The sequence below is a fragment of the Salmo salar genome, chromosome ssa10, assembly GCF_905237065.1.
Source record: "Salmo salar chromosome ssa10, Ssal_v3.1, whole genome shotgun sequence".
Taxonomy (NCBI): domain Eukaryota; kingdom Metazoa; phylum Chordata; class Actinopteri; order Salmoniformes; family Salmonidae; genus Salmo; species Salmo salar.
In genome coordinates, this window is record NC_059451.1 from 89,754,925 (window position 1) to 89,827,013 (window position 72,089).

The 72,089-nt window shown below is 41.7% G+C and overlaps 1 protein-coding gene and 1 long non-coding RNA gene across 3 annotated transcripts; one reads left to right on the forward strand and one right to left on the reverse strand.

The window, feature by feature from the left end:
• Positions 1–19,885: 19,885 nt before the first annotated feature.
• On the reverse strand, positions 19,886–24,720 carry LOC123724462 (uncharacterized). The gene is made up of 3 exons (XR_006757023.1): positions 24,681–24,720; positions 21,771–23,098; positions 19,886–21,479 (listed from the first exon to the last, which is right to left on the reverse strand). It is a non-coding gene; the product is annotated as an uncharacterized lncRNA (long non-coding RNA).
• A 2,010-nt stretch (positions 24,721–26,730) lies between these two features.
• Positions 26,731–33,239, forward strand: LOC106560799 (lysM and putative peptidoglycan-binding domain-containing protein 4). 2 transcript variants are annotated; one of them, XM_014124102.2, is made up of 3 exons: positions 26,731–27,151; positions 30,129–30,404; positions 31,125–33,239. In XM_014124102.2, exons 2-3 carry the CDS (start codon positions 30,138–30,140, stop codon positions 31,704–31,706), a joined length of 849 nt encoding a protein of 282 aa, XP_013979577.1. In that variant the 5' UTR covers positions 26,731–27,151; positions 30,129–30,137; the 3' UTR covers positions 31,707–33,239. The 2 variants fall into 2 exon arrangements, with proteins under 2 accessions (XP_013979577.1, XP_013979576.1); XM_014124101.2 differs by having other exon boundaries at positions 26,736–27,151; positions 30,126–30,404.
• Positions 33,240–72,089: the final 38,850 nt, after the last annotated feature.

Consider the following 72,089-nt stretch of genomic DNA (forward strand, 5'->3'; position numbering starts at 1 on the left):
CAAAAGATAGACATGCCTTTGGTAGACATTCCAGACTCCTTACTCCGGCCAAATGCTACGCCACACACATTAGTTAATTTTCCGCAATGAGTCAGGATCTGAGTACCTCCCTGACCCTTCACCGAACGCAATCACATTTGGGGGCATCTGACTGGTCCAGAAACCGATGGGTTGGGCCAGAGCCAGAATACATGTGTGTAAAGCAGCAGCTTGAAAATTCGTCATTGGCTTTGATACTCTGATTGGTTAGAGATGATCCAATCGCAAATTCCATTGTTTTGTACAACGCCACTCCCACCCCTCATCATCACAAACGACTTAAATTATGGCCGTCTCAGACTAAAGTATGTAGCTAACGACAGAGCATCGGAAGAATTTAGTGTGAGTAGTCAAGCTAAGACATTCCAGCAGTACCTGGTAAAAGAATAAGCACAGAACACAGTATGTTTAAGAAATATATATACAGTACCAGTCACACTTTTGGATACCCCTACTCATTCAAGGGTTTTACTTTATTTTTATTATTTTCTACATTGTAGAAAAATAGTGAAGACATCAAAACTATGAAATAACACATCTGGAATCAGGTAATAACCAAAAAGAGTGGCCACCCTTTGCCTTGATGACATCTTTGCACACTCTTGGCATTCTTTCAACCAGCTTCACTTGGAATATTTTTCCAACAGTCTTGAAGGACTTCCCACATATTCTGAGCACATGTTGGCTGCTTTTCCTTCACTTTGCGGTCCAACTCATCCCAAACCATCTCAATTTGGTTGAGGTCGGGTGATTGTGGAGGCCAGGTCATCTGATGCAGCACTCCATCACTCTCCTTCTTGGTGAAATAGCCCTTACACAGCCTGGAGATGTGTTGGGTCATTGTCCTGTTGAAAAACAAATGATAGTGGGACTAAGTGCAAACCAGATGGGAAGGCATATCGCTGCAGAATGCTGTGGTAGCCACGTTGGTTAAGTGTGCCTTGAATTCTAATTAAAATCACAGTCAGTGTAACCAGCAAAGCACCCCCACACCATCACACCTGCTCTTCCATGCTTCACTGTGGGAACTACATATGCGGAGATCATCCGTTCACCTACTTTGCGTCTCACAAAGCCATGGCAGTTGGATCCAAAAATCACAAATTTGGACAAATTAGACCAAAGAATAGATTTCCACCTGTCTAATGTCCATTGCTCATATTTCTTGGCCCAAGCAAGTCTCTTATTAATATTGGTGTCCTTTAGTAGTGGTTTATTTGCAGACATTTGACCATGAATGCCTGATTAACGCAGCCTCCTCTGAACAGTTGAGATGTGTCTGTTACTTGAACTCTGTGAAGCATTTATTTGGTCTGCAATCTGAGGTGCAGTTAACTCTAATGAACTTATCCTCTGCAGCAGAGTTAACTCTGGGTCTTCCTTTCGAGTGGCGATCCTCATGAGAGCCAGGCACCTAAAGGACTCTCAGACCATGATAAACAAGATACTCTGGTCTGATGAAACCAAGATTGAACACTTTGGCCTGATTGACAAGCATCACGTCTGGAACGAAACCAGGCACCATTCCTACGGTGAAGCATGGTGGTGGCAGCATCATGCCGTGGAGATGTTTTTCAGCTGCAGCAACTGGGAGACTAGTCAGGATCGAGGGAAAATGAACAGAGCAAAGTACATAGAGATCCTTGATGAAAACCTGCTTCAAAGTGCTCTGGACCTCAGATTGGGGCGAATGTTCACCTTCCAACAGGACAACGACACAGCCAAGACAATGCAGGAGTGGCTTCGGGACAAGTCTCTTATTAATGTCCTTGAGTGGCCCAGCCAGAGCCTGTACTTGAACCCGATCGAACATCTCTGGCGAGACCTGAAAATAGCTGTGCAGCGACGTTCTCCATCCAACCTGACAAAGCTTGAGAGGATCTTCAGAGGAGAATGTGTTTAACTCCCCAAATACAGGTGTGCCAAGCTTGTAGTGTCATATCCAAGAAGACTCAAGGCTGTAATCGCTGCCAAAGGTGCTTCAACAAAGTACTGATCAGTAAAGGGTCTGAATACTGTAAATGTGATATATAATACATTATCAAAAAGGTTTTAAAAAAAATGTTTTTGCTTTGTCATTATGTGGTATTGTGTGTAGATTGATGAGGGGAAAAAACAATTTAATCATTTTTAGAATAAGGCTGTAACTTAACAAAATGTGGAAAAGTCAAGGGGTCTGAATACTTTTGGAATGCACTGTATATGTGTGAATAACTAGCTGACTTACATTTACAAATGTGGGCGTAATGATTAATAAATGGTGAGCAAACTGTAAATGCCTTATAAATTGTTTATTATGGACCTTTAAAATAAAGTGTTCCCGAGATTGTAATCATGTATTCTGTTCTAACTACCCTTTCCCCCACTCCCCTTTCTTTCCCCCTGGTTCATTCAGCGGGCATCAACAGTAAGTGTCGTCATGCAGGATTTCACCCCAATTTCAACAGAATCTGACAATTTACAGCTCTGGGCATTTTCTGCTCCTCCACCCCTCCCATCCCATATTTCTAGACTGCCATGTATTTTTAACAGACTTAATTTCATCCATAACAGCAGACAAAGGTGTTGAAAAGTCCCTACAGTTTGCACCGTGCTCATGTTTGTGTGGTTCACAGAGGCCTGCATGTGATTACTTATTTACAATGACAGTTGGAGGAGGGGGGAGGGGGGGTCGGGAATTAACTGAAATATTTTTCCCTGCCCTCTGCAGTGACAAATCATGTCCTTACAACATCTGGGTCAGAGTCAGACAAATAATCATTTTCAGAGAATGGACAACAACTAAGTCAACTTCTTAAGGGCAGGACTCTTGTCTTGCACAGGTTTGCCATACAGTACTGTATTTCGAGGTCTTTCCAGTACTGTTAGAAGGTGGTGTGCTCTAATGGGCACTGCAACCTCTTCATGACAGATGACCAAGTACACTTTGGATGACATAGGCTAATCAGTATCTAACTAACTAATAATTTTGACTTATAATAGAATAGAATTTGATTTAAGAGGAAAATAACAATGTGCAATTGAAAAGCCACTTATTCTTACATTGGTTCAAAATACCGCTCTCAACAACTAGCCTCTGCCTAAAAACAAAAGAGTTCATGTAGCATGTATCATTTATATCTTACGTTTTCAGGGGGAAAATAAATGGAATAAGGCATGTGGCTGTTTATTGTTGCTATACAGCATCTTTCATTGTTGTCATACGCCAGTAACAAAATGAAGACCCCTGTCTAAACCATGATTAATATTTCAATTCATGTGTTTTTCCCCAGCTTCAGCGATAATTTAGAGCCAACACTGCTGAGGTCATGTAATGGTAAAACAGGTAGAAACCCACAGAGCAGAGATTGAATGCAGTTGGGACACGTTATTAAAAAGGTCCAACGCAGCCATTTTTATGACAATTCCAAACCATTTCTGGGTAACAATTAAGAACCTTAATGTGACTTTTTTAAATTAAAATGGTCAAAAACAAACAAAAATTGCTTCTTAGCAAAAAAACAATTTCTCAAGCAAGAATTTTGCTAGGACTGTCTGGGAGTGGCCTGAGTGAGGAGGGGAAAACTGAAAAACTATCTGTTATTGGCTGAGAGGTGAAACTCAATTTCTTATTGGTCTATTAACTAATTTACCACCTGGGGATGTCACCAGGCAGGTCAAAACTACATCCCACCAAAACAGGCTGAAATGTAAGGCGGTCTTTTCAAACAGCTCGTACACTAAAAGGGCATTATCATCATTTTCACAATTTCACGGTATTATTCCAACCTCAAAGTGTGGAAATATATAGAAAACACAGGAAATCACGTTTTTGACTGCACCGAGCCTTTAAAATTCCTAGGTCATGAAGAAACTCACATCCTATCAAAAAAGAGAGAGAGATAGTGATGCCTCTGACTTTAGTTTGAACTCGCGGTGAGGATACTAACCATTAAAGGTTCAATAGTTCTTGCCTTGTGTTTCACACTGCAGATGAGTTTCTTTTTCAAATGGTGCATTACATAAAGCCTTTCAACTCCTTCAGAGCTCAATGGGAATTAGCCCATTGTTAATGCAATACGGAGAAGTCACCTTAGTATGCATAATTCTTGGTGTTTCATAATTAATTCCTCTAACAAAAAGAGATTGAAATTGAGCACATTACCCTTGCACTGAACTGTTGACATTTCTTATTCATAAATCTAATACAAATGTCAGATTTTACTGTCCCCATCTGTGACACAAGATGGCATCGCATTTCCTAGAATGATAAGAAAAGGCAGTCAAACTCACAGGTTGAATTTCAGCAAGGTTAAGTTACTGAATAAAAACAAATGCTGCATATAACAATGGGCTGGACATGAAAAATCCGAAGATAGCATCATGTACTTCATCATTCTAAGAGCCACCCAGCACTGGGCAAAAAAATGTCCACACAGAAATCCCAACAGAACAGTCTGAGTGGATGGGGGCATGTAGCATATCAAAAGCATGCTCTTAGTGCAGGGGTAGCCCATCAAGGCACAGCACACAACATTAACTCTGAAACGTAATGTTCATGATATCAGCTTTGTGAGCAGTGCGGGTCATTGCATATTTTATTAGCAGGAAATCATAGAAACGGCAGCTCTCCTCTCTACTGTCATCCATGTTTAATGCAGCTCTGTCCCTGGCTACATAGGCAGCAGGCACAGCGGGCCCAGTTAGACTATTCTAAAGCTTTTTACAATACAAATCCTGAAAGATGGTGGCAACTTCAATTATCTAACAATCATATTAGAGTCGCATTTAGTTTTGTTTCATGCCATTGTTAGAGCTATAACTAGGATATTTTACAAAGGGAATGGTAACAACTGAGTTATATGCAGCGTATTCATGATGATTTTGCGAGGCAATGTCAAGATTAATCTGAATTCACCCAAAAAACAACAAAGATTGAACACATAAACAAAAATAGCTAGGGGAAAAAGCGCTGTGCTCATGTACAACCATAGCCTACATGCCCCAATCTCTAAAACCAGGAACTTGCTATTCTATTTCACATGAAGCAGCAAAAGCATTTTCCCTCATCTTCCATAGGACACAGGGCACAGCTGAAGATGGCTTCATAATAAACAGTACCACGCCCCATGTCTAACCTTTATAACTGACTGTTTGCCAGGGTGAGGTTATACAGACCCTCAAAACTCATAGGACTGGAGTGCTGGGTCAACGTCAGTCACAGTAATATCAGCTGACACATTGGTGAGGGTGGCGACAGGGCAAGGTTATCTGTCACTGAACGCTCATGGCCAGCTTGGAGACCATGTACTGCCAGTGCTCTCCTTAGAATGTCTCTCCCTAAAATTTGTCCCATATGGACTTGGGGGGGGGTGCCCTTAGGCTTGTTGCGACACCCCTGTCGCAGTGTCTCTGCCCTCTTCTGTAGAATTATTTTCCAAGGCCCTGAGGTCAGTCTGGTGGCTCAAGCCTTTACCCGCCTGCAACTCTGCCACACACACCAATCCCAGATACTACATCTCCCTCCAGATTTAGAAGACAAAAAAGGGTTGAGGGCAATGATCCTACTTCAGCCAGCACAGATCATTACCCTTGGCCTAACTCTTTACCCTGAACTGCCCAGTGCATAAACACAATTAACATTGCATCTTGACATGCAATGCCCAATCTGGAGGCAGCTTCCTGTCCATCTAAACATGTGGACACAGTGTGACTTTAAACAGCAATTCCAACTTTCAACTTTGAGAGGTAATCTGCTGGTTTATTATAGGACTTCTATAGTGTACATCATTTTTGGAACATGGTAAGCAGCATCATATGATCATAATATGAAACTGATGGTTGTGTTGCTAATTCAATAACTGTAACTTTGGGAGAGAGAGACTGACCTAGCGAACCTAGGCAGGGTCTAGTCATAACATATACTCACCTTGCCAGTTACTTTTTTGAGCTCCCGTATTGCCGTTGACATTTCTATCACCTGGCACATGCGCAAAACTTTGTAAACACCTGCAAGACTTTAACACTGTAGCCTACATTTCTAATCAGCATTGAGTGAGATGAAACACTATGAAAAACCACACCGCCCATTGTAAATAAATAAGCACTGTATATCCTTATGGGCTTTGAATTGGTTGCTGCACGTAAGACAAGCCTAATTGAATTACAAACCAATGTAAAATGGTGTAAATGGCTTGTCTCCTGGACTCACAGAATTGAAGGCTACATCTGAATACATTGAGCTGATTTCAACATGCATTGATGTTCTGTTTGTTTGAATCTTCCTGTGAATATTATATGATGGATTGTCTACTGAGGCCTCCTCTGAGTAAATGAATCATCTTCACCTGGGAAGCTGACGTTTAATCAATACACTTCTGACCTGTTGACGTGACCCATAGCCATGAAGATTAATTTTGTTTTCCCACACCGACTCCCGTGGACTCCCATGGATCTCAACGACCCACCCCAAGCAGATCGTCAAATCAAGTGTGGCATGAGTCAATAACCACCCAGCAGATGAAACAACAATCTTCTGCTCCATTTTTTTGCAAAACAAATCAACTAATCCAGTTGGGTTTTGCCACAGCATGAAGAAATAGCTTACAAAAGCAGGCTTGTTGTGAAGATGTGCCAGTGAACTCCCTCCTCTTCTCTCCACACAAACAGACTTAATGGTTGCTACTTGCTATAAACCCTTTTTTTTGTAATCTAACTAATATATTACCATTTCCTTCAAACGTTTGCTTCGTAGGCTAATGGGGGTTATCATACAACTTATTTAAAAATGTGTGTATTTGTTTTGTTTGTTTGAAATGCTAAACTGCGATCTAATTATTACGCCGATTCTGTGGCACAGAAACCATTTACTCCAAAATGGAAAACGCAAATGAGAATTTAAATTGGATAAATTCAAGTAGGTGCCTCCCCGTTTCGTTATGTTTGCTCTGTTTGAGTCGTAGCCCTTTCCTGCAGTCAAATGATTAGTGGCCTCGGGTGGAATGTTATTAATATTTTTTATAATTTAAAAACATAAAAACAGCGGAAAATCTGGTGTTTCTATGTCAAACGGTTTTGTTATATTTCAGTCTTCTGTGATGTATATAAAGTGTAATATTGGGAGGCAAACTCGAAATTGAATGCATTTCAACTCTATATCTGACATGGTACAGGTGTCTTCTTTTTTAAGCCCATATCCTTGTGTGTGAGGTCTATACTTTGGTTTCAAAGTATATTTGTTTAAGACTACCAAGAAACACTGTGTGATCCTGATTTAGCCCACTGCAGTATTAAACCGTTTCCATAATGAATACACCCCTGTTCCACACAGCTGACACAGGTTGCGCCTCCAATTGTTATTTGGTTTTCCTATTTACAGTAGGGGGTGTTTATGCCAGGTGAGGGCAGTTCCTTTTAGATAGTCCACACTGCGCTCTTCAATGAGAGTGAAGGTTAAGTTATTGGCCAAGTAATTTGACAGATTCTGATGTTCATCAACATTCCTCCAAACATCAAATTTGAAGTGGTTTTGACACCCTGGGTTGCTCCTCCTGCTCAGCATCATTCCATTTCTCCAAACATCAAGGTTTAGGGATAGTGTTAAAACATGAAGTTTAGGCATTCATTTTGAATGGTTAAGTTCAGAGTTAAGATTGGGAATAGGGTTAAAGCCCCAACATTTCTAACGAGTGTCTACCATTAGAATGAACACCAGACCAGATCAGGATTCATTTAAACGTGTTAACCCTCGCAAGGCTGTCAGCCCAGACGGCATCCCTAGCCGCGTCCACAGAGTATGTGTAGACCAGCTGGCTGGTGTTTACGGACATATTCAATCAACTCCTATCCCAGTCTGCTGTCCCCACATGCTTCAAGATGGCCACCATTGTTCCTGTACCCAAGAAAGCTAAGGTAAGTGAACTAAGTGACTGTAGTACTCACTTCTGTCATCATGAAGTGCTTTGAGAGACTAGGCAAGGATCATATCACCTCCACCCTACATTTTACCCTAGACCCACTTCAATTTTTATAGGCCAATCTCAAAGCTGTCACCCCTGGTGAAAATACTTGAAACCCTTGTGAGTGACCAGCTAAAAGAGTTTTTATATACTAACTCTATTTTATCAATGTACCAATCGGGTTTCAGGAAGAAGCATAGCACAATTACAGCAGCCATGAAGGTTTTAAATGATATCACTGAAGCTCTTGACAAAAAACAGCATTGTGTCTCACTTTTTATTGATCTCTCTAAGGCTTTTGATACAGTTGATCATGCTATACTAAGGCAGAGATTGTCGAGTGTAGGTCTTTCAGAGCATGCAGTTGCATGGTTTGTTAACTATCTGTCTGATAGAACTCAGTGCACTCAATTTGATGGGCTTAGGTCTGTTAAATTGTCTGTCTTAAATGGTGTGCCCCAAGGCTCTGTACTTGGTCCTCTCTTATTCACTATTTATATAAATAATTTAGACAAAAATGTCCAAAATGCACAACTTCATTTTTATGCTGATGATACTGTTATTTACTGTTGTGCTTCATCTCTTACAAAAGCTTTCCAGAACTTGCAAACTGCTTTTAATACTGTTCAACATACCTTGTCTCAATTGAAGCTTATCCTCAATACTGACAAAACTAAACTTCTGGTGTTTTCTAAAGCAAGAAATAGACCCCTGAACCTTTCACCTATTACTACCTTTCAGGGCAAGGAGATTGAGGTTGTAACCTCATATAAATATCTTGGAATTTTGATTGATGATGGCCTCTCTTTTAAAATGCATATTCAACAACTTACAAAAAAATTGAAGCTGAAATTAGGATTTTATTTTAGGAATAAGGCTTGTTTTTCTTTTGAAGCCAGAAGGAGGCTAGTATCAGCTACATTTATGCCTTTACTAGACTATGGGGATATTTTATATATAAATGCTTCCGCTCAGTGTTTGAGATCAATTGACACCCTTTACCATGGCACTTTGAGATTTATTTTAAATTGCAAAACCCTTACGCACCACTGCACTTTGTATACCAGGGTTGGCTGGCCTTCTCTAGTCACTCGTAGGCTCAGTCACTGGTATACTTTTATTTACAAAGCCATTTTGGGTTTACTACCTTTTATTTGGGCATTTTTATTGTTCAGAAATGTGGTGGGTACTCTCTTCGTTCGAGGGACTTTATCTTGCTAACTGTTCCAAATGTCCGAACTGAATTTGGTAAAAGGGCTTTTATGTACTCTGCGCCATCGTCTTGGAATGCCTTACAAAATACTTTTAAACTGGAAGAACTTGTCCCGATTGGTATTTTTAAATCACTGATGAATGATCTTGAGACTGATTCCCTGACCTGTCAATGTTTTTAATTTGCTGTTTTTGATTTTGTTATATTCTTTGTTAATTTTATGGTTTTTACTAGATTACTTGTAGTTTTTCATGTTGTTTGTCTAATTTTTGTAATGACTTGGCGCTGCCTATCTTGGCCAGGACGCTCTTGAAAAAGAGATTTTAAATCTCAATGAGCCTTTCCTGGTTAAATAAAGGTTTAAAAAAAATAAAAAAAAATTGCTTACCGCCCCAATAGGTCCACAGACGATGCAATCGCCATCACTCTGCACACTGCCCTATCCCATCTGGACAAGAGGAATACCTATGTAAGAATGCTGTTCATTCACTACAGCTCAGCATTCAACACCATAGTACCCTCCGAACTCATCATTAAGCTTGAGACCCTGGATCTCGACCCCGCTCTGTGCAACTGGGTCCTGGACTTCCTGATGGGCCGCCCCCAGGTGGTGAAGGTAGGAAACAACATCTCCACTCCGCTGATCCTCAACACTGGGGCCCCACAAGGGTGCATTCTCAGCCCTCTCCTGTACTCCCTGTTCACCCATGACTGCGTGGCCATGCACGCCTCCAACACAATCATCAAGTTTGCAGACGACACTACAGTGGTAGGCTTGTTAACCAACAACGACGAGACAGACTACAGGGAGGAGGTGAGGGCCCTCAGAGTGTGTTGTCAGAAAAATAACCTCTCACTCAATGTCAACAAAACAAAAGAGATGATCGTGGACTTCAGGAAACAGCAAAGGGGGCACCCCCCCTATCCACATCGATGGGACAGCAGTGGAGAAGGTGGAAAGTTTTAAGTTACTCGGTGTACATATCACCGACAAACTGAATTGGTCCACGCACACAGACAGTGAGGTGAAGTAGACGCAACATCGCCTCTTCAACCTCAGGAGGCTGAAAACATTTAGCATGTCACCGAAAACCCTCATTATCTTTTACAGGTGCACAATTGAGCATTCTGTCGGGCTGTATCACCGCCTGGTACGGCAACTGCATCGCCCACAACCGCAGGGCTCTCCAGAGGGTGGTGCGGTCTACACAACGCATCACCGGGGGCAAACTACCTGCTCTCCAGGACACCTGCAACACCCGATGTCACAGGAAGGCAAAAAAGATCATCAAGCACAATAACCACCCGAGCCACTACCTGTTCACCCCACTTCCAGAAGGCGCGGTCAGTAATGGTGCATCAAAGCTGGGACAGAGAGATTGAAAAACAGCTTCTATCTCAAGGCCATCAGATTGTTGAACAGCCACCACTAGCACAGAGAGGCGGCTGCCTACCTATAGACTCGATATCATTGGCCACTTTAATAAATGGAACACTAGTCACTTTAATAATGCCACTTTAAGAATGTTAACATACCTCGCATTACTCATCTCATATGTATATACTGTATCCTTCACTATCTATTGCATCTTAGCTGCTCTGTCATTGCTCATCCATATGTTTCATACTTATATATTCTCATCCCATTCCTTTACTAGATTGTGTGTATTAGGTTGTGGAATTTGTTAGATATTAGGTTTTGTTGTGGAATTGTTAAATATTACCTGTTAGATACTGCTGAACTGTAGGATCTAGAAGCATAAGCATTTCGCTACACTTGCAATAACATCTGCTAACCATGTGACCAATAAAATTTGATTTGATTCATAGGATTAAAAACCCAAGCCTACCCACTGTTGCCCCTAGTGGCCGGTTTTGAAGGAATTTTCCGACATCCTCAGGACATGGACAGACGTCCAACTTCGAAGTCAATCTTGGGCGGTCTGGCTGCCCTGAGAGCTCTGAGCTCTCCTTCCATCCAGGGCTCTGGTCTGTTAACAAGGCCCACCACTGCCATCTACTGATCTGTACATCTATACTCCAAACCAAGCTCTAGATTTATAACATAAACATAGCTTTAACATTTCTCTTCAAAAATATTAACCAATTGTATCTAATCAGTGAGTATGCCATTATGGTGAGTCGAAGAAGGGCCTCGGTGCTGTAATAGTTATATTTTGAATCGAAACCTTAGCTATACCCCAAAAGGTGAACTGATATCTTCAGATTAACACCTTTCAAATGATGCCTACTATGTAGCTACAGTGTAAAAGCTAAAAACAACACAATATTAACAGAGCACATCACCACACATTAACATGGACCGCTGCTGAGTTCATATGTGCCCTACATCAATCTTATGTCAATAAATATTTGATATTTGTTCTGAATCATTCAAAGTGAGACCCTTTTTGTTGTTCTTTAAGAAAATGTACACCCCTTCCTCTCTCCATCTACAGTGCATTCGGAAAGTATTCAGACCCCTTTTCTTTTCCCACATTTTGCTAGGTTACAGCCTTATTCTAAAATAGATTTTTTTTAAAATGTTCCCCCCTCATCAATCTACACACAAAACCCCATAATGACAAAGCAAAAACAGGTTTTAGAAATGTTTGCAAAAAAAGGAAGGAAAAAAGGGGGAAAAAAGGAAATATTACATTTACATCAGTATTCAGACCCTTTACTCAGTGTTACGTTCGTTGATTGAAGGATCGGACCAAGGTGCAGCGTGGTAGGCGTACATTTTACTTTTATTAAAAATGACACTGGAAAAAACAACAAAATACAAAAACGAACGTAAAGCTATATGCAGTGCAGAAAACAACTACACACAAACAAGATCCCACAATCTAAGGTGGGAAAAAGGGCTGCCTAAGTATGATCCCCAATCAGAGACAACGACAAACAGCTGTCTCTGATTGGGAACCATACTAGGCCAACAAAGAAATAGAAACACAGATTTCCCACCCTAGTCACACCCTGACCTAACCAAATAGAGAACAAAAGGGATCTCTAAGGTCAGGGCGTGACACTCAGTACGTTGTTGAAGCATCTTTGGCAGCGATTACAGCCTCGAGTCTTCTTGGATATGGCACACCTATATTTGGGGAGTTTCTCCCATTGTTCTTTGCAGATCCTCTCAAGCTCTATCAGGTTGGAAGGGGAGCGTTGCTGCACTGCTATTTTCAGGTCTCTCCAGAGATGTTTGATTCAAGTCCGGACTCTGTCTGGGCCACTCAAGGACATTCAGAGACTTGTCCTTAAGCCACTCCTGCGTTGTCTTGGCTTTGTGCTTAAGGTCGTTGTCCTGTTGGAAGGTAAACCTTTGCCCCAGTCTGAGGTCCCGAGCATTCTGGAGGAGGTTTTCATCAAGGATCTCTCTGAGGGCCTCTGTCGCAGCCGGCCGCGACCGGGAGGTCCATGGGGCGACGCACAATTGGCCCAGCGTCGTCCGGGTTAGGGAGGGTTTGGCCGGCAGGGTTGTCTCATCGCGCACTAGCGACACCTGTGGCGGGCCGGGCGCAGTGCACACTGACCAGGTCACCAGGTGTACGGTGTTTCCTCCGACACATTGGTGCGGCTGGCCTCCGGGTTGGATGTGCATTGTGTCAAGAAGCAGTGTGGCTAGGTTGGGTTGTGTTTCGGAGGACGCATGGCCTTCGACCTTCGCCTCTACCGAGTCCGAACGGGAGTTGCAGCGATGAGACAAGACTGTAACTACTACCAGTTGGATACCACGAAATTGGTGAGAAAAAAGGGGTACAAAAAAGGATCTCTGTACTTGCTCCATTCATCTTTGCCTGCCATCCTAACTAGTCTCCCAGTCCCTGCTGCTGAAAAACATCCCCACATCATGATGCTGTCACCACCATGCTTCGCGGTGGGGATGGTGCCTGGTTTCCTCCAGATGTGACACTTGGCATTCAGGCGAAATAGTTCAATCTTGGTTTCATCAGACCAGAGAATCTTGTTTCTCATGGTCTGAGAGTCCTTTAGGTGCCTTTTGGCAAACTCCAAGCGGGCTGTCATGTACCTTTTACTGAGGAGTGGCTTCCGTCTGGCCACTCTACCATGAAGGCCTGATTGGTGGAGTGCTGCAGAGATGGTTGTCCTTCTGGAAGGTTCTCCCATCTCCACAGAGGAACTCTAGAGCTCTATCAGAGTGACTATCGAGTTCTTGGTCACCTCCCTGACCAAGGCCCTTCTCCCCTGATTGGTCAGTTTGGCTGGCCGGCCGCCCCTAGGAAGAGTCTTGGTGGTTCCAAACTTCTTCCATTTAAGAATGTTGGAGGCCACTTTTTTCTTTGGGACCTTCAATGCTGCAGAAATGTTTTGTTATCTGTGCCTCGACACAATCCTGTCTCGGAGCTCTATGGACAATTCCTTCGACCTCATGGCTTGGTTTTTGCTCTGACATGCACTGTCAACTGTGGGACCTTACACAGACAGGCGTTCCAAATATTTTACCACATGTAGAGTCCAATCAGGTTGTAGAAACATCTCAATGATGATCAATGGAAACAGGATGCACCCGAGCTCAATTTCGAGTCTCATAGCAAAGGGTCTGAATACTTATGTAAATAAGGTATTTGTTTTTTTATTTGTATAAATTTGCAAACATTTCTAAAAAAACGGTTTTCACTTTGTCATTATGGGGTATTGTATGTAGATTGCTGAGGATTTTTTTTTTTTATTAATCCATTTTAGAATAAGGTTGTAATGTAACAAAATGTGGAAAAAATCAAGGGGTCTGAAGATTTTCTGAAGGCTCTGTATATATTTATTTCTCTCTGTCTATCCCTTCATCTCCCTGTTATTTCCTCTCCTCCTGTCAGTTGGACAAGCTGCTCAATGACCCCGAAACACAGCACGTTATGCCACTCCGTTGATCACCGTTCAGTGTTGTGCCCTGCATCTGAATGTGATGTAAATGATAGGATACATTCCTCATAGGCAACATTTAGATTACTTTTCCTTTAGCTTTTTCAGAGTGCAAAGGTTAGCTGAGACTATGAACTAAAGAGCAAAGTTCACTTCCAAGAAACCGTGTTGGATGCTCTGGCAGACGAGGGCATTTTGAAGACCATTAAGCTAAACAGTACATACTGTAGGTGACATGAGGACAATAATCCTGACATGAAGAGCAAGCCAGTTTTAAACAAACATGCAGCATGCCAAACCAAATACTGGTTGAAATTAATAAGCTTTGTGACCCACAAAAGGTTTAACTGAAGTTTTCTGTTGAGCCCACCTTGCCTTGCTGTCATGTTAAAGGGGTCAACTGGAATTGACTTGTGGGCTCCAGCTGGTTGGATGGATGTGAGTTTTATATGGGGGAAAAACACAAAAATATGCATGATTACTACTAGCTAAGTGTTTAGTCCCCAGCATGCTCGTAACGCAGTGTTGTATTATGATATCAAAGGAGGCTTATCTCAGAATTGTATCTATGTTTTCATATTTGTAAGGAACCGTGGCTGTGGCTTGGAATTGGGATAATGCAAACATGCAAGATATTTTCAGGCGTTAAATATGAGACAAGCATTGACCCAGTTGACAGCTTGTTCACACATTAGATCATGCAGTCAAAGTAATCTGCTGTTGAAAATTCACATATGCCCGATTGCAGGGTTGGGGTGGGAGGTGTTTATAAAGATAGCTGAGATAATAAAGCAAGCGGGTGGGGGCATCGTTCTGGTTAATTCATATGTTCCTTTATAATGGTGTCATTTAGAGTGGAGAAATTCCGGTCTAATAGATTCATCAATGCTCTAAGTGTAGAAACGGCTCATTGAATATCTAAGAATGTTATTCTTCCTTATTTCAGACTGTTTCACTGTCATTTTCCAAAAGCTTTGAATTCTATTGTTCTGTACTGAGGCTAATAAACACGTTGTCATGGTTTAGAAAACTTTGTGCCTAAATGGCTGGACAAGGATCTGTAATCCAGTTCCTTGGATTTCCTTAAATTCGTATTTTCCCCTGCAGTTTGCTTAGTTCTGCATCCATACAAAGTGTAGGCTACTTGTTTACACCAATGAACTCTGCCTATACTCCCTTTGTTCGTGTCTTCTGTAAACAATATGATTTTTCTTCTGCTGCAGCATGTGATTCTTTAACAGGCTTATTCCTCCTTTTGTTAAACGTGTGTTCATAAAATCACTCTCTTCCAGCAATTTCTCCACTGCAGATTAGGTCCTTCATATATCAACACATTTGATGCAGTTCTACAGCATGTCTCTAAAACATACACATTACAATGTATTTGTGTTATTTAAATTCAGCCCAAAAAGTTCCCTTTTTTTTAATTAAAACTTTCTTTACACCATGAAGAGTTCTGATGGACCCTAGCCTGGAAACCAATACTAATGTTCAACTCTGAAAAAATAACCTATCCCTATGATCATCCAGAGAACCTTCATCAGTTGCAGAAGGAAAGATTACCGCATAGCTAGCGCATAGCCAGGCAAAGAGAAGAGTGACAACTGTCCTGTTGCTCTAGACATCAGTGCCTGTCTCTGGATGAGAGGAGCCACGCAGGTTCACATCCTGCCCCTGAGTCCTACAGTGCTGCTCACTTGCCTTTCATAAGCATACTCTCATCATATCCACCTCCTGACTAAGATATGCACTGTAATTCAACCCTGTGCTTCAGCATCCATTGGTCCTAGGCAGTAGTTTTTGGAGACAGACTTTGATGGTGAAAGAAGATTGATTGAGACATATTTGTAAAAAATTATGAAGAAATCTGACCTCTAGTTAAACCATAATGCTGGCAAGTGGATAAAACTGCCGTTCTAAAAACACACAGATGTTCTTTCTAAAGTCAAATACCACCATCTAGAGGCCCAATTAATGTTTGCTAGTAGGGGGGCCAATTAGTCCCCCAGTGAAAACAGGCCAATACTAGATTATATTTTATTTTGATTAGCAAATACTGTTTTCTATAAGATTATCTCCAATTCAAGGATACCAATAGCCCTAACTGCCCTAGGCTGTTTCCTTAGTTATAACCAAGGGGTGACCTGCCTTCCACGAGCAAAATTACCACATAATAGGCAGGCTAAGCAGAAAATGTTCATTTTAATAAACACGACTATCAGGTTTCCACTAAATAAAGTCAGATTCCACAGCCACAAGGTCAAAAGTGGCAAATAAAATGTGCTTTTTGGTCTTAATTTAAGATTAGGGTTAGGCATACGGTTAACAGTGTATTAAGGTTAGGGTTAAAATCTAATTTTAAGATATATTTTAGAAATGGTTGGAGTTTAGCCATAATTATGACTTTGTGGCTGTGTTAACGAGTGACGACCAGACTATCAAAGTTTAGCAAAGGTCATCAAAATTGTTCAAATGTTTTAAAAACAATTCTAATAAATGCAATAGTTGGACAATGGATGAAGATATTCCAAACTTTTGGCATTTTTATAATCCATCAGATATTGACTGAATTATACCACATAAAACATTTATTCTATTTCACAGCCAAAATGATCAAAGCACTGCTGGTGGTGGAGGAAAGTGCTGGGTTTTGATGAATAAACCAGTTGTGGGTGGTTTGAGGCTTGGCCCCTCACTGGCCAATCAGAACGTGCTCCATGGCTAAATATGTGGTTGCTTCAAGTTGTATATTTACGGTCTTTTATGTATTGCCTTGGAGTCAAGTCCAATGTTAGTTTGTTAAACAGCTTACAGAAACTAAATAACTACATTTTGACCCATTCCATCATTGCTAAAAATGTTAACTTGAACCTGTTTTCAGTCAACATTGTTCTCAGCAAAAAAAGAAACATCCCTTTCTCAGGACCCTGTCTTTCAAAAATATTTGCATTCTAACAAATTAACTTCACAGATCTTCATTGTAAAGGGTTTAAACACAGTTTCCCATGCGTGGTCAATGAACCATAAACAATTAATGAACATGCACCTATGGAATGGTCGTTAAGACACTAACAGCTTACAGACGGTAGGCAATTCAGGTCACAGTTATGAAAACGTAGGACACTAAAGAGGCCTTTCTACTGACTCTGAAAGACACCAAAAGAAAGATGCCCTGCTCATCTGCGTGAACGTGCCTTAGGCATGTTGCAAGGTGGCATGAGGACTGCAGATGTGGCCAGGGCAATAAATTGCAATCTCCGTACTGTGAGACGCTTAAGTCAGTGCTACAGGGAGACAGGATGGACAGCTCATCGTCCTCACAGTGGCAGACCACGTGTAACAACATCTGCACAGGATCGGTACATCCGAACATCACACCTGCAGGACAGGTACAGGATGGCAACAACAACTGCCCAAGCTACACCAGGAGTGCACAATTCCTCCATCAGTGCTCAGACTGTCCACAATAGGCTGAGAGAGGCTAAACGGAGGGCTTGTAGGCCTGTTGTAAGGCAAGTCCTCACCAGACATCACCTGCAACAACGTTGCCTATGGGCACAAACCCACCGTCGCTGGACCAGACAGGACTGGCAAAAAGTGCTCTTCACTGACGAGTCACGGTTTTGTCTCACCAGGTGTGATGGTTGGAGTCGGGTTTATCGTCGAAGGAATGAGTGTTACACCGAGGCCTGTACTCTGGAGCGGGATCGATTTGGAGGTGGAGGGTCCGTCATGGTCTGGGGCGGTGTGTCACAGCATCATCGGACTGAGCTTGTTGTCATTGCAGGCAATCTCAACACTGTGCGTTACAGGGAAGACATCCTCCTCCCTCATGTGGTACCCTTCTTGCAGGCTCATCCTGACATGACCCTCCAGCATGACAATGCCACCAGCCATACTGCTTGTTCTGTGCGTGATTTCCTGCAAGACAGGAATGTCAGTGTTCTGCCATGGCCAGCGAAGAGCCCAGATCTCAATCCCATTGAGCACGTCTGGGACCTGTTGGATCGGAGGGTGAGGGCTAGGGCCATTCCCCGCAGAAATGTCTGGGAACTTGCAGGTGCCTTGGTGGAAGAGTGGGGTAACATCTCACAGCAAGAACTGGAAAATCTGGTGCAGTCCATGAGGAGATGCACTGTAGTACTTAATGCAGCTGGTGGCCACACCAGATACTGGCTGTTACTTTTGATTTTGACCCCCCCTTTGTTCAGGGACACATTATTCCATTTATTTTAGTCACATGTCTGTGGAACTTGTTCAGTTTATGTCTCAGTTGTTGAATCTTGTTATGTTCAGACAAATATTTACACATGTTAAGTTAGCTGAAAATAAACAGTTGACAGTGAGGACATTTCTTTTTTTGCTGAGTTTAGCATTTGTATTATTGATAAGGCCTAAAAAGAGAGTGAATAATTCCAATCAAATTCTAAACAAAATTAAATAACTTGTTTTAAATAGGCTGTCTAAATACACTTACAGGCACCATAATTGCTCCCTGTGGGCACATAATATTAAAACAATGCAGACTATGGAGGGTTTTGCACACGTCCAAACTTTTCACATTAGCTGGACAAAGATTCAATATAAAGAGAAAGGGAGAATGTCCACTCACCGTTATACTGCTTCCAAATATGTTTTATAAACATATTGGAACCATCTTACAGATCGCATTCACAATTCTCCAGAAGTTGCATTGCATGCGCGCCTTGGATGTTCTCACCATAAAACCAGGACAGTGTGAATCATTCTGTTTGGTTTTATTAAAATTCAACAAAATGTTAATGATTTTTTTCAACAACAATAAATTAATATAAAATGTAATATCATCAAATCTTCAGGATAAAAAAGACATGACACATTGCTATTGAACCAGCTTTCATTATAGTAGGCCTTGGGTAAGGGTAGCCTATGTCCATGCCCATCATGAAATGACAGATGATGAATACTGGCAAACCTAGTATTTCGAAGTTATTTTCCTGTAACAATTGCTTGTTTCCCATTTCTTATACCGCTTTACCATTTAAACCAGCTTTTGGTTGTTCTTAAATTTCTATACCAGTGCTGCCTTAAATTAGCACTTTAGATCATGTTAAGGACATGTCAAATATGTCCAACCCTTCCATCTGAGCACAAGTGAGCTGATATAAGACCGGTAAGTGACCTATCCTTGCACAACAGTTTGAAAATAGCAGAGCGCTGGTTTTAACAGATTAAAATTGTAAACAGGCGTTTGACACAAGCGCCCCCTTAACGACAGCCAAAAATAGAGCCTTAGAGGGAGAGCGCAAAGATGTGGAGGACGAGAGGTAAGCTTGCTACTGCCATAATTGATTTTAATAAAAATATGTTTTGTTGCCCATAATGAAGCTATACAGTATATGCGAGTTATTGACCTCACAATAAGCCATACTTGAGTAATTTAGATTACTATGAAGCGGCAGTCATGCAGATGGTCAGCACATGGGGTGCTGAAAGAAGGCTAATTCGAGAAGCCCTAATTAATTTAAACACTCTTCATTTTAATTAGACTTTAGGCTACTATCAAGAGGACAGTGGTAGAAAAAGTACTCAATTGTCATACTTGAGTAAAAGTTAAAGATACCTTAACAGAAAATGACTCAAAAGTGAAAGTTACCCAGTAAAATACTCAAGTAAGTCTAAAGGATCTAGTTTAAATGTACTTCAGTACAGTGGTAGAAAAAGTACATCATACTTAAGTAAAAATACAAAGTAAAAGCTTTACATCAAATTCCTTACATTAAGCCAACCAGATGGTACGATTTTTGTATTATTTTTAATGACGGACAGACAGGGGCACACTCCAACAATTTACAAACACAGTATTTGTGTTTTGTGAGTCCACTAGGTAAGAGGCAGTAGGGATGACAAAGCGTTATATTGATAAGTGTCAATTCTGTCCTGCTTGAGCATTCGAAATGTAACAAGTACATTTAGGTGTCAGGGAAAATGTGTGGAGTAAAAAGCTAATTCTCTTTACAAATGTAGTAGAGTAAAGTTGGCAAAAATATAAATAGTAAAGTACAGATACCCCCCAAAACAACTTACACCACTGCAAGAGGGCTTTGTGTTGGAGCCTACTCAAGAAGAGGTAGGCCTACCTGTTTGATAGACTGAATTATAGTCTACTATCCATAGATTTTTGTCAGCCAATTCCTTCAGTCACTATGCACTCCTTAAATATATCAGTGTCAGTGAGTGAAGGGCTTGGTGTGTTAAGTTAAAACCATGGCTCGAATTTAGGGTGTGTGTAGCCTGGCGAAAGTAAACCCAGCACAGGACACAAACTAATGTTGGGTTGTTTATTCTGTCAAAGCTTAAATTTAAAATCTGATAATGTAGAATGGAAAACGGAAATCACCGGAAGGTGAAGTCAGCATAAAGTAAGGCTGAATCTAAATCACAATCAAGTGAAATAAATCTGTTACTAAAGTGCATAAAAACAGAGTACAATAAGTACAAAGTGAAATACATAAACGGTAGTGGGTCTGCTTTCTATAGAAAAACAAGAAAATACAGCGACCACAACGTTCCCAGTTAGAATGGACTTTCTAACATTTCAAATATCTGGGTACAAGATGTCCATAAACAAAATGACATTGTGCATCAAAAACAGGTTGCCATGAAACATTAGGAATACTTACAAAACACACTGTCAACATGATACCCTAACCCCACATGGAATAGTAGATCCTCATCTCACCCATACAGCACTGGGTGAAATGTCATAACAGATAAGCTGCAATTCAAAAATGAAACAATATAGAACACACTGAGGCTTTACAAAACAAAATGTAATTCTGAAAATTACTAGCGCTTCAAATAATGTTATCGTCAACTCCACAATGTGGTTCTGAGAGCACTGGTATTCAGCTAGCAAGAAGCTAACATCCTCATGTCAATCTGAAAGTATCCAAAGGATAACATGACCATCTGGCATAAATTACATAAACTCTTATACATTGCAGGTTATGCAAAATTATATCTTCCAGTACAAGATAAAAAGTATTACTTACCCATCTAAAGTAACGTTGGACCCACAATGAATTAACTGCATGCTCTCACACTACGCATGCGCAATCCCATAACCACTTGCACACCTAATTTATGAATCTCTTAAAGGGACAGTGCCACCTAGTGGTTATACATGAATACAGCTATGTGCTTTTACCACCTGGCTACGTGTGTGAGGGTATTGTGGCTTTTGTTAAAGAAAATGGCTAAAAGCATAGACCTACCCCTTATTAACTTAAAACATGTTACCTGAATAAAGCGATCTATAAAGATGCTTTAGTCCACAATGCTTTGTGCCAGAAAGATGCAGTAAAATGCCGGGGACAGACGTGACTCCGATAAATATGGGATATCTTCAGAGTCTGCGCCACAACCTTCTATAACCGACGAGACAAAAAAAAAGACAAAAAAAAGACTTTGCTTGGGAAGTAATGTGTGAGTCTGTCACTATCAATTGATGTTCAACATTTCAACAGGCTTTTAAACATACTAACCCTAAATCAGTCAGGAGCATGCCAGGTAGCATTGGAAGGAACAAATTCATTTAGGCTATATTATTTCAAAGCTATAGCCTGCCATTTAAGAAATACATTGTGAAGCATTTCAACACGTCAACAGCATTTTATATAACTTATACGCAGGGAGTCAGGAAACAGCTGATCTCTCACCCCAATGGGGACGTAGATGCGCTCTGGAGGGCAGGTGGCAGGAGGGTGTTCCCGAGCCTGGCGGATATCCACTTCACCGCCCCAAAACACGGGGCCAACGATACGGGAGGACCGATTGATGGGCTGGAGGACACTCACTGCCGTGGAACCACAGGGTGTGACCAGGAGATGGTGGGGTTATGAAGTTGGAGCCATGGGAGGCCGACTGTGTACGGGTGCAGTGATGAGGAAGGGAAGGATTTCCTGGTGCTTGGGTCCCACAGTGAGGGGTGCTGTGACGGATTCCAATGGTTGCATATCCAGGACAGGAAAAGGAGAGGAGAGCGGGCATGAAGTTAAGTTCAGGGAGGAGGTAAGGCGGCAAGGGCCTGGTCGATGAAGTTCCCCACGGCACCGGAGTCCACTAAAGCTGTAGAACCGACACATGAGGGACAGCTAGCCAGAGAAAGGTTTTGGTGGAGAATGATAACAGAATTCTCATGACTACCCTGGGAGACAGAAGGTCACAGGGCTGTTCCTCTGCTCTAGTGGACCCCTGGTTGGGATGCACCGACCACCACTGAAGCTGCTGCCCCACCTGGCTGCAATAGGGACAAAGCCTCAGCTGTCTCTGGTGAAGCCGCTCTGCCACGGAGAGGTGTGTGGTCCCTACTTCCATGGGTTCAGGCTCTGCTTCAGGGCAGCCAAAGGAGGGAGGTGAGTGGCAAGTTGGACACCGGCGCTCCTGAAGAAGGTTATCCAGACGGCTGGCCATTGCGATGAGAGCGTCCAAGGATTTGTCATCATCCTGACATGCCAGTTCTGTCTGGACCGCATTGCGCAGTCCACTGCGGAATAGAGTGTGGTGCACCGGCTCATTTAATTCGCTCACCTCCCTCGAAGACCGCCCTGAACCTCTCACAGGAATCCAGCTCATCCTCTCTCTCAGACGCCCATCCGGTCAGCAGGGAAATGACAATGGCAACCTTGGACCTCTTGGTGGGGGCTCCCGTCTGATAGGCGAAATAGAGGGAGCACTGGAGTAGGAAGCGACGGCATTTTGATGGAGTGCCGTAATACTTCTCCAGAAGGGACAGTTGGGCATCGCTGACCTGGGTGGACGGCTGGGTAGGCTGGGGGACTGGCTCCTTGTGACGACCCATAGAAGGAGGCCCTCAGTCAGAGGGATGGAGAACCTTGCTAGTGGTGTCGAGGCGTTGGAGAACCTCCTTCATGGTCATACCCAGTAGAGACAGCTGGTCATGGTGTTGGTGGAGTAGATGACCATGTTCCTCGACAGTCTGGAAGATGGTGTAATCTTCTGCTGCCATAATTTCTGAGGCAGTAATCTATAACATATACACAGGAAGTCAAGAAGCAGAGTTTAATAATGAAACTATACAAAATAACAGACAAGAAAAGCGTACTGAACATGAGAGAAAACAATACTGAATTAGGCTTACTGAGGGCTATAGGAAGGGAGAGTAATCAGGGTGGTAATGAAGTCCAGGTGTGCTTAACGATGGGGAGCAGGTGTGCGCAATGATGGTTGCCACGTGTGCTCAATGTGGGTTGCCAGGACCAGTGGTTAGTAGACGGCGAAGTCGAGCGCCAATATTGCATTTAGGCTGTATTACATGAAATTTCAAAAATATTTATTTAGAATAAATTAGAGGTCGACCGATTAAATGGAATGGCCGATTAATTAGGGCCAATTTCAAGTTTTCATAACAATTGGTAATCGGTATTTTTGGAGACCGATTTGCCGATAAAAAAAAAAATGTATTATACATTTTTTTTTACACCTTTATTTAACTAGGCAAGTCAGTTAAGAACACATTCTTATTTTCAATGACGGCCTAGGAACGGTGGGTTAACTGCCTTGTTCAGGGGCAGAACAACAGATTTTTACCTTGTCAGCTCGGGGATTCGTTTTTGCAACCTTCCGGTTACTAGTCCAATGCTCTAACCACCTGCCTTACATTGCACTCCACGAGGAGCCTGCAGCAAGAAGCCAAGGTAAGTTGCTAGCTAGCATTAAACTTATCTTATAAAAAACAATCAATCTTAACATAATCACTAGTTAACTACACATGGTTGATGATATTACTAGTTTATCTAGCGTGTCCTGCGTTGCATATAATCGATGCGGTGCCTGTTAATTTCTCATTGAATCACAGCCTACTTTGACAAACGGGTGATGATTTAACAAGTGCATTTGCGAAAAAAGCACTGTCGTTGCACCAATGTACCTAACCATAAACATCAATGCCTTTCTTTAAAATCAATACACAAGTATATATTTTTAAACCTGCATATTTAGTTAATATTGCCTGCTAACATGAATTTCTTATAACTAGGGAAATTGTCACTTCTCTTGCGTTCCGTGCAAGCAGTCAGGGTATATGCAGCAGTTTGGGCCGCCTGGCTCATTGCGAACTGTGTGAAGTCCATTTATTCCTAACAAAGGCCGTAATTAATTTGCCAGAATTGTACATAATTATGACATAACATTGAAGGTTGTACAATGTAACAGCAATATTGAGACTTAGGGATGCCATCCGTTAGATAAAATACGGAACGGTTCCGTATTTCACTGAAAGAATAAACTTTTTGTTTTCGAAATGATAGATTCCGGATTCGACCATATTAATGACCAAAGGCTCGTATTTCTGTGTGTTATTATGTTATAATTAAGTCTATGATTTGATAGAGCAGTCTGACTGAGCGATGGTAGGCACCAGCAGGCTCGTAAGCATTCATTCAAACAGCACTTTTGTGCGTTTGCCAGCAGCTCTTCGCAATGCTTCAAGCATTGCGCTGTTTATGACTTCAAGCCTATCAACGCCCGAGATTAGGCTGGTGTAACCGATGTGAAATGGCTAGCTAGTTAGCGGGGTGCGCGCTAATAGCGTTTCAAACGTCACTCACTCTGAGACTTGGAGTAGTTGTTCCCCTTGCTCTGCATGGGTAACGCTGCTTCGAGGGTGGCTGTTGTCGATGTGTTCCTGGTTCGAGCCCAGGTAGGAGCGAGGAGAGGGATGGAAGCTATACTGTTACACCGGTAATACTAAAGTCCCTATAAGAACATCCAATAGTCAAAGGTATATGAAATACAAATCGTATAGTCAGAAATAGTCCTATAATTCCTATAATAACTACAACCTAAAACTTCTTACCTGGGAATATTGAAGACTCATGTTAAAAGGAACCACCAACTTTCATATGTTCTCATGTTCTGAGCAAGGAACTTAAACGTTAGCTTTCTTACATGGCACATATTGCACTTTTACTTTCTTCTCCAACACTTTGTTTTTGCATTATTTAAACCAAATTGAACATGTTTCATTATTTATTTGAGGCTAAATTGATTTTATTGATGTATTATATTTAGTTAAAATAAGTGTTCATTCAGTATTGTTGTAATTGTCATTATTACAAATAAATAAATAAAATAAAAAAATTGGCCGATTAATCGGTATCGGCTTTTTTTTGGTCCTCCAATAATTGGTATCGGCGTTGAAAAATCATAATCGGTCGACCTCTAGAATAAATCATATTGAAATGAAAAATGCCTTATTAGGCTATACAGTCATTCTACTGTAGAGTGCCTTTCAATTCACTTGTAGAAACACGAGTTTGGCCAGTTTTTGATTTGAGGATCATGCAGTGAGCTATGCATGTCTAGTTTGATAATTTAGCCTAGCAGATCCTCTTATATTCTCATTCCCTAATCACAGTCAACACACATTATTTTGTTACAACAATATCATGGAAAAAATTTAATAACTAAGAAAATTATAGTTTCTGGAATAAAAAAAAACAAGTGCATATACTGTAGGCCTACCTGATGATATGCAGCTGCTCTGTTAAAAAACAAATGGCTTTTTTCTTGAATTCATTGATGATCAGATACTTCAGTTGTAACTGGTTCTGTTGCGCTTTTTCTTTTTTTTACAGTTTATAGACAATTTTAGCACTGTTCCAAATTTAGACTATCCTCTTTTTCAACAACAGCCTGTATAGAAATGAAAACCTCTCCGGTGCTGCTGCATGCGCTCATTAGCTACCTGTGAGCTGCTCCTCCACTACCTTTATCAACATGTTGCATGCAGCCCTGCTGGATGTGACACAGATAAACCACTGATGTTTTCCTACTGAACCCACATTCACAGAGAAGTAGGACAATGTAATAGAGTTTAGTTGGTAATCCATAATCTCATCTCACCCTGTCAAAGTCATTTCAGTCTTTTTATTTATTTTTATTTAACCAGGTACTGAGGTTGACTGAGAACACATTCTCATTTACAGCAACAACCTGGGGAATAGTTACATGGGAGAGGAGGGGGGGGGATGAATGAGCAATTGTAAACTGGGGATGATTAGGTGAACGTGATGGTATGAGGGCCAGATTGGGAATTTAGCCAGGACACTGGGGTTAACACCCCTACTCTTATGATAAGTGCCATGGGATCTTTAGTGACCACAGACAGTCAGGACACCCGTTTAACATCCCATCCAAAAGACGGCACCCTACAATGGGCAATGTCCCAAATCACTGCCCTGGGGCATTGGGATATGTTTTTAGAAAAGAGTGCCTCCTACTGGCCCTCCAACGCCACTTCCAGCAGCATCTAGACCAACCCTGCTTAGCTTCTGAAGCAAGCCAGCACTGGGATGTTGGGTGGTATGCTGCTGGCAATTGTTATTTTCTGAATGAACAGTAGCAAAAGTAACTGGCTTGACTGAGAATAACATGATTCAATGAATGCATTGTATGATTAGCTTAAACTGTAACTCATGACTTCTACAATTAAATTGCACTTTGTTAGCTCAAGGTTTCCCAAACTTGGTCCTGCCCTAGCACTACACAGAGGATTCAAATAATCAAAGCTTGATGATGAGTTAGTTATTTGATTCAGCTGTGTAGTGCTAGGGAAAAAAACGAAACGTGCACCCAGAGGGGTGCCCCAGGACTGAGCTTGGGAAACCCTGAGTTGGCTGGTGGCTTCCAGTGATTTATATTGGTGGCTTTACGTCATACATGCAGCATTCTGTTCAGATTTCCTTCTCAGATACATTTTCAAATATGTGTGGGCATTGGCGTAGTATCTTCACCCTAATGGTCAACGTTGGTGAAATCTATCTTTTGATTGGAGCATATTTTTGTCAATATACCCAGCTACACTGCCACTGGGTTTGCGCACCACAGACCTAGGATCAGATTTATTTACCCCCAAAATCAGGTTCTCCATAGAGGAATGATCAAATATCTGATTCTGAATCAGTACTTCTATCCACAGGCTGACTGTCATCATGGTTGTCTGAGCTGTGTGTCAGTTCTGGCAGCTTTGTGGGAATTTGACGCTATGGGAAAACTAGATGAGTTACTTTAAACCCGGGTGAGTTGCAAGCTCAAACCTTATTAACTTGGTAATATGGATAAACGCATTTCGTGAATTTTATTTTAAGATTGATTCATAAACTATAGTTTAACGTTAGCTACTTTTGGCTAGCTCGAATGTTACGTCAGTGAGTGAGTGAAGGAAGCATGCAATGTCAAAAATATATTCGGACGTTTAGCTAACTACTGGTAACGTTATCTGTTAACGTTACCACGTAGCTTACTGGTTATTTTGTTCGTCCTGTCGTTTTATGGTAGGTATAGTTAGTTAGCTATCCCTTTTCATAGTTGTATGCCACTTTGTGTTTGTCCTGTTGCTATATACTGTAGCTAGCTAGTCACATTCATAGCTAACAAGTCGAGACTAGTATGAGGGATGTCATGGCCCCTAGTCTGATTAATCATGCTGTTATACACAATTAATTGGTAGTTATATACAGCCTGACACTAATGCCTTAAAAATCGTGTAAATGTTCCTTACAAGACAGAATGTTGAATACAATTACATTTAAACTCCTCTACCGGTTGTCTATGTGGTCTGTCCTTCAGTTGGTCGAAATTTGAGACAAAATATCCACAGGAAAGTATTATTGTTTACCCGACTTTTCAGAGTCCGTAAGTAATGTGGTTCAGTTCACACCGAGGTAAAGTTCGTTTTATATTGGATATTTATATAGCTATTGAACCAAGCATGCCATGACAATGAAAAGTGTATGTTCTGAATCAGGGGAGGATAGAGAACAATCAGAGATTGAAATCGGAATAAAAAATACAAAAATGAAACATTCGCACGCAAATTTGTTGATTGTTCTCTATCCTCCTCCAGATTCAGAACATACCATTTTCATTGTCATGGCATGCTTGCTTCAATAGAACCAAATATCTAATGTAAAATTAGTTTTACTTATGTACCTAACCATATACTTACCAGCTCTCTACAAAGTAGGGTAAACAGTACTTACCTATGGATATTTTGTCTCAATTTCAAGCAGCTGAAGGACAAACTGCACAGACAACCAGTAGAGTAAGTTTAAATGTCCTTTTATTCAAGAATCTGGCTTGTAAGTAACATTTACATGATTGTGCAGGCATTAGTGCCGGGCTGTATATACCAATTAATTGTATAATACAGCCTGATTAATGAGACTACATCAGTGGCAGTTGGTGCCGTTTAAGACGAGGGAGGATACAGTTTTTTATGAGCATTGTCATATTTCTATTACAGCATATTGGATGACTGTCATTCATATTCCATTCACCCAGCTCAATTTAACATCGACAGGTTTAGGCTACTACGTGATACTCCAATTTTCCCTATACCCATCATGATGTTTCTACAACCTAGCCTATGAATGAAAGTTTAGGTGCACAGGTTGAGATAATTTTAAGAAATCAAAGTAACAGACAGTGACACATTCAATACCGCCTTGCACACTCTTTCCTGCATCTAGCTGATCTAGGGTGTAATCATTAGTCCAACAATTGCAAATTAGTTTTTATTGGACAAATTCATGTATGTTTATCCCCGTTTCATTCGATTTGGTTCCGTTTAAGAAAAGTTTTTCAACAGAATCGGAGAAATGAATACACCGTTGATCACACACAAACACAGTCCACTTTCATAGCAGCCATATCAAAACAGCATGATCAGCTCGTTGTGTGTGTGTATATATATATATATATATATATATATATATATATATATATATATATAATTATTTCTCGAAATTATCTACACGCTCTCCTCCTCTCACTTTTGCTCTTCGCTTGTGGACAACACATCAGCTGTCTGTGACCAGGTGAAAAAACCTTTCCAAGCCAAACCTTCATATCATGATGACTGCTAATCTCTACACACACTACATCGTTGTCACCTCATCGTCAATATAGCAACTAGAACTGACGCATTAGTAAACCCGCTACATTCATATACAGTCAGAAAGCAGTTTAGCGGGCCCTGGTGGCAATAAATTAATACAACCAAAAGCTTACCTTGACTTGGAAGTTCCAGTGTTGGGATAGCCATAGTCAGCTAGCATTCCTCTCTGTTTGAGCTGGGTGTTTGAGTAGGCTAAACTAGCTAGTTGCATTCAGATAGCTCAGTTAAAGTTCATGTAAAAAAAATAAGTACAACCAAATATCTCTCTCTTGCTTCTCCTTAATTTTGGAAGAAATTAATTTGTTCAACTATTGTCTTTCTCTCCCTTTGTCAACTACTCACCACATTTTATGCACTGCAGTGGTAGCTAGCTGTAGCTTATGCTTTCAGTACTATATTCATTATCTCATCATTTAACTGGGTAGACAACATCTCAGTTCATGCTGTAAGAGCTCTGATAGGTTGGAGCTCGGAAGTTGTCATAATGACTGTGTAAGTTGTCATAATGACTGTGTCATAATGACTGTGACTGTGTAAGCAAATGTACCCAGAGGAGGACAGAAGCTATCTGTCCTCTGGCTAGACCATGGTGTTACCCTACAGAGTGCTGCAAAGGCTACTGTAGACCTTCATTGCAAAACACTGTGTTTTAATCAATTATTTGGTGACATGAATATATTTAGTATAGTTTTGTCTAAAATGTTTCACTATTTACATTTTTATGAAATTCACTAAGGAGGATGGTCCTCCCTTTCCTTCTCTGAGGAGCCTCCACTGGACTACATGGTCCCTAGACTAGAGTCAATTTAAGCTGAGTAAAGGCATACCTATTTGAAAGGTTGTAAGTGGCTTTGGTGAAGGTACATTGCTGTAAAGTCAATGCCAGCTAAGCTAATAAAGAATATTACAAAATAGGGAATTGGATTTAGCCTAATTTACTGTTCAAACACTATTCTTGTAATTGGCTGTTCACTACCTACAGAAACAATGTCAGAGTGGTATTTTTTGTATTCAGTTTGCATAGCTAGCTACATATTATAAAACCCTTAGCTTTCACACTTAACAATTTTGTGTATTTTCTGTCCACCTAAAGTAGCTAGTTGTGATGCGGAGAGGAGACCCTGTTCCCCGCGCCTTCCAGGCCCCAGTGGATGTCCATGCTAGTGTAGATGGCCAGGTGTACATGTTCAGGCGAGGCCAGCAGAATGACTCTGCTGGCTCTTCAGAGGAAGAAGAGTTCAATTTGATGGAGCTGAGGCCCCGGGGGTGGCAGGAGCTGGAGCAGGACAGACGCAATAGCCTCATGCTGCTGGAGAGGGACGTATTGGTTGGGGACAACCTCAACAAACTTGCTCTGCAATATGGCTGTAAGGTAAGTCCTGCAGCCCATGTATTTGCTGGCAGCAAACTGTACAGTGTACTGTACAGCAGTGGTGTAAAGTACTTAAGTACAAATATTTAAAGAACTACTTAGGTCATTTTTGGGGGGGTATCTGTACTTAACTATTTATATTTTTGACTACTTTTACCTCACTACATTCCTGATGAAAATAATGTACTTTTTACTCTATACCTTTTCCCTGACACCCGAAAGTACTCGTTACATTTTGAATGCTTAGCAGGACAGGAAAATGGTCAAATTCATGCACTTATCAAGAGAACCTCCCTTGTCATTCCTCCTGCCTCTGATCTGGTGGACTCACTTAACACACGGGCTTCATTTGTAAATTATGTCTGAGTTTTAGTGTGCCACTGGCTATCTGTAAATAAAATTAAAACAAGAAAATAATGCGTTCTGGTTTGCTTAATATAAGGAATTTGAAGTGATGTATACTTTACTTTTGATAGTTAAGTATTTTTAAAACCAAATACTTTTACTCAAGTAGTATTTTAATGGGTGACTTTCACTTTTACTTGTGTCATTTTCTACGAAGGTACCTTTACTTTTACTCAAGCATGGCAGTTGGGTACTTTTCCCACCACTGCTCTACAGGACACGCTACGGCAAGCACTGTACATACGCGTCTGCATAGGCTACTGATACTGTGTGCTCACATTATGCCAATATTGACACTTGTCTTATTCTCAACAGGTGGCAGACATAAAGAGAGTGAACAACCTGATTCAGGAACAGGATATATTTGCTTTGAAATCAATCAAAATCCCTGTAAAGAAACACAGCTTATTGACTGAGGCTAACACAGAGCTAAAAGAGCCAGATCCAGGAACCTCAAATTCAGCCACACCACTGCCCCAGCCACAGGGCAAACTTACAGCCAGCTCCCCTGGTAGGCCACATCTACAGGAGTACACCGACTACCTCAAGGAAGTGGACCATGACATTGAGAGACTGATCCAAACCACAAATGCACAGGATGAGGTTTTTTTAGAGTCTGCAGAAAGGCCACAAAAGTTGGGCTCCAGAGGCCAGCGCCTGACCAGCTATGGAGCAGACTGGGGCATCCAGTGGTGGAACGCTGTGGTGGCCATGCTCCTGATAGGCATTATCCTACCTGTCTTTTATGTTGTTTATATCAAAACTCAAGATACTGGAGTGCCTGCTGCTGTAGCTACCTCAAACAGCTCAGGGACAGGCCTCAGCACAGATAGCCCTAGGAGCACTTTTAGCAGCCAAGAGAGTGTGTCCCTCAGTCTGAACAAACCTAACACTTAATTGAGGGAAACAATGTCTATGGACTTCATGCTTAACTTTGGTCAACCAATGTTAGCCATAAGTACAATCACTTTGAATCCCTAAATAATGTTCTGCTTAAAGGTCATCAAAGTATTGCCTTAACAAAGATGTGTTGCTGTGTAACATTTCTTTACACAAGCTTGAAACTTTTACTTTAGTATGGATTTCTGTATGTGTTTTACCACGTATATTGGACTTCATAGTTTCCGATTTTGTGTGCCTTATTAGATGTGTGACTTATCCAGTCACTGTTCTTTCTTGTTTGTGCTAATTATTTTTGAACGTATTTAAACACAAGTGGTTGCTTTGTGAAATTACAGCTTCAATTGAATATGGATATTCAGTTTCAGACTTTCTTAGACAGTCTAAACTAATGGTACAAAATGTTTTATTTTTCTATGATAAAGATATAATGCCAACGGTGACATTTACAGAGATGTGTATGAACTAACATGTTTGTGTTTTGTTTCAATACTTTATTAAGTGCAGTAAATGTCCTTTAAAGGGATAATTGTGGATTTTGGCAATGTTGCCCTTTATCTACTTCCTCAGGGTCAGATGAACTCGTGGATACCATTTTTATGTATTTGCTTGCAGTATTTTGGAAGTTAAGAGGTAGTTTTGTGAGTCAATTAGCGCAAGTTAGCGCAATGCCTGGAAGTCTACTGTTCCCATAGACTTTCAGTTATTGTGCTAATGCTAGTTAGCAACTTCCTTCAAACTGCACGCAGATACAATACATAAAAATGGTATCCACAAGTTTCATCGGACTCTGGGGAAATAGATAAAGGGCCTCATTGCCAAAAACCCCGAACTATCCCTTTAAACTAGGAATTAAAACTAAACCATGCATGCATAAAATGTCCGCTTGCAGGTCTGTGAACTAGGCTATGCGGTGTGTTACACTGATGTAGGCCAGGCCTATCAGAAAGCAAAGCAGTCAAAGGTTTTTCAATACTGCTGCCATGGTCCGTTTCAATCAAGTGCTCTTACTCTTTGTGCCAATCAGTTAATGTTACTCCTGGAAAAATATAACCTGATATTCGTATTGCCTTCGATCCAAAATAATGGTGAGAATATGTAAATGCATGAATTACTCCCCCTGTTAATAACATGTTTTATAAGTTAGCATTAGTGTTATTTTCCAAAGTTACAAAAGTGTTTTTTGAGAATGTATGAACCATTCAAGAGGGCTCAAATTATGAATCATTTGAAACATGTTGGCAGTCTTGTATCAAACTGACCCTTTTCAGTAGTTTCCCCATTACTTTTTACATTGGTTGTGAAATATTAACAATTATTATTTGCAAGCATAGCACAGGACCAGTGTAACATGACTACAGTAAGCAGTGACTCAATGAAACTATTTGTTGCAGGTCGAAGTTTTAACTGCTTAAGTTAGTTGTAACTGATCTGTGTGTGTGTGTATTATATATATATATATATATATATACGCACGCACGCAACATGTAAAGTTTTGGTCCCATGAGCTGAAATAAAAGATCCCAGAAATTTTCCATACACATGAAAAGCTTATGTCTCTAAAATGTTGTGCACAAATTTGTTTACATCCATGTTAGTGAGCATTTCTCCTTTGCCAAGATAATCCATCCATCTGACATGTGTGGTGTATCAAGAAGCTGATTAAACACTGACTTGCCTAGTTAAATAAAATAAGTAAAAACAGCATGATTACACAGGTGCACCTTGTGCTGTGGACAATAATAGGCCACACTAAAATGTGCAGTTTTGTCACACAACACAATGACACAGATGTGTCAAGTTTTGAGGGAGCTTGCATTTGGCATGCTGACTGCAGGAATGTCCACCAGAGCTTTTGCCAGAGAGTTGAGTGTTCATTTCTCCACCATAAGCTGCCTCCAACGTCATTTTAGAGAATTTGGCAGTACGTCTGACCGCCCTCACAGCCGCAGACCACATGTATGGCGTTATGTGGGCGAGCGGTTTGTTGATGTCAACATTGTGAACAGTGTCCCAAGGTGGCGGTGGGCTTATGGTATGGGCAGGCATAAGCTACAGACAACATACACAATAACATTTTATCGATGGCAATTTGAATGCACCTTGATGAGATCCTTAGGCCCATTGTCGTGCGGGAGCGTGCAATTGGCATGCTGACTGCAGGAATGTCCAACAAAGCTGTTGCCAGAGAATTGAATGTTCATTTCTTTACCATAAACCACCTCGTTTTAGAGAATTTGGCATTAGTCCAACTGGTCTCAACCGCAGATCACGTGTAACCATGCCAGCCCTGGACCTCCACATCTGCCTTCTTCACCTGCGAGATCGTCTGAGACCAGCCACCCAGACAGCTGTTGAAACTGAGGAGTAATTATGTCTGTAATAAAGCCCTTTTGTGGGGAAAAACTCATTCTGACTGGCTCGGCCTGGCTCCCAAGTGATTGGGCCTATGCCCTCCCAGACCCATCCATTGCAGCGCCCATGCCCATTCATGTGAAATCCATAGATTAGGGCCTAATTTATTTATTTCAATTGACTGATTTCCTTACATGAACAGTAACTCAGTAAAGTTGTTGCATGTTGCATTAATTTTGTTCAGTATAGTTTGTAAAAGGCCATAAGCCACTTATCTTTCACTACACCATGCTGTTTTTATAGCCCATCAGCTTAATACATTTTAAGCAGGTAATATATTTGAGGTTTTGAAAATGGAACATACCTTAATGTATTTACTTTATGCCCTATTCTGGTTGAGATTAACACAAAAGCACAATAGTGCTTCAGTTCTGTATGAGTGTTGTATTTCATTCAGTATGTGTGTGCCTTCTTCAATCCCTGTTAATAGGGAATCAGTGCATTATTCACAGTCAAATGTATTACTTGTCATGTTTTGCATTGTATTTTTAATACAGAAACAATATTTGGGCTATATTATTGGGCATTTTGTTATTGTTTATTTCTCCACTATGATCCTATTTTATTTTAATATAACCCTAGTTCTAAAGGTAGAACTCATGTACTGGATAATCCCTGTCGTTTCTCCTGATTTAACTTTTATCTTCACTAATTCACTGTTTGAGAGAATGAGAGGTTTATTTACATAACACAGTCCACATGGACATTTAATCATGTAGATAACATGGGTGGTGGAGCATGTAATAATGTAATTTATGTGGAACCGTTTTCTTGTATGTGGGTGGCAGAAATATTCACACTTCATCATATTGGTGCACTGTGCGCCGCCTCTGCATTAATAGCTACCAATCGGAAGAGGGCGTAAAAGAGCCTGGTTATTTTTCTTTTTTGGCCTGCAGTTGTCATGGACCAATTTATCGCGCAAATTTTTACCTCTCCTATATACAATTAGTGGTGGATTCTTAAATTCAGCTGGCAAAGCTGGGTCCGATGATAAAACATACCAGTGTTTCTTGACATCATCTCCCACTTTGCGCGAGTTCAAAGTATATGTGGTGATGAACATTACAGAGTGTTCTTTAGCTCTAGTGGGTCTTTTTGTAAAAGTTCATCTTGTGTTTTCCCTAATACCAATTGAAGAGCTTCATTCACACATTGTGGAGATTCTTAGAAACCTATTTTCTAGATAGTCCTCTACAGCAGTCTCACAACTCAATCGCTGGTTGATAACTGTTTTCTTTCCCTCCCAAATGATAGAATTTGTAGATAATTGGCCTCTTTCTGGGACTTGCCCACAAACAGGACCAAGCCTGGCCTACTGAGGAGTGACTGACTCCATCCTAGCTGGAGGGGTGCTCTCATTTTATCTATGAACATAGACAAGGCTCTCTAGCTCCACAATGAGATAGGGTGCAGGCCAGGCAGCAGGCTGTTAGCCAGCCTGCCAGCTTAGTGGAGTCTGCCACTAGCACAGTCAGTGTAGTCAGCTCAGCTATCCACATTGAGACCGTGTCTGTGCCTTGATCTAGGTTGGGCAAAACTTAACATGGCGGTGTTCGCCTTAGCAATCTCACTGGAATAAAGACCTCCATTCCTGTCATTATTGAAAGAGATTGTGATATCTCACATCTCAAAATAGGGCTACTCAATGTTAGATCCCTCACTTCCAAGGCAGTTATAGTCAATGAACTAATCACTGATCATAATCTTGATGTGATTGGCCTGACTGAAACATGGCTTAAGCCTGATGAATTTACTGTCTTAAATGAGGCCTCTCCTCCTGGTTACACTAGTGTCCATATCTCCTGTGCATCCCACAAAGGCGGAGGTGTTGCTAACATTTACGATACCAAATTTACATTTACCCCCAAAAAATGACTGCGTTTTCATTTTTTGAGCTTCTAGTCATGAAATCTATGCAGCCTACTCAATCACTTTTTTATAGCTACTGTTTACAGGCCTCCTGGGCCGTATAAAGCGTTCCTCACTGAGTTCCTATCGGACCTTGTAGTCATGGCAGATAATATTCACATTTTTTGTGACTTTAATATTCACATGGAAAAGTCCACAGACCCACTCCAAAAGGCTTTCGGAGCCATCATCAGTACTCACTGCCACAGTCATACTCTGGACCTAGTTTTGTCCCGTGGAATAAATATTGTGGATCTTAATGTTTTTCCTCATAATCTTGGACTATCGGACCACCATTTTATTACGTTTGCAATCGCAACAAATAATCTGCTCAGACCCCAACCAAGGATCATCAAAAGCAGTGCTATAAATTATCAGACAGCCCAAAGATTCCTAGATGCCCTTGCAGACTCCCTCCACCTACCCAAGGACAACAGAGTACAACGGTCGGTTAACCACCTAACTGAGGAACTAAATTTAACCTGGCGTAATACCCCTACAAACAAAAACATTTGTCATAAGAAACTAGCTCTCTGGTATACAGAAAATACTCAAGCCCTGAAGCAAGCTTCCAGAAAATTGGAACGGAAAGATTGGCTTGGAAAGACAGTACCGTGCAGTATCGAAGAGCCCTCACTGCAGCTCGATCATCCTATTATTCCAACTTAATTGAGGAGATTAAGAACAATCCCAAATTTATTTTTGATACTGTCGCAAAGCTAACTAAAAAACAGCATTCCCCAAGAGAGGGTGGCTTTCACTTCAGCAGTGATAAATTCATACAATTCTTTGTCGAAAATATCATGATCATGAGAAAGCGAATTACAGACTCCTCTTTAAATCTTCTTATTTCTCCAAAGCTCAGTTGTCCTGAGTCTGCACAACACTGCCAGGACCTAGGATCAAGGGATAGACTCAAGTTTTTTAATACTATATCTCATGCCACTTTGATTAAAAGCAGTCATGGCCTCTAAAACTTCAAGCTGCATACTGGACCGATTCCAAATAAACTACTGAAAGAGCTGCTTCCTGTGCTTGGCCCTCCTATGTTGAACATAAGAAACGTCTCCCTATCCACCGGATGTGTACCAAACTGACTAAAAGTGGCAGTAATAAAGCCTCTCTTGAAAAAGCCAAATCTTGACCCAGAAAATATGAAAAACTATTGGCTTATATCGAATCTCCCATTCCTTTCAAAGATTTTAGAAAAAGCTGTTGCGCAGCAACTCACTGCCTTCTTGAAGACAAACAATGTATACAAAATGCTTCAGTCTGGTTTTAGACCCCATCATAGCACTGAGACTGCACATGTGAAGGTGGTAAATTACCTTTTAATGGCGTCAGACCAAGGCTCTGCATCTGTCCTCGTGCTCCTAGACATAGTGCTGCTTTTGATACCATTGATCACCACAATCTTTTGGAGAGATTGGAAACCCAATTTGGTCTACATGGACACGTTCTGGCCTGGTTTAGATCTTATCTGTCAGAAAGATATCAGTTTGTCTCTGTGGATGGTTTGTCCTCTGACAAATCAACTGTACATTTCAGTATTCCTCAAGGTTCAGTTTTAGGACCACTATTATTTTCACTATATATTTTACCTCTTGGTGATGACATTCGGAAACATAATGTTAACTTTACCTGCTATGCGGACGATACACAGTTGTACATTTCGATGAAACATGGCAAAGCCCCAAAATTGCTCTCCCTGTAAGCCTGTGTTTCAGACAAGGAAGTGGATTTTTACTTTTAAACTCGGACAAAACAGAGATGCTAGTTCTAGGTCCCAAGAAACAAAGGGATCTTCTGTTGGATCTGACAGTTAATCTTGATGGTTTTACAGTCGTCTCAAATACAACTGTGAAGGACCTTGGGTGTTACTCTGGACCCTGATCTCTCTTTTGACTAAAATATCAAGACTGTTTCAAGGACATCTTTTTTCCATCTACGTAACATTGCAAAAATCTGAAACTTTCTGTCCAAAAATGATGCAGAAAAATGTATCCATGCTTTTGCCATTTCTAGATTAGACTACTACAATGCTCTACTTTCCGGCTACCCAGATAAAGAACTAAATAAACTTCAGTTAGTGCTAAACACGGCTGCAAGAATCTTGACTAGAACTAAAAAAAATGTATCATATTACTCCAGTGCTAGCCTCTCTACACTGGCTTCCTGTTAAGGCTAGGGCTGATTGAGGTTTTACTGCTAACCTACAAAGCATTACATGGGCTTGCTCCTACCTATCTTTCCAATTCGGTCCTGCCATACATACCTACATGTACGCTATGGTCACAAGATGCAGGCTTCCTTATTGTCCCTAGAATTTCTAAGCAAACAGCTGGAGGCAGGGCTTTCTCCTATAGAGCTCCATTTTTATCGAATGGTCTGCCTATCCATGTGAGAGACGCAGACTCTGTCTCGACCTTTAAGTCTTTATTGAAGACACGTCTCTTCAGTAGGTCCTATGATTGAGTGTAGTCTGGCCCAGGGGTGTGAAGATGAATGGAAAGGCACTGGGGTGACGAACCGCCCTTGCAGTCTCTGCCTGGCCGCTTCCCCTCTCTCCTCTGAGATTCTCTGCCTCCAACCCTATTACGGGGTCCACTGGCTTACTGGTGCTCTTCCATGCCGTTCCTAGGAGCGGTGCGTCACTTGGGTGTGTTGCGTCATTTGAGTGGGTGGAGTCACTGACGTAATCTTCCTGTCTGGGTTGGCACCCCCCTCGGGTTCGTGCCGTGGGGGAGATCTTCGTGGGCTATACTCGGCCTTGTCTCAGGGTAGTAAGTTGGTGGTTGAAGATATCCCTCTACTGCTGTGGGGGCTGTGCTTTGGCAAAGTGGGTGGGGTTATATCCTGCCTGTTTGGCCCTGTCCGGGGTAATCGTCGGACGGGGCCACAGTGTCTCCCAACCCCTCCTGTCTCAGCCTCCAGTAATTATGCTGCAATAGTTTATGTGTCGGGGGCTAGGGTCAGTCTGTTATGTCTGGAGTATTTCTCCTGTCTTATCCGGTGTCCTGTGTGAATTTAAGTATGCACCCTCTAATTTTCTCTTTCTTTCTTTCTTTCTTTCTTTCTTTCTTTCTTTCTTTCTTTCTTTCTTTCTTTCTTTCTCTCTTTCGCTCTTCTCTCAGATGACCTGAGCCCGAGGTCCATGCCTTAGGACTACCTGGCCTGATGACTCCTTGCTGTCCGCAGTCCACCTGGTCGTGCTGCTGCCCCAGTTTCAACTGTTCTGCCTGCGGCTATGAAACCCTGACCTGTTCACCGGACGTGCTACCTTGCCCCGGACCTGCTGTTTTTGACTTTCTCTCTCTGCCGCACCTGCTGTCTCTAACTCTGAATGATCGGCTATGAAAAGCCAACTGACATTTAGTTCTGAGGAGCTGACCTGTTGCATCCTCTACAACCACTGTGATTATTATTATTTGACCCTGCTGGTCATCTATGAATGTTTGTATATCTTGGCCATGTACCGTTATAATCTCCACCCCGCACAGTCAGAAGAGGATTGGCCACCTCTCAGAGCCTGGTTCCTCTCTAGGTTTCTTTCTAGGTTCTCTACCTTTCTAGGGAGTTTTTCCTAGCCACCATGCTTCTACATCTGCATTGCTTGTTGTTTGGGGTTTTAGGCTTGGTTTCTGTAAAGCACTTTGTGACATTGGCTGATGTAAAAAGGGCTTTATAAATAAATGTTATTGATTGATTGATTGATTGATTGACTGTGGAGTGGAATATATACGGTGCACTTTTAAAAACTGGCTTTTTGGAAGTCCTCTTTTTAATGGCTCAGGGTGGACCTGTCCCCCTTTAATATAGTATTTCTGTCCGTTTCTTTTCTATACGGAGTTGTAAACAGGGTTCCATTTGATTTCTCAATCCACATATCAAGGTAATAAACATGTTTAGTGTCACATTCAATAGTGAATTTGAGATTGGGGTCAATGTCATTGAGTAATGCCATAAAGTCTGACAGCCTTTCTCTCGTTCCTCCCCATATGCAAACATTTTGTCAATATATTGATACCACTTGAGGACTTTATTCTAAAATATTCTTCAAAATGACCCACATAAAGGTTAGCATAGCTCGGAGTGAATGTGGAGTCCATCGATATTCCTTCCATTTGTTTGGAGGTATAGTATTCATCATCAAACCTGAATTGTAAACTGGGTGGTTCGAGCCCTGGATGCTGATTGGCTGACAGCTGTGGTATATACCCGTATTCCACAGGTATGACAAAACATATATTATAACTGCTCTAATTACGTTGGTAACCAATTTATAATAGCAATAAGGCACCTTGGGGGTTTGTGGAATATGGCCAATATACCATGGCTAAGGGCTGTATCTAGGCACTCTGTGTTGCGTCGTGCTTAAAACAGCCTTTAGCCGTGGTATATTGGCCATATACCACACCCCCTCAGACCTTAATGCTTAAATAGAACACTTTAATGTTCACCACCACACATACTTTGACCTCGCGCAAAGTGGGAGATGCTGTCAAGAAACACTGTCATGTTTTATCATCGGACCCAGCTTTGCCAGCTGAATTTAAGAATCCACCACTTAAATGTATATTGGAGAGGTCGCAATTTACGGAAAAAATTGGTTCCTGCCAACTGTACCTTACCTTACCTGTACATAGCCCATCTATAATTTAGCCCAAACTACTACCTCTTCCACTACTGTATTTATTTATTTTATTTATTATTTTGCTCCTTTGCACCATATTATTTATATTTTAACTTTGAACTTTCTTCAAATTATAATTCTACCATTCCAGTGTTTTACTTGCTATACTTTATTTACTTTGCCACCATGGCTTTTTTTTGCCTTTACCTCCCTTATCTCACATCATTTGCTCACATTGTATATAGTCTTATTTTTGTCTACTGTATCATTGATTGTATGTTTTTTTACTCCATGTGTAACTCTGTTATTGTATGTTGTCGAACTGCTTTGCTTTATCTTGGCCAGGTCGCAATTGTAAATGAGAACTTGTTCTCAACTTGCCTACCTGGTTAAATAAAGGTGAAATAAAAAAATAAAAAAATAAATGAGCCGTCTCTTTTATGCCCTCTTCTGAATGGCAGCTATAAATGCAGAGGTTGCGCACAGTGCAACAATATGATGAAGTGTAAATATTTCTGCTACCCACATACAGGAAAACGGTTCCAAATAAATAGCATCATTACATGCTCCACAACCCGTGTTGTCCATTATGGGCTGTGCTATATAGGTAAAACCTCTTGTTCTCTCAAACAAAGAATTAGTGAACATGAAACATGAAATCGGGAGAAAGACAAGGATTATCCAGTCACAGTACATTTTTTATGACCAAAAACATGACATTTCTACTTTTAGATTTTGTGGCATAGGAAAGTTATGATACCAGACTGGGGAGGTGATATAAATAATTGTCACGGTCTTGAAAATGAGCGGACCAAGGCGCAGCGTGAGTGTAGTTCCACATATTTTTTTAAGTGAAACTAACAAAACTTACAAAGACCGTGAGGACGTAGTGCCCAAACACACTAACAAACAATCAATACCCCACAAAACACAGGTGGGGAAATAGCTACCTAAATATGGTTCCCAATCAGAGGCAACGATAAACAGCTGAGAACCAAGGGCCCTCTATGGTCAGGGCGTGACAGTACTCTGGCTCTTCCCTCTGCTCAGCCGCCAGCTCCATGTGCCCCCTCCCCCAGCTCCATGTGGCCGCGGTCCCCCGGCGTCGTCGTAGTCCCCCTATGCTCCTTGGCGACTCCCGCCAAGGAAGGGTCTCATGTCCTCCCAAGTCCAAAACTCCCTTACCTCATTTTCATGTTGCTTGGTACTTTGTTGGTGGGATATTCTGTCATGGTCTTGGAAATGAGCGGACCAAGGCGCAGCACGAGTATAGTTCCACATATTTATCTAATAAGTGAAACTAACAAAACCAAATAACAAAACTTACAAAGACCGTGAGGATGTAGTGCCCAAACACACTAACAAACAATCAATATCCCACAAAACACAGGTGGGAAAATAGCTACCTAAATATGGTTCCCAATCAGAGGCAACAATAAACAGCTACCTCTAATTGGGAACCACATTAGCACCAACATAGAAATAGATATACTAGATCACCCCCTAGTCACACCCTGACCTACTACACCAGGTCAGGGCATGACAATAATACACCCTCCAGACATTATTTCCTAAAGGTCTAAATGATGAAATGCCTATGTATGTTATGTTGTAAATGTGAACATGAATTAATGCCTCCACTTCAGATTACTCTGATGTTTTTCTTGCGCTGTACCCAATGATTTATGAAAACTTACTTGATTTCATCATTGTGGTTTTACAGACGTGTTTAATACGTTTTATGTACACACCTTATTTGAATATTTATGAAATGCACATTGTTGTATTTGGTAACACTTATTTATTTTCCCTCGACTCCAACCCGATTCGATGCATTGAACGGTTCTGGGTGGAGCTATGTCTACATAAAGGTGATAATAAAAGAAAACTCACAAAAGCTCTGACAAACAGCAGTGATACTAGAAGAGCAGTGTGCGGGTTTTTCTTTTTCTCTTATTCAACTGTTACCATGCACCTGCAAAAAAAGCTAGCTCAGATGTGCGAGTGCCTTTTGAAATTTGAATATAACCAGAGACAACACAGCTGATGTGTAAACAAAAATATGACTACATTTAGGAAAGATGGCACCGAGAGACATGGCAGCTCTGCTTCTAGCTCCTAAGCAACTTTGCAGTATTGTGTTTTTTTTGTGTGTTATTTCTTACATTATTAGCCCAGAACGTTTTTTTGTGTTATTACATACAGCCGGAAATAACTTTTGGATATCAGAGAGACAGTAACTCACCAGCATTGCGACCAGGAAAACGACTTTCCCGAATTGGATCCTTTGTTCGTACCCCCCAGGGCAATTAAACTTATTCCAGAGGCTACCAAGACGCCATCGGCGGGGAGAAGAGGTATTCGGAGTGGAATTCTAGTCTGACCAAGGAGGCGTGCACACCATCCACTGCTTACTCGCTAATGTTCAGTCTCTGGACAATAAAGTTGACAAGCTCAGGGCGAGGATCTTCTTCCAGAGAGACATCAGGGATTGTATCATATTGTTTCACGGCATCATGGCTCTCTTCGGATATACTGTCCCCGTCCATACAGCCAGATGGGTTTCAGTACATCGCGCAGACAGGAGTAAAGAACTCTCCGGGAAGAAGAAAAAAGGCAGTGGTGTATGTTTCATGATTAACTACTCATGGTGTGATTGTGATAACGTACAGAAAAAAAACACTCGACCACTGCCATTCCCTCTTCCGGGATGCCTACCAGGCCCTCCTCCACCCTCCCTTCGGCAAATAAGATGACAACTCCATTTTGCTCCTCCCTTCCTATAGGCAGAAACTCAAACAGGAAGTACCTGTGCTAAGGTCTATTCAATGCTGGTCTGACCAATCAGAATCCATGCTTCAAGATTGTTTTGATCATGTGGACTGGGATATGTTCCGGGTAGCCTCTGAGAATAACATTGACGTATACACGGACACGGTGACTGAGTTCATCAGGAAGTGTATGGGGATGTTGTTCCCACTATGACTATAAAAACTTACCCATACCAGAAAACGTGGATAGATGGCAGCATTTGCGCAAAACCGAAAGCGCAAATCACCGCATTTAACCATGGCAAGGTGACTGGGAATATGGTTGAATACAAACAGTGCAGTTATTCCCTGAGTAATGCAATCTAACAGGCAAAGTGGAGACAAAGTGGATTTGCAATTCAACGGCTCAGACACAAGTCGTATGCGGCAGGGTCAACAGACAATCACGGATTACAAAGGGAAAACCAGCCACGTCGCAGACACCGTCATCTTGCTTCCGGACAAGCTAAACACCTCCTTCGCCCGCTTTGAGGATAACACAGTGCCACCAATGCAACCCGCTCCCAAGGACAGTGGACTCTCGTTTTCCGTAACTGATGTGAGTAAGACATTTAAGTGTGTTAACCCTTGCAAGGCTACTGCCCAGACAGCATCCCTAGCCGCGTTATCAGAGCATGCGCAGACCAGCTGCCTGGAGTGTTTACAGACATATTCAATGTCTCCCTATCCCAGTCTGCTGTCCCCACTTGCTTCAAGACGTCCACCATTGTTCCTGTACCCAAGAAAGCAAATGTATCTGAAGTAAATGACTATCGCCCCATAGCACTCACTTCTGCCATCATGAAATGCTTTGAGAGGCTAGTTAAGGATCATTTCACCTCTACCTTACATTACCTGACACCCAAGACCCACTTCAATTTGCTTACCGCCCCAATAGTTCCACAGACGTTGCAATCGCCATGGCACTGCACACTGCCCTGTCCCATCTGGACAAGAGGAATACCTATGTAAGAATGCTGTTCATTGACTATAGCTCAGACTTCAACACCACAGTACCCTCCAAGCTCATCATTAAGCTCAGGGTCTGAACTCTGCCCTGTGCAACTGGTCCTGGACTTCCTGACGGGCCGCCCCCAGGTGGTGAAGGTAGGAAACAACACCTCTACTTTGCTGATCCTCAACACAGGGGCCCCACAAGGGCACGTACTCAGCCCCCTCCTGTATTCCGTGTTCACCCATGACTGCGTGGCCACACACGCCTCAAACTCAATCCTAAAGTTTGCAGACGACACAACAGTGGTAGGCTTGATCACCAACAATGACGAGACCGCCTACAGGGTGGAGGTGAGGGCCCTGGCTGAGTGGTGCCAGGAAAATATCCGCTCCCTCAGCATCAACATAACGAAGGAGCTGATCGTGGACTTCAGGAAACAGTAGTGGGAAGACACCGCTATCCACATCGACGGGACCGCAGTGGAGAATGGGTAAAGCTTCAAGTTCCTCTACATACACATCACTGACAATCTGAAATGGTCCACCCACACAGACAGTGTCGTGAAGAAGGCGCAACAGTGGCTCTTCAACCTCAGGAGGCTGAAGAAATTCAGTTTGGCCCCTAAGACCCTCACAAACTTTTACAGATGCACATTTGAGAGTATGCTGTCGGGCTGTGTCACCGCCTGGTATGGCAACTGCACCGCCCGTAACCGCAGGTCTTTCCAGAGGGTGGTGCGGTCGGCCCAACGCATCACCGGGGGCACACTGCCTGCCCTCCAGGATACCTACAGCACCCGATGTCACAGGAAGGCCAAAACGATCATCAAAGACATCAACCACCCGAGCCACGGCCTGTTCACCCCGTTAACCTCCAAAAGGCGAGGTCAGTACAGGTGCATCAAAGCTGTAACCGAGAGACAGCTCTATCTCATGGTCCGCTAGTCACTTGAATAATGTTTACATACTGTTTTACTAATTTCAAATGTATATACTGTATTCTATTCTTCTGTATTTTAGTCAATGCCACTCCGACATTGCTCATCCTAATATTTATATATTTCTTAACTCCATTCTTTTACTTTTAGATTTGTGTGTATTGTTGTGAATTGTTAGATACTACTGCACTGTTGGAGCTAGGAACACAAGTATTTCACTACACCTGCAATAACATCTGCTAAATATGTGTATGTGACAAGTAAAATTGTATTTCATTTTTGTATAATTAAAAAGGAAATGGCGCAACGCTCGCTCACCTTTAAAAATCTACTGTTTTATTTATTAAGGTTAAAAGATTTTGTTTCGGCCTTCAATGGCCTTCATCAGAATAATCACACAAAGGGAATGGACAAGTTCAAATAGGGCACAGGGAAGACAATTTTGGTTCTTTTCAGCTTGTGGTGCTAATGAAAGAGGGTGTGGTAGACTATAAAGGTTAGTCCTCCGTGTGAGGGGTACTGTGACAAATGTCTTCACCTAGCGGTAAAATACAGAAAGGAAACAGTAAAACAATTGGGAAGACGGGGAAAGCATATTTAAACTGCAGTAGATATACAGTGTATTTGGAAAGTATTCTGACTTTAAACACATTTTGTTATGTTACAGACTTATTCTAAAATTAATAAAATGTTGTTTTTTTTCTCATCAATCTACACACAATACCCCATAATGACAAAGCGAAAACAGGGTTTTAGAAATGTTTGCAAATTTATTAAAACAAAAAAACTGAAAGATCTTATGCGTCTCAAAACGCAAATCAAAATGAGATATTTTGAATTGTTAGATACTACTGCATTGTTGGATCTAGGAACACAAGCATTTTGCTACACACGCAATAACATCTGCTAAATATGTGTATGTGACCAATAAAATTGTATTTTATTTTTGTATAATTAAAAAGGAAAAGGCGCAACGCTCGCTCACCATTACAAATGACCTGTTTTATTTATTAAGGTTAAAAGACTATGTTTCGGCCTTCAATGTGCCAAGCTTTTAGCGTCATACCCAAGAAGACTCGAGGCTGTAATCGCTGCCAAAGGTGCTTCAACAAAGTAAAGGTTCTGGATACTTACTTATTTTTATAAAGTTGCAAACATTCCCAAAATCCTGTTTTCGCTTTGTCATTATGGGGTATTGTGTGTAGATTGATGAGGAAAAACCAGTTTTTTAATCCATTTGGAATAAGGCTGTAACGTAACAAAATGTAGAAAAATGTCTGAATACTTTCCAAATGCACTGTAATTGATGTAAAACCATTTACTATATGTTGAAAATATTAGATATTGGAACATAAACAACAGGACTAAGCATAACTACGGATAATAAAACAACATCAAAAGCATAGGCAAAAAGGACAATAGTTAGTGAGCTAGTAATGACCTTTTTTCATGAATTACAACCGGCTCCAATAGCCAAAGTATGACTTTGTTAAACGAGGTGTGGGTGGGGGGGACCAACCTGTATGGTCTACCACACCCTCTCTCATTAGCACCACCCACTGAAGAGCTACAGTAATTGTCTTCGCCATGCCCTATTTGAACTTGTCCATTCTCTTTGTGTGAAGGCCATTGAAAGCCGAAAGGGAATCTTTTAACCTTGCAATTAAACAATGTGCCTTTTCCTTTTCAGTTATAGATTGTTTTGGTTGCACCTCGACTCACTTTGGTTGAGCACCCTCCATTTCTTTCTACATTTTTGTACCACCCATACCATTAGATGGCAGCATGTAGTAGTCTACTACTGCTCACCCACTTAACCTGGAGCAGAACTACAAAGACTTCCAAATTTGTGTGACCCTGTTTCCCTGACTTGCATGTGGGTTTTATGCCTGGGTAAGGAATTTGTACTTTGTGACAAATTAATTTGTAAAATTGTGAAAAGCTACTCACAAATATGATTATATTAGGTGATTCATATTGTGCTAAGAGGGGCGGATTACTTATGTGTATGGAAGTTCTATTCCAAATATTTCAGTGTATCCGAAAGACTGAGAGAAGAAAAGAGAAGTAATGGGTATGAGCTGCAGCTGCAGAGGCTCCATGGTCTCCTGTGATCCCAAAACCTGAGACCTCCATCTTGTAAGCAACGCTCACAAAAACAGCCCCTGCTCTGAACAAGGCCCCACAGCCCTGGCACTCAGCCAGCTCCCAGACTGACTCTCTCCCCATCCGTCTACCTACACCCTGTTCAGAAATGGTCCACACCTATCTTTGTTTGAGTATGTTCACATGTTGCTCCTTAATAGTCATATGGTTTTAAATCATAGTTCTATTATACACTTCGCAACAAACATATCTGTAGCTGAGGGTTGTTGTACCTGTGAAACTGGCTGTATGACTTACTTCTCTCTCACTGTCAACAATATTAAATTCCAAACACATTCAGTACACTGCTATAACTTGTCTGACACCACTGGTATAAAAAGTTGGAACTCATGCAACATGTCCCCACTTTTTGAAGGACTCAGCACAGTAAATTAATCCCCTCTCATCTTTAAGTTTGTTTTTTGTAAGTCAGCAGTAAAAAAAGTTGTACTATTTAATTTTACTTTCTATGGCCAGTGACACATATAGGTTGATACAGGTATAGTCTTTTAATTGAATTTTTTGAACCCTCCATTCTGTATATCACGAAGGAGAGGGGGGGTTGCAGTTGTGCTCTCTTTTTCAAACCCCACCCCCTGAACAGAGCAGACCCCATCTGTACTGTCTGGGTGGAGAGTAAATAAAGTGAAAAGATTCATGGCCAAATCCAAGCACTGCGCCTTTAAGAAGTTTGCACACTTGAGAAGTTGGCAGTGGGCCACTTGGCCACGTAAACAGCCCTAATCCTTTTTCCAAGGAGCTTTCAGCACTCATCTCTCTGGCACATTGGCCTCTGACTCTGACATTGCTATCACTGTCTATGGAGTTCCTCAGAGCTGCCACCAGGAGACAGCGTTTCCCTTTACATTAGAAAGGTGGGGTCTTCGTCTCATGCCTTTGATCATTATTCACTGCTAAGGTATGTGTCTCGTTTAGATTTTTTCCCTGAAGCAAAAACATACCTCATTTACCAGTGGGAACAGAGGAATATGTATATGATTGTGTACATCTGTGGAAATGTAAGCCTTATTTTGAGACTCAATATCTGACAGATTTCAGTGTTCACAAAGGTGCTGTAAATGGATCAAATTCAACCCAAGAGGTTTACAAGGATTTGTGTTGTGGGTCCTCATTGAATCATTTTAGGGAACAAACAAGTAATCCAGTGAATAATCCCCCCTAACTGTTCCAACCAACAAAGATACAATATCTCTCTGTCTCTCTGTGTGTTTGTGTTAGGTAAGGCTTGTTTCGGGTGGGGGTTGGGAAAACTAGGGTTTGATTTCCTCAACTCCCTGGGGGATTTGGCAGACACAGGGTAATTTGTAGTGAAATTTCCAGCAGGGTTAGTTTTGCAGGTGGCTGAGAACGAACGCAGGGCGTGGTTGGGAATGAGAGAAGCAATTTGCTGTCTGCGGGCTGTGAATATGAGTATTGTTGCACAGCGACAGGTTGGTGTGGCGACGGTATACACTATGATCAGGGCCGGACAAATGGAACGGAGGCAGTGGAGGTATACAGGATGTTATGGTTATTCATCCCCATGCAGTAGAAACCAAAGTTCAAGTTATCACCCCATGCACAACGAGAGAGGGAACTGAGCTTGTGTAGCACATGGGGACATGTGAAACTTACTCCTTAGCCTGAATAGTCACCACTTGCGCCGCCGAATTGTTAACTTTCTGGTGGCGCTGAATGGTAAGATACTTCGGGAGGGCAGTCACGTGTGCTAGCAAAGCAGAAGTCCTGGGTTTGAGCCTCGGTGTGAGTTGAATCAGGAGGAAGCGGTACTTGCTAAGCAAGCAGTGTGACATCCATTACCGTTGCTTATGGATTTTCCATGTATAGTTTCACCTCTTGGGGAGTATAAATTGATTATTACAATTATTTTCTAAAGCTTTGCAGCCTAAAACTTTCTCTTAGTCTGCCATTCTATAATATTTGTAAAAACATGTAGGATGTTTTGAGCTGAAGCAAGATCAAATCAATGTTGCCTCATTGCAACATTTGATCATAAACCGTTATAGAGATTCTCCGCTACGTTTGCATACTTTTTAGCCAGTAGTTCTGAAAGTAGTACTCACAATCCAAAAGTGGTCCCCGAAAATTGCATATATGTGCAGATATTTGCACCACATCATTGATCTCTTTCTCTCACTCTGATGTGTGTGCATTTTGCTAGCAGTCACTCAAATGGCGAGGAGCTGAAGCTGAAGTATGAACTACACATTGATACATCCAGCCCAAAGCGGGAGGTTTAAAAAATACTTACTATTCGCCAAAGTTCCAGAGCATGTCTTTAATACATACAGTATTTAGTTTAACTGAAGAAAATATCCACAGTGGTGTGAATGCTAATTGATTAGCATGCTGGGACAAATTGGCTAAATTAACTAGCTAGATCATTTTTGTTTTAGATAGTTTTCTGTTTGTTTAACTAGCTGGCTAACTAGCTTAAAACCATTCACATGTATCTAGTTTATGATTGTGAACTTAAAGGTTTGCGAAATCTAGTTATCTTTATGTCTGCATTGCCATTGACTTGACTGGATTGACAGGTTAGATGTGTCAGGGTTTTTGCTGCTGGTCATTCGAGTCAAGTGCAGGAGAGCAGAGAATAGCTGATAAAGCAACTTTATTAGCCAAGAGCAACAAACAGACGGGCACAAACAGTGACAACTCAAGCCAACTGGCAAAAGTGACAAGCGCAAAATACCGTCAATAATATAAGGTTCACCAATAATTCCCCAAATAGGGTACAGGCAATGCCCAGGGTGAAAAACCAGACTGGCGCGATACAACAAACACAAAACAAAACAATTCCACACAAAGACATGGGGGGGAACAGAGGAATATGTATATGCAGTGTGATTAGGGAACGTAAACCAGGTGTGCGGGGAACAAGACAAAACAAATGGAACAATGAAAAATGGAGTGGCGATGGCTAGAAGGCCGGTGACGTCGACCGCCGAACGCCGCCCGAACAAGGAGGGGAGCCGACTTCGGCGGAAGTCGTGACAAGATGCAACACCTCCTTTGTTGCTTGTTTGTTTGTTGATGAATTTCAGTACAGCTGTGCCTGTCAACAGACAATTACAAGATATAGGAAATTAGTAAATAAATGGGGAGATTACATTTTTAATTTGATCTGTGCTTCATATGAAATCTATTATTAATTTCCATGTTGATTATTGCTCATCATTGCTCCAATGTATCATACCTCTCCATTGTCAGAAACATTTCTGAGCAACAGCTGTGTAAAATTGCAGAATCGTTTTGATTGTTAAATCTGTTCTGCCTTGGATCCTCAGATCAATATCAGATATGACCAATGAACACCTGATCTGGTATAGTGCAACATTGGTTTGATTTCAGATGAGAATACATTTTTATTCTTATAAAAATAAAACAATCTGCATGTGGCGGTTCATGGCAGGAGACTTATTTTAATCTCTTTGGCTTTGGTGTGGTTTTAAAGACAAACACCACTCTTTAACTCCCCTGCCAAAATTCTAATGTATAATGTCATGCCAGACGTGAGAGTATCACAAGAAACATGGTGTGTCAAGGGAAAAATGTGATTCTTTAATTCCCTTTTATCAACATATTTTCATTCATATCAGAGGACATCTGTGAGAATGGAACTATTCCAGTGAAAAGAGTGGAACATCAGCGATTAATTATGCCAGTATAAAAACAGAGAAGGCACCTTGAAAACAACTTGTCTGTTTGGTCCAGTTCAGTTTGAAATCACTTGTACACATGTAGAATGTTTTCCTACCATTTCTATGGTTTTAGAGAGACGTCTCGCCCTGTCTGTGTCCATGGGTTTGTCTGAGGGATCAGTGAGAGTCACAGCTGGCTGGAGAATTTGATGTGCTGTCAGTCATGTTCCAGCTGGGGCGGGTGTTTTTCTTCCACCCCCGCTGCGGGGGAACCAATGGTGCGGCACCTGTTTTGCATTCCACCGGGGGCCTAGGGTTCCAGAAACAAGGGCTGGTTCCAGCCAAAGATACCCAGGCATAAAATATGAAATAATGTGGTGCAATGTTGTTTCTGTAATAGAGTGCTTCTCCCGTCAGTATGCTCTGTAGCATCGATATATATATATATATATATATATATACTGCTCAAAAAAATAAAGGGAACACTTAAACAACACATCCTAGATCTGAATGAAAGAAATAATCTTATTAAATACTTTTTTCTTTACATAGTTGAATATGCTGACAACAAAATAACACAAAAATAATCAATGGAAATCCAATTTATCAACCCATGGAGGTCTGGATTTGGAGTCACACTCAAAATTAAAGTGGAAAACCACACTACAGGCTGATCCAACTTTGATGTAATGTCCTTAAAACAAGTCAAAATGAGGCTCAGTAGTGTGTGTGGCCTCCACGTGCCTGTATGACCTCCCTACAACGCCTGGGCATGCTCCTGATGAGGTGGCGGATGGTCTCCTGAGGGATCTCCTCCCAGACCTGGACTAAAGCATCCGCCAACTCCTGGACAGTCTGTGGTGCAACGTGGCGTTGGTGGATGGAGCGAGACATGATGTCCCAGATGTGCTCAATTGGATTCAGGTCTGGGGAAAGGGCGGGCCAGTACATAGCATCAATGCCTTCCTCTTGCAGGAACTGCTGACACACTTCAGCCACATGAGGTCTAGCATTGTCTTGCATTAGGAGGAACCCAGGGCCAACCGCACCAGCATATGGTCTTACAAGGGGTCTGAGGATCTCATCTCGGTACCTAATTGCAGTCAGGCTACCTCTGGCGAGCACATGGAGGGCTGTGCGGCCCCCCAAAGAAATGCCACCCCACACCATGACTGACCCACCGCCAAACCGGTCATGCTGGAGGATGTTGCAGGCAGCAGAACGTTCTCCACGGCGTCTCCAGACTCTGTCACGTCTGTCACGTGCTCAGTGTGAACCTGCTTTCATCTGTGAAGAGCACAGGACGCCAGTGGCGAATTTGCCAATCTTGGTGTTCTCTGGCAAATGCCAAACGTCCTGCACGGTGTTGGGCTGTAAGCACAACCCCCACCTGTGGACGTCGGGCTCTCATACCACCCTCATGGAGTCTGTTTCTGACCGTTTGAGCAGACACATGCACATTTGTGGCCTGCTGGAGGTCATTTTGCAGGGCTCTGGCAGTGCTTCTCCTGCTCCTCCTTGCACAAAGGCGGAGGTAGCGGTCCTGCTGCTGGGTTGTTGCCCTCCTACGGCCTCCTCCACGTCTCCTGATGTACTGGCCTGTCTCCTGGTAGCGCCTCCATGCTCTGGACACTACGCTGACAGACATAGCAAACCTTCTTGCCACAGCTCACATTGATGTGCCATCCTGGATGAGCTGCACTACCTGAGCCACTTGCGTGGGTTCTCATGCTACCACTAGAGTGAAAGCACCGCCAGCATTCAAAAGTGACCAAAACATCAGCCAGGAAGCATAGGAACTGAGAAGTGGTCTGTGGTCACCACCTGCAGAACTACTCCTTTATTGGGGGTGTCTTGCTAATTGCCTATAATTTCCACCTGTTGTCTATTCCATTTGCACAACAGCATGTGAAATGTATTGTCAATCAGTGTTGCTTCCTAAGTGGACAGTTTGATTTCACAGAAGTGTGATTGACTTGGAGTTACATTGTGTTGTTTAAGTGTTCCCTTTATTTTTTTGAGCAGTGTATATTATATATATATATATATATATATATATATATATATATATATTAGTACCAGCCATAAGTTTGGACACACCTACTCATTTTCCAGGCTGTGTAAGGGCTATTTGACCAAGAAAGAGAGTGATGGAGTGCTGCATCAGATGACCTGGCCTCCACAAATACCCAACCTCAACCCAATTGAGATGGTTTGGGATGAGTTGGACCGCAGAGTGAATGAAAAGCAGCCAACAAGGGCTCAGCATATGTGGGAACTCCTTCAAGACTGTTGGAAAAGTATTCCAGGTGAAGCTGGTTGAGAGAATGCCAACAATGTGCAAAGCTGTCATCAAGGCAGTGGTTACCTTCAAGGTAGTTACCTTGAAGAATCTAAAATCTAAAATATATTTTCATTTGTTTAACACTTTTTTGGTTATTTCATAGTTTTGATGTCTTCACTATTTTTCAATAATGTAGAAAACAATAAACATTTTTTAAAAAAACTTGAATTAGTAGGTGTGTCCAAAATGTTGACTGGTATTGTATATCCTCTATGGGACCGGCGGGACGAATTCGTCCCACCTACGTAACAGCCACTGCCATCCTGTGGCGCGATTTTCAAAATCTTCAAAATCATATTACTTCAATTTCTCAAACATATGACTATTTTACAGCCATTTAAAGATAAGACTCTCGTTAATCTAACCACACTGTCCGATTTCAAAAAGGCTTTACAACGAAAGCAAAACATTAGATTATGTCAGCAGAGTACCAAGCCAGAAATAATCAGACACCCATTTTTCAAGCCAGCATATAATGTCACCAAAACCCAGAAGACAGCTAAATGCAGCACTCACCTTTGATGATCTTCATCAGATGACAACCCTAGGACATTATGTTATACAATACATGCATGTTTTGTTCAATCAAGTTCATATTTATATCAAAAACCAGCTTTTTACATTAGCATGTGACGTTCAGAACTAGCATACCCCCCGCAAACTTACGGGGAATTCGCTAACATTTTACTAAATTACTCACGATAAACGTTCACAAAAAGCATAACAATTATTTTAAGAATTATAGATACAGACCTCCTCTATGCACTCGATATGTCCGATTTTAAAATAGCTTTTTGGTGAAAGCACATTTTGCAATATTCTAAGTACATAGCCCAGGCATCACGGGCTCGCTATTTAGACACCCGGCAAGTTTAGCACTCACCATAATCATATTTACTATTATAAAAATGTCATTACCTTTTGTTGTCTTCGTCAGAATGCACACCCAGGACGTCTACTTCAATAACAAATGTTGGTTTGGTCCAAAATAATCCATCGTTATATCCGAATAGCGGCGTTTTGTTCGATGCGTTCCAGACACTATCCGAAATAGTAAAGAAGTGTCGCGCTTGGCGCAATTCCTGACAATAAAATTCAAAGTATTCCATTGCCGTACGTCGAAGCATGTCAACCGCTGTTTAAAATCAATTTTTACGTCATTTTTCTCGTAGAAAAGCGATAAAATTCCGACAGGGAATCTCCTTTTCGGCAAACAGAGGAAAAAAATCCCAAAGGCGGGGGCGGTCGGGGTCACGCGCATAAGCTAGTGTCTCTTGATGGGCCACTTGAGAAAGGCGATAATGTGTTTCAGCCTGGGGCTGGAATGACGACATTCTCTTTTTTCCCGGGCTCTGAGAGCCTATGGACGACGTGGGAAGTGTCACGTTAGAGCAGAGATCCTTAGTAAATGATAGAGATGGCAAAGAAGTTCCAGAAATGGTCAGACAGGCCACTTCCTGTAAAGGAATCTCTCAGGTTTTGACCTGCCATTTGAGTTCTGTTATACTCACAGACACCATTCAAACAGTTTTAGAAAATTTAGGGTGTTTTCTATCCATATGTAATAAGTATATGCATATTCTAGTTACTGAGTAGGAGTGGTAACCAGATTAAATCGGGTATGTTTTTTATCCAGCCGTGTCAATGCTGCCCCCTAGCCCTAACAGGATATACAGTACCAGTCCAAAGTTTGAACACACCTACTCATTCAAGGGTTTTTCTTTATAGCCCTTACACAGCCTGGAGGTGTGTTGGGTCATTGTCCTGTTGAAAAACAAATGATAGTACCACTAAGCACAAACCAGATGGAATGGCGTATCACTGCAGAGTGCTGTGGTAGCCATGCTGGTTAAGTGTGCCTTGAATTCTAAATAAATCACTGACACTGTCACCAGCAAAGCCCCCCACACCATCACACCTCCTCCTCCATGCTTCATGGTGGGAACCACACATGCGACGATCATCCGTTCACATACTCTGCGTCTCACAAAGACACAGCGGTTGGAACCAAAAATCTCAAATTTGGACAAATCAGACCAAAGGACAGATTTCCACCAGTGTCCATCGCTTGTGTTTCTTGGCCCAAGCAAGTCTCTTCTTCTTATTGGTGTCCTTTAGTAGTGGTTTCTTTGCTGCAATTCGACCATGAAGGCCTGATTCACACAGTCTTCTCTGAACAGTTGCTGTTGAGATGTGTCTGTTACTTGAACTCTGTGAAGCATTTATTTGGGCTGAAATTTCTGAGGCTGGTAACTCTAATGAACTTATCCTCTGCAGCAGAGGTACCTCTGGGTGTAACGTTCCTGTGGCTGTTCTCATGAGAGCCAGTTTCATCATAGCGCTTGATGGTTTTTGCGACTGCACTTGAAGAAACTTTCAAAGTTCTTGAAATTTTCCAAATTGACTGACCTTCATGTCTTAAAGTAATAATGGACTGTCGTTTCTCTTTGCTCATTTGAGCTGTTCTTGCCATAATATGGACTTGGTCTTTTACCAAATAGGGCTGGCTTCTGTATACCACCCCTACCTTGTCACAACACAACTGATTGACTCAAACACATTAAGAATGCAAGAAATTCCACAAATGAACTTTTAACAAGGCACACCTGTTAATTGAAATGCATACCAGGTGATTACCTCATGAAGCTGGTTGAGAGAATGCCAAGAATGTGCAAAGCTGTCATCAAGGCAAAGGGTGGCTACTTTGAAAAATCTCAAATATAAAATATATTTAGATTTGTTTCACACTTTTTTGGTCACCACATGATTCCATGTGTCTTCACTATTATTCCACAATATAGAAAATCATAAAAAATAAAGAAAAACCCTTGAATGAGTAGGTGTGTCCAAACTTTTGACTGGTACTGTATATATATATATATATATATATATATATTTATTTATTTATGTCAATGTTATAGGAATTTGTGGAATGTTAAAATCTAGTTGTGTGTGTGTGTGTGTGTGAGTATGATTGCTTGGTAGTTTCGTAAGGGAGATGTGAGTGTTTTTAGTAAAGAAATTATCAACAAAATATTATTTAATATTGTCTCATGCATTTCTGGCAAGCAAAAATCTATTATCTCATTGATATAGACACTTTACATTAACATAATATAAATACAAGTCATTCAACTAGTACATCTCATATGTTTTCCTGTGTAAAGCGTGCTGAGAGCAGTATGTTTGTCAATCCATTGGGGCAGTGGTTAAATTGATTACATGCTTGAACCCTGAGTGAATGGCTGGCATGCAGAACCAGCACACTGCGACAGGCACAGATGAGGAGAGGATAATGGGAAGAATATTACACATCACATCCAGGGGAGCCTCCTCTCATCTGAGCCCTGGTACCAGCACTGTGTCCTGCTGGAATGGCCTACTGGAGCGCAGCACACCAACACACTGGGGCTTGGCTGATGACTCCGTTTTAATGGGGATCAGTGTTCACACAGCTAATGAATTACACCTGCTGCAGTCGGTGTAGTAGCTATGTGTGACTAATTAGGGTTAAAAAGTGTGAGAGAAGTGTAAATAAAGCATTATACATTGTAATGCAAGAAGCACGATTTTTGTCTCTCCAAGACACAATTTGTATATATTTATCTGTTATAACAAATGCCTGCCCTCATAGTGCATCATTTCTATCAGAGATGCATGAATATGTATGGTGGTTGCCACTACTGTAGTGTTGTGAAAATGTGGAATCTAGATCAATAATAGAAATTTTGGTTTGAAGCCTGAAACTTGCAATTCTTTGAAAGGACAGAGCTTTTGTTGTACACACAGGTGACCTGGATGGAACCAATGAAAACCTTCATTTCTAGTATGGTTTGAATTGACTGCCCTAGCTTTCTTTTAGTATTTATTTGGGTTTGACATTTTTCCCTTTCTTTAAACCATAACAGGTCTTGATCTATGCTATGGTCAAAACAGCTTTGTCAGACTAGGTGCACTCAGTTCATTTACCCAGTTTGAAAATAATTTATATCCTAATTCCTGGTGGATAATTCTCAGCTCCCCAATGCCAAACAAAATCAGATGAAGGCTGCTTAATGCTGGGTGGCTATGCTAACTGGAATGCCTTTCCTTGCATGGTGGTGGGGGATTCCTCATGTCTCTCACCTCTCTCTCTCTCTCTCTCTCTCTAGACTACAATGTTGTTTTGGCCCTTGGGGTTTGGGGCAGGTTTGCCAGAGAGGATGTGGATAATAACCTCAGCTTTCACCATACAGTCCAGTGTCGATAGCTTGTAATGTGTCAACCCCTTTTCATAGGCAGTAAAGATTCTGTGTAAGTAATAATTAAAGGGTAGGAAGCATGAGTTTTACTCACCAAAGTAACAACACAGTGTGGTCAAAGACTTGGTAACTTAGGTGTAGTAACATAAGATGGCGCCGGAAAAGACGGCAGACGTTTTACCAGCTGATTGTGTTTTTTTGTTTGTTTATTTTCATTGTTTGTAACTTATTTTTTAAATGATTTTGTACATAATGTTGCTACCGTCTCTTATGACTGAAAATAACCTCTAGACATCAGGACTGAGATTACTCACCACGGACTAGCAGAATCCCTTTTTTCCTTTCACGACTCTGACAAGCCTGGAGTGAAGGATATACTGCTTCCTCAGGAACATTATTTACACACAATGTGTATTTTTGAAAGTATTAATGAGTATTAATGAAAGTAGCTGATGTGGTTACTAAAACAGCTTTACCTCTTGATTGGTAGAAGTTATTTCTGTTCTGATTTCAGATGTGAATAGCACGGAAACAGACAAAGATGTCATACTCGTTACGTTTTTGTCTAACTTGTTGGGAAAGTGGTCAAACCGGCAGTTGTTAAAAAAAGTTCTGAGGAAAAGTAGTAGATGTAATGAACTAAAACAGCTGTAACGTTTGAGTGGTAGAAGATATTTATGTTCTGATTTTAGATTTGAAAAGCAGATAAGTATAGTTAAATAATAATGCATGAGAAACTGGGAATTGTCATGTGAATAACTTCCGACTAAGGGCTGTACTTAGGCTCGAGCTGAAGCCAAGGGACGGGCTCTTAGAAGGGTATTATTCTCAATAATTCCCGGGTTTGAGGCCTTATTGCTTTTATAAAATGGTTGCCAATATATATAAAAAATATTAATGACATTTTCATTAAAAACATTCCACCATACAAAATCTTCCGGGCAAAAGCCAGTCGTTAGTTCTGAGATTCTGAAGTTGCTATCCAAATGGACTGGTCGCTCATTCTATCTATTCTAATTCCAATGGTTACTATGCTAAACAAATCATTGGCATGTAGCTATGCAGGCTTGCTACTTCTCCTTTGCAAGCTAGCCAACTAAAGCTAACACATTATCACATCAAGCAGCTGAAATGACAGCAAACTATGTGCTGACAGCACACTACTTTGTTTTACCTTTGTTTCTATTGCCATTTCTTTGTATCCATTATAATGATCTTGATAAATGAATTCACCTGGCTCAGAGAAGCTCTCAGTCTCTTCACGTTCGTATACATGGCACGGTAGAGATTGCAATTGATTGGTAGAATATATTTCTGTTATAATTTTAGATCTGAAAAGCAGAGAAGTAGACTAAGATGTCATACGCTCTAAGTTATTGTCTAACTTCTTGGGAAAGTGACCAAAGTAGCACTTTGTGCACTTAAATCAGATAACTGAACCTTTTCAGATTATGCAATGTTCACAATGACCTGAAATGACATAATTTCCAAGCATTCCAAAGGAGCATGTTGACAGGTGGCCATGCCTCTTGATGTTATATCAAGGATACAAAATCTAGTCTGACCAAAATATTATCGCAGATCATTTTATGACAAATTTAGCTGTTGTATAAAGAAAGTTAAAAAAAACAGGGAAACCTTTGCATGTCACCTTTAAGGAGTTTTTCCATGTTTTATGTAGGATATTGCCTTGTCAGACAGTAGGTCCCAGTGGCCATGCTAACAGATACTGACTTGCCTAATAAGCACAAAGAACTGGATTGCTGAAAATCTTCCTCCATAAACCACTCTTGAGGCAAGCCAAAGATTAAGCAATCCTGCTACAGTTGTGAACTATTAAAGGCTATAAATCATAGTAATAAATCGTAACTAGCAAAACCAATATAGTAAGAATATGTATGCAGACAGGGACCATTTTGTGAAGAGAGGGAAATATGAAGAAAAAAATATTTGCTGCATTTAGCCCTGCAGAATGTGTTACCCCTGCATACCTCTGTAAAATGTGTGAGTGTGCTTGTATACAGTATGTGTTATGAAGAAAATGCACTTACAGCATATGAATGTTTGTGTGGGTGGGTGTGTCGTGAGTGGGAGAGTGTTTGTGTTTTTCTGTGTGTGTGTAACGGCTGTCATAGAGAGGGGACCAAAGCGCAGTGTGTTGATTGCTCATGATGAATATTTATTTTAACTCAGAACACTAAAGAAAAAATAACAAAGGGAAAATGAAAGTGCACAGTTCTGTCAGGTACAGAAAACTAAACAGAAGACAACTACCCACAAACACAGGTGGGAAAAAAACCTACTTAAGTATGATCTCCAATTAGAGACAACGAGGACCAGCTGCCTCTAATTGGAGATCATCCCCCCAAAAAACATAGAAATAGAAAAACTAGAACCTAAACATAGATATAGAAAACATAGAAAAACACAAAACACCCCGTCACCTACTCTACCATAGAAAATAACATCTTACTATGGTCAGGACGTGACATTGTGTGTGATCTAATAACAGTGTAGGTGGCCATCACGGGAAAACAATTCATTAATTTTGTTTGTGTGAGCTGTCATGAACTGCACGGTCCGGTGGACTACATAAGCTGACATGTGTTTGATATTTCTGTTCTCACCAGCATATGTATTTTTTTTCTTGACATGTTTTGTATTACACTGTGCCTACACATTACAACATATGTTTGGTCTCATGTATTCAATCTTTTACACATTATTTTCTCACTATCTGTTTATCTATGAGCATTTAACCAGTTCATTCTCATCGCTATTCTTGTAGGGTGACTGACCCTGGTGGTGAGGTCTCACAAGACATCTCAACATCACATGCTACACTTTACACTTTGGGAGTCCACACAATCAACAGACATCGCACAGATAATTGTACAAAGCACCGGTAACTGGTGAGGCCAAACAAAGAGGATGTTATCAGCTGAGAACTTGATGGATGGATTAGTCAACACTGAAGATGGACACAAGAGCCAGGTACCTATCTCTCATCATGGGGACAAAGCTGCCATACAGTGGGGGGTCGGCCCCTTCCCTCTGGTGGGTTGCTCCTGATCCAAGGACAGATAGCACGCATAGTGACAGGTCCTTTATTCCACTGGACGGTGTGTGTGTGTGTGTGTGTGTGTGTGTGTGTGTGTGTGTGTGTGTGTGTGTGTGTGTGTGTGTGTGTGTGTGTGTGTGTGTGTACACAGCCATGTTGGTGGGTCACAGCTGAGTTACCCCGTCATGTCCCAGGCATGAGTGAAAGGGGGCTCTGTGCATTGGGTGTTCTCTCTCTGGCTGACGTCTGCAGCGGGAGCTGTTGCCGTGAGATGTAAATGATATTTTTATTTGTTGAAAACATTCCTCTGAAAAACACTCATGCTTAACTGAGGGTGTGTGTTTCTTCGTAGCACAGACTATCATAACATATTTTTCTGCCACCTAAATTTTGAAAAACGATTGACCCTATGTAAACCCAAGCAACTTATTTTTGTTACTGGTTATAGAAGAAATCCCAAGAGATAAATACACCTTATTTATGACTAAACCACAGAGGATTGGCCTATTTTGTTTACACTTTCAACACATTACGCCTTGTGCAGAGGGCTTTGCGACCGTCTTGTGGCAATGTCAAATGAATAAAAATTCCCACAGAAAAGCTGAGACCCAGGTCTTGAGTGCGTTAATATGATAAACTCTCCACAACTCTAAGCTTGATGAATGGATGAATATCCCTCTGTTCACAGCTCAGGAGGAGTGATGCTCAGGGGACGGAACAGAGAGAGAGAGTGGTGCTGAAGACCCTGCTCCGAGGGCCTCTTCATTGTTGCCATCTGGTTCTCCTTGACACCCGAGAGGATCTAGAGGCGAAGCATACTACTGAGCCCTATCAGGCCAGCCCATGGAAGCCCCTCTCAGCACAGCAATGAGTGAGTGAGAACAGACTCCTAGAGATAAGGGCACAGGGAGAGAAAGGCCACTGGATATCAGGCCTGTGTGTGTGTGTGTGTGTGTCTCTCTTTGTGTGGAGGTCGTGAGTGAGAATCAGACCTAGGGGGATCACGTCACCGCAGAGATAGCCACCATTGCCTAGCAACCTCACCCCCCAGGCCAGAGGAAGTGAAAATTGAAAGCTGATCCTCTTTTAAAATATCATAGTAATGGATCTTTTCAACAAGGGAGGCAAAAGGCTTAACCCTATTGATGCTGATTTCTGTTTTGTTTTGTTTTAAACAGCACTCATTTAATGTATGATAACTGATACTTAAAATATCCATGTGAGGATGCTTTAAAGTCACATAATACATTTGATTGTATGTAGATTTATTTTTTGTGTGTTACGATCTGCAATGTATAAAATCGCTACCACCATAGTACTTAATACTCTAACTGTAAACAGTGCAATTTCATTGATGATGTAACCGTAACCCAGCAACCCCTGTGTGGCTGTAAATGACTCCAAAGTTATCCAGGGTTACTCTTCATAATACAGAGCTGCCAGATATGAAGGTTACTGTTGGGCTGTTTACTAGCTTTCACTCGCTTCATAGTCTGAGTGGGCCAGCCAGCGATGTCCAGACTCTGAGCTCATTTCAGCCGTGTAACTAGACAAATTATTGTCTTCCTGCTAGACAGTTCAGAGGAGGCACGTCCATACTGCAGGTGCAGCTGGGCCTGAAATTGCTTTGTTTAAACTTGTCAGGTTGGAATGGAGATTTTAAAAAGGTTCCGTGCTCAGGCGAGTGCAAGTGGTCTCAGCAGGAGCTGCATTTGTTTGAGACACACAGACAATAAGACTTGTGTTGGACCTGAGCTGAATACATGATTCTAAGATATAGATATCTCCAGCCTTGTAGCAGTTTAGACTGTTGCATTTCTCCAAGACATTTTTCAATAATTACACATTTTATCATCACATTCCATTGGATTGTTTGGACACAATCTCAAAGTTGTTGATGTTTACTACTCTTCTTTTTCACTCTGCTGTTAATATGGTGATTGAGACCAGCTGTAAAAATTGGAACATGCAAATTGAACACTGCAGTAAACACCGTCAATTATTGATAATTCATTAATTTAAAATGATGCATGCAGAAATCATAATTCATTACTTGTTCATTTGGTTACACTGAGCTAGAAACGCTTTCAGACACAGTAAAATGTTCAACATGTCTATACTTTAGCACCTTTCAATTCCTTCATCAGTTTTATTAGCAACATAGTGCATAACCTTTCGGAATTTCCATATGAGGTGATTGCAAAACAACGTGTCCCTGGAGACTGCTGCAATTTTAAAGCTGATTTATTCTTTATCCGGTACTGCGATCTTAATTCTCAGTACGGAGGGTGAGATGCAATTGCCGAATCCCAGTGCGCCTCCCGCATTTTTAACAATGCGGAGAGCTCCGTATAGCTCTGCATTGACATGATTGGTTGACTGGTAGGTGGAAGTGGTACGTCCAGTATAAACGCAAACTCACTTCCTTGACAACTTTTTTCACAGCAGCTTTGCTCCTTGAAGCGTAAGAAGTATGAATGCCCTGACTTAGACAGAGGCTGCATCACAGTAAATGCTGTACGGCCAATGCAATCCCATCTAGAGACAATATCTCTCTCATCATCACTCAATGTCTAGGTTTACCTCCACTGTATTCACATCCTACCATACCTTTGTCTGTACATTATACCTTGAAGCTATTTTATGACCCCCAAAAACCTGCTCCTTTTACTCTCTGTTCCGGACGTCCTAGACGACCAATTCTCATAGCTTTTAGCCGTAGCCTTATCCTATTCCTCCTCTGTTCCTCTGGCGATGTAGAGGTGAATCCAGGCAATGCAGTGCCTAGCTCCACTCCTATTCCCCAGGCGCTCTCTTTTGATGACTTCTGTAACCGTAATAGCCTTGGTTTCATGCATGTTAACATTAGAAGCCTCCTTCCTAAGTTTGTTTTATTCACTGCTTTAGCACACTCTGCCAACCTGGATGTCCTAGCCGTGTCTGAATCCTGGCTTAGGAAGACCACCAAAAACGCTGAAATCGCCATCCCTAACTACAACATTTTCAGACAAGATAGAACGGCCAAAGGGGGCGGTGTTGCAATCTACTGCAGGGATAGCCTGCAGAGTTCTGTCCTACTATCCAGGTCTGTACCCAAACAATTTGAACTTCTTCTTTTAAAAATCCACCTCTCTAAAAACAAGTCTCTCACCGTTGCCACTTGCTATAGACCACCTTCTGCCCCCAGATGTGCTCTGGACACCATATGTGGACTGATTGCCCCCCATCTATCTTCAGAGCTCGTGCTGCTAGACTGGGACATTTAACACCCCAGACATCCTACAATCTAAGCTTGATGCCCTCAATCTCACACAAATGATCAATGAACTTACCAGGTACCAGCCCAAAGCTGTAAACATGGGCGCCCTCATAGATATCATCCTAACCAACTTGCCCTCTAAATACACCTCTGCTGTTTTCAACCAAGATCTCAGCGATCACTGCCTCATTGCCTGCATCCGTAATGGGTCAGCGGTCAAACGACCTCCACTCATCACTGTCAAACGCTGCCTGAAACACTTCAGCGAGCAGGCCTTTCTAATCGACCTGGCCCGGGTATCCTGGAAGGATATTGACCTCATCCCTTCAGTAGAGGATGCCTGGTTATCTTTTTTTAAATGCCTCCCTCACCATCTTAAATAAGCATGCCCCATTCAAGAAATGTAGAACCAGGAACAGATATAGCCCTTGGTTCTCTCCAGACCTGACTGCCCTTAAAACCTGTTAGGGCTAGGGGGCAGTATTGACACGGCTGGATAAAAAACATACCCGATTTAATCTGGTTACCACTCCTACCCAGTAACTAGAATATGCATATACTTATTACATATGGATAGAAAACACCCTACATTTTCTAAAACTGTTTGAATGCGAGCGTCCCACCTAGCCCATAGAGGTTAACAAACACAAAAACATCCTGTGGCATTCTGCATTAGCATCGAATAGCCCCCGTGATATACAACTTTTCAGGGAAGTTAGAAACCAATATACACAGGCAGTTAAAAAAGCCAAGGCTAGTTTTTTCAAGCAGAAATTTGCTTCCTGCACCACAAACTCAAAAAAGTTCTGGGACACTGTAACGTCCTTGGAGAATACGAGCACCTCCCAGCTGCCCACTGCACTGAGGACAGGAAACTCTGTCACCACCGATAAATCCACTATAATTGAGAATTTCAATAAGCATTTTTCTACGGCTGGCCATGCTTTCCACCTGGCTACCCCTACCCCGGTCAACAGCACTGCATACCCACAGCAACTCGCCCAAGCCTTCCCCATTTCTCCTTCTCCCAAATCCAGTCAGCTGATGTTCTGAAAGAGCTGCAAAATCTGGACCCCTACAAATCAGCCGGGCTAGACAACCTGGACCCTTTCATTCTAAAATTATCTGCCGAAATTGTTGCAACCCCTATTACTAGCCTGTTCAACCTCTCTTTCGTGTCGTCTGAGATTCCCCAAGATTGGAAAGCAGCTGTGGTCATCCCCCTCTTCAAAGGGGGGACACACTCTTGAACCAAAGTCTTCGAAAGCCAAGTCAACAAACAGATTACCGACCATTTCGAATCCCACCGCACCTTCTCCGCTATGCAATCTGGTTTCAGAGCTGGTCATGGGTGCACCTCAGCCATGCTCAAGGTCCTAAACGATATCTTAACCGCCATCGATAAGAAAACAATACTGTGCAGCCGTATTCATTGACCTGGCCAAGGCTTTCGACTCTGTCAATCACCACATCCTCATCGGCAGTCTCAATAGCCTTGGTTTCTCAAATGATTGCCTCGCCTGGTTCACCAACTACTTCTCTGATAGAGTTCAGTGTGTCAAATCGGAGGTCCTGTTGTCCGGGCCTCTGGCAGTCTCTATGGGGGTGCCACAGGGTTCAATTCTTGGGCTGATTCTTTTCTCTGTATACATCAATGATGTCGCTCTTGCTGCTGGTGATTCTCTGATCCACCTCTATGCAGACGACACCATTCTGTATACTTCTGGCCCTTCTTTGGACACTGTGTTAACCTGTCTGGGCTAGGGGGCAGTATTGACACGGCTGGATAAAAAACGTACCCGATTTAATCTGGTTACTACTCCTGCCCAGTAACTAGAATATGCATATAATTATTGGCTTTGGATAGAAAACACCCTAAAGTTTCTAAAACTGTTTGAATGGTGTCTGTGAGTATAACAGAACTCATATGGCAGGCAAAAACCTGAGAAGATTCCAAGTAGGAAGTGGCCTGTCTGCGATTTTGTAGTTCTCCTTTTGCTTGTCTATCGAAACTACAGTATCCGTGGGGTTATGTTGCACTTTCTAAGGCTTCCATTGGCTCTCTAAAGCCACCAGAAAGCGGATTGGGGCATCTCCTCTCTCTGGGCAAAGTATAGTAACTCAGTTTGTCAGTGGTCTGCCTGAGGACAAAGGGAATGGAAATGCGCGTTCGAGACCTCGCCATTTTTTATTTTCCTCTTTGAATGAATACAATATTGTCCGGTTGGAATATTAATGCTATTTTACGAGAAAAATACCATAAAAATTGATTTTAAACAGCGTTATACATGCTTCTAAGTACGGTAATGGAACATTTTGAATTCTTTTGTCTCGAAATGCACTCGCGCGTTACCCTTTGGATAGTGACCTGAACGCACAAACAAAAACGGGGGTATTTGCACATAACTATGGATTATTTGGAACAAAAACAAGATTTGTTTGTCACGATTCTCTAAAGCTGAACCCAGAAGCAGACCAGGACAAGGTGAGTATTTATTTACAGTCTTGAGGTGAAAAAAGAATAATCCAGAAGACGGAGCGGCAGCGGAGGTGAGTTGATGAGAGTGAATAGGCAGATCCAATGATGTCACTGAAACCACCGACGGCCAGGCAGGGGAGTTGAATGTTCCGGGAGGATGATGTTCATTGCTAACAATCCGGCAGGGAATGGATGTCAGGTCAGGGCTTATGAAGAGAAGAGGTGATGATCAGGACCAGGTGTGCAGATGGCTGATGAGATGCAGGTGCGGGTAATCAAGAGTTCTCCCGCCTAGCTTCGTCGCCTGGCAACCAGGCAGGGTGCATTCAGGAACCTTAGGAAACAGACTCCAAAACAAAAAACAGTCAGCTCAGGCAGAAAACAGACTTAGGAAACGGTATTCCTGACATTGTTGTGGAAGTAGCAGTCCTGGGAGTGCATTCTGACAAAGAACAGCAAAGGTAATCCAATTTTTCTAATAGTAATTCTGGGTTTAGGTTGCCCCGAACTTGGCGGGTGTCAAATTAGCTAGCCGTGATGGCTGAGCTATGTACTCAGAATATTGCAAAATGTGCTTTCGCCGAAAAGCTATTTTAAAATCTGACATAGCGATTGCATAAAGGAGTTCTGTATCTATAATTCTTAAAATAATTGTTATGTATTTTGTCAACGTTTATCATGAGTAATTTAGTAAATTCACCGGACGTTTTCGGTGGGTATGCTAGTTCTGAACATCACATGCTAATGTAAAAAGCTGTTTTTTGATATAAATATGAACTTGATTTAAGAAAATATGCATGTATTGTATAACATAATGTCCTAGGAGTGTCATCTGATGAAGATCAAAGGTTAGTGCTGCATTTAGCTGTGTTTTGGGTTTTTGTGACATATATGCTTGCTTGAAAAATGGCTGTGTGGTTATTTGTGTCTATGTACTCTCCTAACATAATCTAATGTTTTGCTTTCGCTGTACAGCCTTTTTGAAATCGGACAATGTGGTTAGATTAACGAGAGTCTTATCTTTCAAATGGTGTAAAACAGTCGTATGTTTGAAATATTTAAAATATTGCATTTTTGAGGTATTTGTATTTCGCTCCACGTGATTCCACTGGCTGTTGAATAGAGTGGGATGCTAACGTCCCACCTAGCCCATAGAAGTTAACCTCTCTGGGCTAGGCGGGACGAATTCGTCCCACCTACGCAACAGCCAGTCTAATCCAGTGGCGCGATTTTCAAATACCTTAGAAATGCTATTACTTCAATTTCTCAAACATATTACTATTTTACAGCTATTTAAAGACAAGACTCTCGTTAATCTAACCACACTGTCCGATTTCAAAAAGGCTTTACAACGAAAGAAAAACATTAGATTATGTCAGCAGACTACCCAGACAGAAATAATCAGACACCCATTTTTCAAGCTAGCATATAATGTCACAAAAACCCAAACCACAGCTAAATGCAGCACTAACCTTTGATGATCTTCATCAGATGACAACCCTAGGACATTATGTTATACAATACATGCATGTTTTGTTCAATCAAGTTCATATTTATATCAAAAACCAGCTTTTACATTAGCATGTGACGTTCAGAACTAGCAAACTTCCGGGGAATTTACTAACAATTTACTAAATTACTCACGATAAACGATAAACGTTCACAAAAAGCATAACAATTATTTTAAGAATTATAGATACAGAACTCCTCTATGCACTCGATATGTCCGATTTTAAAATAGCTTTTTGGTGAAAGCACATTTTGCAATATTCTAAGTACATAGCCCAGCCATCACGGGCTAGCTATTTAGACACCCGGCAAGTTTAGCCTTCACCAAAATCAGATTTACTATTACAAAAGTTTGATTACCTTTTGTTGTCTTCGTCAGAATGCACTCCCAGGACTGCTACTTCAATAACAAATGTTGGTTTGGTCCAAAATAATCCATCGTTATATCCAAATAACGGCGTTTTGTTCGTGCGTTCCAGAAACTATCCGAAATGGTAAATCAGGGTCGAGCGCATGGCGCAATTCGTGACAAAAAAAACCTAAATATTCCATTACCGTACTTCGAAGCATGTCAACCGCTGTTTAAAATCCATTTTTATGCCACTTTTCTCGTAAAAAAAGCGATAATATTCCGACCGGGAATGTCCATTTAGCTAAACAGAGGAAAGAAAACAAAGCTTTCGGTCGACGCGGGCACGAGCCTGAGTCTCACAGTACTGTAACCAGCCACTACCCAAACGCGCTACTTTTTTTCAGCCAGAGCCTGCAAAGCCACGATTCAGCATTTTGCCGCCTTCTGAGAGCCTATGGCAGCCGTAGGAAGTGTCACGTTATAGCTAAGATCCTCACTCTTCAATAAACAGAGACAAGAAGAACGACACCTTGTCAGACAGGCCACTTCCTGCATGAAATCTTCTCAGGTTTTTGCCTGCCATATGAGTTCTGTTATACTCACAGACACCATTCAAACAGTTTTAGAAACTTTAGGGTTTTTTCTATCCAAAGCCAATAATTATATGCATATTCTAGTTACTGGGCAGGAGTAGTAACCAGATTAAATCGGGTATGTTTTTTATCCAGCCGTGTCAATACTGCCCCCTAGCCCTAACAGGTTAACTACCCTCCAGACGAGCTTCAATGCCATACAACTCTCCTTCCGTGGCCTCCATCTGCTCTTAAATACAAGTAAAACTAAATGCATGCTCTTCAACCGATTGCTGCCTGCACCTGCCCGCCCGTCCAGCATCACTACTCTGGACGGTTCTGACTTAGAATATGTGGACAACTACAAATACCTAGGTGTCTGGTTAGACTGTAAACTCTCCTTCCAGACTCACATCAAACATCTCCAATCCAAAGTAAAATCTATAATTGGCTTCCTATTTCGCAACAAAGCATCTTTCACTCATGCTGCCAAACATTCCCTCGTAAAACTGACCATCCTACCAATCCTCGACTCCGGCGATGTCATTTAGAAAATAACCTCCAATACCCTACTCAATAAATTGGATGCAGTCTATCACTGTCAAGTTGTGTATGGTTCACACTGCAGCTCTTTGCCCAAACTTGAAAAAGGCCTCTTTAAGGACTGAAGGACGCAAGAGACAACTCAATTTTCTTCTGGCTTCTTTTATTTATTTAGTCAGTTAGTTCGTTTTTTAGTTAATTAGTTAGCTAGTTGATTAGGTTGATAACCTTTAAAAGGCAAAACACAAAAATAAATATACATTACTTCAAGTAAGGTCATTTCAAATTAAATGCATAATCTCAATGTAGTCATATTATCTAAATTATACTCTATACTAAATTAGACAATTGGTCTCAATTCTCAACACAAATAAACACCTAACTGGCAACAATTTTACACAACAATGTCCATGTGCCTACCGGTTGAGTCTCCAGAATCCTAAATGAGCTGAATGTGTATGAATGAGAGTCTCCTCTTCCATGAAGGTCTTCCAGTGAAATGCTTTTTCACCACCTGCTATCACAAAGGTGCACCAGTATATATGTTCCCCAGGGAAACACAAGCTAATGATGGGTTCCACAATGCATACACTCTTTCGCCCCCTGCTGGTGTTTTATCTTTGAAATCAGTTGAAAATGTGAATGCCTTGAATATGAATACCTGTCTTTTGACGCAACACCTCCCACTTGATCTCCTGGCTCTTGAACCCAAGGAGGTCACATCGGCTTCATCTTCTACAGGTAATACAGGTAATAACACAACCAAACGCCTGACGTCCCTGTGAAGAATTGTAGCAGGGATTTTGGTTGAACGTTTCTTTGCTTTGTCTCCATGAACATGCTTCAAAGTTGAGATGGGATAACTTGGGAAGGTTCGTATATTTGCATCTCTCACAATGCCCTCCTTGTCAGCGTTGACATTGACGACCATACCAAGCTTATACTGACTCCTCAAAGCGTTCTGGTCTGCAAGCCAGACGACGTCTCCAACGGCCACGTTTTGCTGCTTTGTGTGCCACTTACTCCTCAAACAGGTTAGGTCCAGCCAACTGACTCCACTTCCTCCAGAACCAGTTAACTTCCACTTGAATGACTCTTAACCGTTTTTAGGAGTAGTCTTCAAACTCAAAGCTTCCTAAGTCTCCCCTAGGTCCAGTCCTTCCAAGCAGAAGAGAATTAGGGCTGATGTATTCTATGCAGTCCTCCCGGCTCTGAGTCCTGGCATCTATGGGCCTTTCATTGGCAAGGTTAGCAGCCATGAACATAAATGTTTGAAACTCACTCCATCTGAAGAGTCCTTCTCCTCTCATATTGTGCAAGGCCCACTTCACAGTGCGAACAGCTGCTTCTGCAGCACCATTCCTGTGAGGGGAGTCTGCTGGGTGGATCTTCCAGCTCCACTCTGTTCCATGCTTTGAAGCTTCATTTTCAAGCTCAGATGTAATTTGTTGATCCAGGAAGTGGTAGAGCTCTTTGAGGGCAGGTCTGGCACCCACAAAGTTCTTTCCAGGATCTGACCACAGTTTCTTTGCATGCCCTCTCAGTGCCGTGAATCTTTGGTAGGCCAGTAAGAAGCCAGTTGACTGGTTACTGACAACATCTGTGTGTATAGCTCTGGATGCCATACAGCAGAAGACAATTCCCCACACCTTGAGCTTGACCTTTCTCACCTCGTCTTTGACTTCATATGGTCCAAATAAGTCCACTGTTGTGTACTCAAATGGTCTGGCTGGTGTTATACGCTCAGGTGGAAGGTCATTCATGATCTGTTGGCACTTTCTGGCCCTAGCCTTTCTGCACACCACACAGTTGTCAACTCTCTTTTTAGCCAGCTTCCGGCCTTTTATCACCCAGGCTTTCTTCCTCATCCGGAGGAGTGTACCTGCTATTTCTTCATGGTTTGCATCATGGGCCTCTTGAGCTAGGAGAGTGGATATCCATGCCTCATATGGTAGAATTGGTACAGCAGTCTCGACAAACCAAGAGCCCAGTCTCTTCATCTCTGTAAACAGCGAGTCTGTTGAGAGTGGTGTCTTGAAAGGTTATACCTTCTTGAGCTGCAAGGAACAGGTCTCTTAGTGCATCTTCACACTCCCCAACAGTGAGTACAGCTTGTTTGCCTCTGGACTTCCAGTTTGTTGAAAAGATTTCCTCCCACTTTGGTTTATCTGAGGCTGAATTCTTGGTCAACACTTCTTTCCATTTCGTTGCAGCTCTCCAAACCCAGGCAGTGTTTCGGATCAGCCTGGTCAGGCTGCTGAATTTCTTGATGTCAATCAGTTTTGTTACTGCAGAGCCAGCTGGTGGTCTTCGGATCTTAGTCTTAGGTTCATCTGGGTTATTTTGCCTGCTTTGCTGTGCATCACTCTGACTTTCCTTCTGAACTCCCACTTCAGGAAGTACATCATTCTTGTTTCTCTTGGCCTGCGCTCTGGTCAGTGCTGCAGATAAATATTTCCTTTGAAGTTTGTTTATGCCTTCCTTGGCATGAGCTGCAATTTCTTTGGCTGACTTCTGTGGCCACTCTTCCACAGGTTGCCGCAGGAACG

Bases quoted from the DNA above. Each gene is read 5' to 3' on its own strand.
- LOC106560799 (XM_014124102.2), top strand. From the start codon at position 30,138: ATGCGGAGAGGAGACCCTGTTCCCCGCGCCTTCCAGGCCCCAGTGGAT. The intron at 30,405-31,124 runs GTAAGTCCTGCA...TATTCTCAACAG, and splicing joins CTCTGCAATATGGCTGTAAG to GTGGCAGACATAAAGAGAGT.